Source organism: Melozone crissalis, unplaced genomic scaffold (genome assembly GCF_028551555.1).
Source record: "Melozone crissalis strain CALT ecotype California unplaced genomic scaffold, PUWL_Pcris_2 ptg000045l_1, whole genome shotgun sequence".
Classification (NCBI taxonomy): Eukaryota; Metazoa; Chordata; class Aves; order Passeriformes; family Passerellidae; genus Melozone; species Melozone crissalis.
This window is the reverse complement of record NW_026535823.1, coordinates 3,843,578-3,914,139: the sequence shown is the minus strand read 5'-3', so window position 1 is coordinate 3,914,139 and position 70,562 is coordinate 3,843,578. Positions and strand designations below refer to the sequence as shown.

Sequence of the window (70,562 nt, the reverse complement as noted above, 5' to 3'; positions counted from 1 at the left end):
TATGTCAGGAAGGAAAGATGCCAAACTTCCTGTCAGGGACACGTCCTTAAAAGACAATACTGACAGTACTTCCCCTCTGCTGAATTTGTGCCTCCTTGTTTTCCTAAAGTGGGGTGGTTTTGGTGACCAGGTAGAGCCCAGATGGAAACCTGCTGCACTGTCTCCTCCAGTGTGTCTGCTCAGGTGTCACCTCCACTCTGTGCTCAGGTGTCTCTTCAGACAGAAAGGAAGTTCTCCTCCTCCTCTCCCCCTCTTCTCTAATATCTTCCTTCCTCTTCACCCCTTCAATTTTACAAACTTTCAATGTATAGATTTTCTCAGGGTCATTTTAAACCCCTCACAGCCAGGTCTTCCCTCTTCCTTCTGTGATTTTCTCCCCATACTCTTTCTGCTCCCATCACAGCTCCCCAGTTTGAGGGTTTGGGTTAGGTTTAGGTTTAGGGTTAGATTTAGGGTTAGGTATAGGGTTTAGGTTAGGGTTAGGGTTAGGTTTAGGGTTAGGGTTAGATGTAGGTTTAGGGTTAGGGTTAGATGTAGGGTTAGGGCTAGGGTTAGGATCTGGCTCTGCACTCTGTGGATCACCCAATGGCCTCATCCCTGTGGAGCAAAGCTTGAAAACTCAGCACCATCTGACATAAAGCCTCAAAAAAGCCCAGAAGGCAGATAAAAACAAGCAAGCCTGAGAATTTTAAATACTTGCAGATGCTGGCACGATCCTTTCTGTGGTAGAAGTGACCAGCTACCTCTAAAATGAGTGGCCACTCATTTTTTGTGCCAGTGACTGTGCATTTGGGACGGATTTCTGTGTAAGGAAGGGTTAGGATTCCTTCTGTGGAAATTTAGTCAAGCTTAATCAAGCCTTCAGCTGATAATTAGAGTGCCTTGAGGAGATGGGGCTGTGGCAGCACTGGACCTTCCCTTTATCTCAAGGCCAAGAGGCATGAGGAGAGTCTCTGGTGTTAAGCCCAAAGCTTAACAAAGCAAACATCAATAGTCCTTCTCTGCTGAGCTCTCTGCAGGCTGCACTGACAGATTTGGCTCATGGTGAATAACCTGCCAGAACACAATTGCTGTCCCTGAATGCTGCACATGAGCTTGAACTGACAGGAGGGTTCTCCAGGCAGGGAACACAAGGACAATAGATGGGGCTAGGATTCCACCTCAGTCACACTCAGGCTGTTCATTGCAAAATCACCTGGCAGGACAAATCTGCTCCATGTCAGGTGTGTGCACGCTGCTCTTTGTCTTGAATTAGCTAGAACATGGTATATAATGTCTTTATTGGCTTTGCATTGGACACTGACTGCAGGAATTATACCCCATCTGGCATAAATCCTTGTGACAATTCAGAGGATTGATTGGACCAGGCAGAGTGGTATACACTCCATCAGTGTTTTGCTGCATGGGATCACAACAGTTTCAATCCCATCCTGGGTACCCTCAAACAAAATTTTCTGTCTCAGTACTGCCTAGCTGTGCTGGTATGTGTTATGGTTATGATGTTTCCTTGAAAAACCTGACTCTGCTCCTGCTGAAAGGTTGCATTACTGTTATTTCTCACTCTGCTACTTCAGCAGCTGCTGTGCATGGACTTTTCCTGTAGCCTGTCTTGTCAGGGTGCACCTTCCAAGCAAGATTAGGGTGTAGCTGGGGTGATCTCCTGTTCTGGAATGGCAGAACTTGTAAAGGATCTCAACATATCCTCCAACTCATGGCCACAACCAAGTCCACCCCGGGTGTCCTGAGAGGTAAGTGTCGATAGTTCCTGCTGTGGTAATCACACATCCTCTGAACAGAGAGACATAGCTCTCCCAGGATTTTCCTGGGAAGCTGTGAGAAAGCTGAGAGAAAGCTCAGAGAAAGAATTAAAGCAATTATTATCTCAATCTCTGCACTTGGCACGCAATCTCTGTCAAAGATGTTTACAAGAAGGAGTTGTCTCTTCTTGACCAATAGGTGAGAGAAGATTCCTAAAGTTCAATCAGGTCTTAGGTCCACCATTGTTTCTATAAGAACTGTGTATTTCTAATAATAAAGTGCCTTTTCATGCACTTTTTTTCATGCATCCTTCTGAGGATGGAGTCTCAGTCTCACCTTTGGCTGTCCCCAATACCCTTTTGGAGATAGTTCCTGCCTCCTGCAGTGATGGAGAATCTGTCTCTCAGCAGTGGAAGCTGAATGTCAGAACCCAGGACATTCCTCTGGGTGATTCCAGACCCTGGCAAGGGGCTCAGAGACCTTAGCATGGAGTCAAACACACCTGTGCCTTTGACTTTAGCCCATGGAAACAATTACCAACTTTGTGTAAAGGTTTACAAGCCACAAGGGTTTGAATAGAATGACAGTTAATTTGTCACAGGGTGAAAAAGTGGAATTTGGGGATTTAGAATGGGGGTTCAAGAGGCAAGATGGAGGAATCTGGGTGTGACCTGTCCTTCTCCTTCTCCTTGTCCTCCATCTTCTGCTGTGATGGTGACACTTCTGGATTGGTTTAGAGTAGAGACAGAGTGTCTAACATAGATGATAGGGATTGGAAAATTATTGTAAATAAAGTTTTTAGTATAAAAAGTTAACACCACCCCAAGGGCAGTGACTGTGCCACAACCCGACCTGCTGGGCAGATCTCAGCAGGTCAGAGAAAGAGTGGAACAGTTCAGAGAAAATAAACAACCTTGAAAAGCAGAACTGAGGAATCCCAACTTCTTCTTCAGTTGTGGGGCTGGGAAAAAAAAAACTTTCTAACATCTCAGAGATCATCTCAACCACAGAAACCCAAGAGCTGAGTGGAACCCAAGGTCCAACTGGAAACTCCACTGCCACACTTGAACCAGGCTCTCCTTGCCCCATGAGCTGGTGTTTGAGCAGAATGGTTTTCCTCTTGCCAAGGCCCAGGCCTTTCTCTGTGTTCCCCCCTTACAGCACGTGCACAGCAGGCTCTGCAGTGAGGCAGGGAGTGAAGAACTCGTGGTGGGAAGCATCCCAAACTCCCTCAGATCTGCTGAGATTCCAGCAGCACCCGAGCCATCTGTGACTCATCCTTGTGCTTGTGCATCAGCTCATGGAGAGATCCTCAGAGCAAGCAAGGATCTGATTCCAGCCTCTGATTCCAGCCTCTGATCTCAAGCTCTGATTCCCTGCCTGCTGCCCCAAAACCAGCCCTGGGTTCCTGGTGCTTTGTCCTCACCAGGGGACATGATGCAAGATAAGTTCATAAGGAAAGCATGGTGGTTGTTTACTGCTCTGAAACACACTCCATTTTCAGCTACAGGAAAATTATAAGAGTCATAATCCTTGCTGAGAGCTGAGCTACTTCTCCAAACAAACTGACTCCATTTCCATCTGATTTAAATTTGAGAGAGCTGCTCGTGTCCCAAAGCTGAATGATTTTATCACCCCTTCACCAGCCCCAGCATATGATGACAGGTTTTTTGATTGAACCAGAGAATAACTTTGCTGCGAGATCTCCCAGTTTTCACCCTTCTGAGGAGCCCTGATGTTTCCTTAGAATCCCTTTGCCCTTTTGCTGCAAAGATGGGCTGCTCTGAGGGCAGAACTGCTCTCTAGGGATTGAGAGCAAAGGGAAGCTTCAGCAAAGTCTCCAGATCAAGCTTGAAGTAGGATCTTCTTTCCTTAAGCTCAAAGAATATCTCTAATTTTTCATGTTTTTGAAAGTGTGTTAACTACACTCAGTTAGAAGAACTGCTCATGGGGCAAAATGTGCAAACCTGAGTTAGGATGCTAAAAGTTAATTGCATTGCTCAAAAATGTACAGAGTAAAATCTAAGGGGCCTTTCCTTTGGCATGCTCTTTTTTCTTTAAAGAACTTTCTGAAAACCCCTTCCTTGGATTGGTGACTGTGCCAAAAAGTGTTTGGCAGGAAGGTAAATTCAATGTATCAGCCAGCAGCAAAGCACTCAAATGCTGCTGCAGGTCTCCAAACTAATTTCCAGGACAGATGCAATAGCTGATCCATCCTGGACAAAGATTTTCCTTTGCACAGACACGTGCAGCAATGAAAGCAACAATCTGCACTGATATTTCTGCCCAAGAACAGATCTGTTGCAGACTTCACCTCCCCTCGATTAAAATATCTCTGAGTCCAAACTGGACAGCTCGGTTCCCTGGAATGTGGCTGGTCCTGAGCATCCTGGGCTGGAATTCCTCCCTGTCAGCCATAGAGGGAGCAGTGATGAGAGGCTGGGATGTGGAAGGAACCTCAGCACAATGGGAATTGCCTCTTTGGAAGGGAATTGTGCAGTTCTTGCTGAGAGGAGAGCCAGGCTGATCTGATCTGATCTGATCTGATCTGATCTGCTCCTTAGGGCTTCTGGCCAGCGTGTTCTGGGGTGAACAACAGCGACCTGGATGGATAAAGGATGCTTTGTGCCAGATTCAGATACCTGGGGGAGGGGAGCAGGGAACGAAGCAATTCTGTTTGTTTTGAACCAAAACAGTCTCAAAAAAAAAGAAATTGAGGGAAAAAATTATATTTTTATATATATATATATATGTATATATATGTGTGTATATATATTTTATGTAAATATAAAATAAACGAGAAATCCTGAGTCAACTTAGGACATGGTGTTTGATCCGAAACACAATGTTCCATTTTAGAGTTGAATTTCATTTTTTTCCCCTAAAGTCGGGTTTTTCAATAAAACCTCCAAAAGGCTCATTTCAGAAACACCTACATGAAGTCAACCCCTTTGCTTTGAAAACACTTTGGAATGAAATGTTTTGAAGTTTAAAAAAGAGCCTCCTGTATTAGGCTTGTTGGTTTTGTTTGGTTTTTTGGGAAAGACTGCTCGTCAAATTCAGCCCAATTTCGTGAGTGGTTTATGTCCCTCCAAAATTAAACTCTGGTCAAAATTCCAGTTTTCTGCACAAATTCACCCACTGTACCTATGGATCTGCCCAGGGCAAAAGGGAGCCTGTGATTCAACCTGGAGCTGCTGGAACCAGGGAGGAGAACCCAGGGCTTTGCACAAAGGGAACGATTCAGCTCTCTGCAATCAAACCCCAGCTCCTGCTTCCTTTCCAAGGGCATCTGGAGTCCCCTGGCTCCACGTGGCCAAAATTCCCATTGTCTCCACGAGCAGTCAAAACACGACATGAAGAAAACACCAAGCGGAGAAAGGAGAGGAGCACGGGAAGAAATGGCTTTGACCCATCTTATTTATCTGCTTCCAAGAAAAAAAAAATAGGAGTGTGAGACATGGAAGTTTATTTCCAGGCACTTTCTAATGATTTGGATGATCCAGTGAAACAAATGAGAGCAGCCAGGAGAGTGCTCTGCTCCGAAAGGGCAGGGAAATATTTGCCAATGCAGCAGCTCTGCAAATGTGTGAGGCTGTTAAGCTCCTAATCCCATGTCTTATTTTTATGAATTTTCACACTAGTGGGATATAACGAACGTTGAACCCAAAGACATTAATTACTCGGGTCCTTTTTTCGAGAGGAATTTCGATGGAGTGTAACGTTCTAAATTACAAGGTGTGAAATAAACTCTACAAAACTTACAGCTTTAGTGGAGGAACTCCAAAATCAAATAAAAATGCAAAACCGCTGATGAAGTCCAATTTACTGTAAAATGCCCTGGATCATGGTGTTCCAGTAATTTTTTTTTTCATCCCTACATACTTTGGTTAAAATAATTTATATCCGCTGCAGTGTTTATGTACCTTAAGCTTTATTTATTAAAGGATATGTATATTTCAAGCCCAGTTTTAATGAGACATGCTGAAATCTGTAAGGTACAGTGCAACTTTTGTTCTAATCAGCACTAAATCTCTTCTCTTTACTTTTGCTGTGTTGAAAATATTCACGTTGGATGGAAAGGGCCGTGCGTGTATATAAATTTCAGAAATGTATAAATATATATGCAAAGTAATAAGCAAAATTTATTTCTTTTTTTTTTTTCCTATCATCAGGGCAAATACTTCATCATTGTTCAGTCTGAGCACTTAAAATCATGGGTGGATTTTATCCTTTTTCATAGAACGGGACAATTACTTCTTTTTTGAGGCAAATTATGTATTTGCCAGAGGCTGTGCTTTAGGTTGGCTGAAAATGTTTGGGAATTCACATCAGCTTGAAGAACTGTTTTGGCAAAGGAATAAAAAGAAATCCAAGGGTTTTGGCTTTGTTTTCTAATGAAAAGTTTTCAGACTTCATTCTGAAACAACACCCTTAAACTAAGGTCAGCATGAACCAAAAAAAACTTGGGAAACTGAGAAACTTCTTAAAATTCTGAATTAAATGGGGCCTTAGAGATGTTCCTTGGGGGAGTTGATTTGAAAGTTTCTTCCTGTGTTTTTGTTCTTGCAGGGAAACAGAAAATATTTTTGCTTAAATAGATGAATTTGAAAACTGTAATGTTTATGGGTGTTTCAGTTTAGCATTAGCAGTAAGTTTGAAAATTATATTAGGTTTAAGGAACTTAAACTTGAGCCATATTTTCAAGACATTGTAGAAAGCTTGTCTTTTTTGACACCTCAGGATGAGATAAAAGGTATTTAAGTGCTTAACTTTTACCGATAGCTCTCAAATATGGATATGAAGCAGGTCATGCAAGTGTCCCATGCAGTCCCTAAACCACTACTGAAAATGGTACAATGGTTCCTAAATCCCTTTAAATGTAGTAAATGGTACCATGGGCAGGAAAGTGACTCTCTTTCTATAAAAAATAGCCTTTGATGAAAAGGAAAAAGTCCATTTTGCCAATTTTTGTTGTGATTTAATGTAAGAAGAAAATAGAAAAATCTTTACATTTAGAGTCAGCTGCAAAGAGGGCAAAACCTTTTCTGTTTTAAGAGATGTAGCAAACAGAAAATTTCTGGTAAAAACCGGCTTTGCTCAACTTTTGCCCAAATATCTATATTTCAGAGGAAACCTGTAAAATACAGAAGGTTTCAGGTCTGATGAGCCTGATTTCCTCACCATGCTTCCCTCTTCACAGAGACCCACATCATTTTCTGATGAACCTGAAGTTCCCAGCAAAGCCAAGTGAAATCTGGGAGCAGAGGGGGCAGGCTTCAGTCTGTCTGTCCCATGGAAAATGTTTGCTTTAGGAATGAACGCATTTCTCAGAAGTGAACCCCCAAGCCCAGAAATGGCTGAGCAAGGAATTTAAAGGGAGAAACGCTGGGAATCAGGGAGCAGAGTAATAAAGTACAGGTTTGTTCTGTAACAAATTCCAGCACTTGCAAGACTCTTTTAGACATATGGAAGTCCATTTAGGAGGAAAATTGGTTGCAGCCGCTGACTCAGAACCTGTTGGAATCAATGGAAACATTTCCATTGTCTTCTGTCCTGAAGGAATGGTGTTTCTGTCCTTCCTTCCATCCCTGGCCTGTGCTCACTCTCTGGGCCATATGGATTTCATCTCCCTCAGAGACATGTAAGAGAAGAGGGTTTGGCTGTTTAACAGCACCGTGGAGCTGTGTGGACAGGAATGGCTGATTTCTGCTTGATTTGCTACAAATCAGGTAAGCAGCACCTTCAGAGGAGTCACCTGGTGCATCTGGCTCTCGTATCCCAGAGCTGAGTGTGGCTTTAATCACACCAGCACGTTAATTGTGCCCCTCAAGACGAGCTCAGAGGAGTCAGGGTCTGTCTTTCTGCAACCATCTGATCCCTGGATTCTGACCATAATTGCCAGGCTGTCCCTGGGAAAGAGCACTGGGTGATTGCTTATCTGGATAGTGCCTCCCTTCAGCGATTTCAGACTTTTCCAGGGTTAAACCCAAAGCTGCCTGCAGGGAATGAGTGAACCAAGCCCATCAAGGATTGATCTTAAAGGATCAACTCCTGTTTCTCTTTCTGCAAGGCAGGCTCCCAGAAATGGGGGCACACAAGGGGATGGATGCTCCCAAGCACTCCCTGTTCTCACAGGGGTCACCTCCAGACATTCTGGGGATCCCTCTCTGCCTCCTACCACCGAGGCCAGGACAAGTCCCCATGGAAGAGCAAGAAATGTTCAAGTATTTCAGCCTCTTGAAGAAAACCTGAATATTTTCAGACCAGAGCTGGGCTTGAGGGAGTGCATGAGAACAGATGGATCAGTTCTCCCCCACTGCCACCTCAGACCCTCTGTGTGGCCCAGACAGGTCCCTTCTCTTCCCTGCCCTCATTCCCTTTGGTTCCCTCTGCCTTTCCCTTCTGGTGCTCCATGTAGGGTAAGAAGTGCCTTGCCAGAGGTGCCTGTCTCCTGTTTGTAGTGACAAGCCCAGTGTCACTACAAACCCCAGCTCCAGCCAAAGTGGATGTGCCACCACAGAAACCTTCCCTGAAACCAGTTCTGGTATCAGCTGGCTCTGCTCTCCTCCTCTCACCACAGAGCTGTGACTTTTGTGGCAATCTTCTCTGGGTATTTTGGACAATGAATGTGTTTCTTGCCATGTAATTAAATTATCCACTTGAGAAAGAAAAAGATGTGGTTTTGTTCCCATTACAAAAACAAACAAACAAGGACTGATATTTATTACGGGCCGAGGCTACTCAACAAGTGTTTTCTGGAACTCTAATAAATTGCTGAAGAAAGTTTACAGCTGAGCCCTAAAGATGGTTTAGTTTTCCAAGGGGCTGGGATGTATTTATTTCCCATTTTCTTAACCCACAGTATGGTGAACAGCTTAACGTGCTCCTTCCAGGGTTCAGATGGTGTCAACCCAAACCCCTGCTCTTCACCCCGAAACAGTTAACCACTTTTTAATTAGAACCACACCAATTATTCATTTGCAAGTTTCATATTTATTTTTCCCCGTTTGCTCAGCCTGCTATTTGGTTTTGCTCCCACTTGGTTAAAACAGCTTCCAAAAATTTTTTTAAAAAAATAAAAAAAAATATTAAAAAATAAACTAAAACCTCCAGCCACACACCAAACCCAAACAACAGAAGTGGCCAGCAAGGAGCCTTTCAGCCAAAGTGAGCATCTTGTCCTGTTGTGTTGCCTGTGCAAGCAGCAGCCCAACAGTTCAGCAGCCAGGGACTCTCACCCTGCCACAGTTTAAACCCTCTCCTCCCTTCAGGCACATCATTTGTGCCCAGAGATGAGTGTGGACAGATGTGGGAGCAAAGCACTTAAACACAAGTTGGTTGTTAAGCACGTGCTTAAGTATTTGGCTGGATTAGCAAACTGGTTTTGAAGGGTTTGCGTTTAGAGAGAGCCCCCAAAACATTAGAAAGTTGATTTTTATTTTTTTTTTTTTCAGTTCATTACTGGGCCTGCCAATGACATCATTCGTTTGCAAGACGAGAAAAAGTGTTTAAACGAGATTAAAAAAAAAAATTAAACAAGACGCAATTTTAATGGCCACTTACAAAGGAGATTTATGGACGTGCATAAAGCTGCTTTCCATGGGAGAGGGACTAAGCTTTTAACAGTTACCTTCCCTTGGATTTTTTTTTTCCCCTCTTGCAATATAATACCCACAAATATTTGTGAGTTGTGACTGTGCTCTGAAGGGTTAGTCCTCTTCCAGAAAGGGGGGTGGAGGGAGAAAAGAGTGGTGCCAATTTGTCTGCCCAGACTCTGATTATGGGAGGTGGTGGAAGTTTTTTTTTTCCTTTCCTGCAGGGGAGAGAAGCTGGTGGGACATTTTCTCTCTCCAGGGTTAGGGATATCTGATACCCAGCCCAAGAGCAGGCCAGCAGACTGAACTTTCATCTCCAGCAGCAAGGGATTTAAAATAAAAAAAAAACCCAACCAAACCTTGTGGATAAACGTCTTAGTTCAATTTGCAGGAGATCTTGGACTTTCTGCTGGGGAAATTAGGGCCATTTGAAGGTCTGATTGTAAGGAGCAGAGTGTGTACATGGAGAAAGGGAGAGAGGGATCACTTGGAGGAAGGAGGTGGTTTCAATACATCTATTTATTTATTTGTGTGCCCTGGGCCCTGCCCTCCTCCCTCCCATCCTGCTATCCAATGACCCTCGGTGCTGATTAAAGTTCCCGGGTGACCTCTGAGTGCTTTTGTTCCCCTGCCTGGTAATAAAACCCCGGTTAAACGGCTGGCTTATCCAAACCCAGGCTCCTTACCCAGCCAGCTCTGGAGCCAGCTCCAGTCTGAGCCCTTGGGAACAGCAGCTCAGCCCTCCTTCAGCCTGGCCAGCCCTGCTGAGCTGCCCTGGGCCAGGGGGCAGTGGCTGCAGCTCCTGGTGGCCGTCCCAGTGTCACCAGGTCGCTGTCACAGGGGAATAGGAACTCTGGAAGGGGCACAGCCTGGTTTCTTACCAGGCAGGTCAATCCACTGAAGCCTCCAAGGTGCTGGAGCAATAAACATCGCCCACTGCAGGACTGTGCCCTGTGCTCACACAGCTCACAGCCACTGCAACAAAACAGTGCCGAGCAGGTGTTTGTGCTGGTACCTGGTGGAATCCACCATGATGGGTTGTCTTGAGAGGCCACAGTGTGTGACATCTGTCCCCTGTGGTGCCAGCCCCATGGCATCCCTGGCAAGAGCAAAGCCCAAGAGGGAAGAGCTGAGCTCTGATTCAGAGCCACAACCAGCCAGGCTGGGATCAGGACACTCCTCACAGCCCCTCTCCCACTTGGTGGAGAGATGATGGAAAAAGGAACCAAAGAAGCAGTTCTTGCTTTTCTGGTGCTGGAGCAATAAACACAGGCATCGCCCACTGCAGGACTGTGCCCTGTGCTCACACAGCTCACAGCCACTGCAACAAAACAGTGCTGAGGAGCTGTTTGTGCTGGTACCTGGTGGAATCCATGGTGATGGATTGTCTTGAGAGGTCACAGTGTGTGACATTTGTCCCCTGCAGCCCTGTAGTGCCAGCCCCATGGCATCCCTGGCAAGAGCAAAGCCAAGGCAGGGAAGAGCTGAGCTCTAATTCAGAGCCACAACCAGCCAGGCTGGGATCAGGACACTCCTCACAGCCCCTCTCCCACTTGGTGGAGAGATGATGGAAAAAGGAACCAGAGAAGCAGTTCTTGCTTTTCTGGTGCTGGAGCAATAAACACAGGCATTGCCCACTGCAGGACTGTGCCCTGTGCTCACACAGCTCACAGCCACTGCAACAAAACAGTGCTGAGGAGCTGTTTGTGCTGGTACCTGGTGGAATCCATGGTGATGGATTGTCTTGAGAGGTCACAGTGTGTGACATTTGTCCCCTGCAGCCCTGTAGTGCCAGCCCCATGGCATCCCTGGCAAGAGCAAAGCCAAGGCAGGGAAGAGCTGAGCTCTAATTCAGAGCCACAACCAGCCAGGCTGGGATCAGGACACTCCTCACAGCCCCTCTCCCACTTGGTGGAGAGATGATGGAAAAAGGAACTAGAAAAACAGTTTTTGCCACTGGCAGCTGGTGGATGTGCCTGTCATCCCTGCTGAAATCTGGGTGACAGCTGTGGCAGCTCTGCCTTGCAATCTAAAAACTGGGACTAGTACAGACAAACTGATAAACAAATTTCCACTCTCTCAGCCCCCTCCTCCACTTGTTTTATAAATGACAAGGCAAGGGAAAGGCTCCAGCCCAGGCTGTCCTGGGACACCTCCCTTATTACACCTGGTGCACAGCAAAAAAAAGAAAAAAATATAAGTGCATGGCCTTGCCCCAGCATCCACATGGGCTGGAGCATGTGTGCAAGTGTTCTCCTGCCTCAGGTTTTAAATCTTGTACAGTGTCAGTGCTGTGATATTCCTAAATAAGTTCCCAGAGCCAAGTCTTTATCACCCCCATGAACCAGTAACAAGGCACCTTGCTCTGACTGGAGATGTGATAGCACTTCCAGGAATGATTGTGTGTGCTGTGAACTCAGCCTCTGGTTCAAAATATTGTACAGAGGAATAATAAATCTCAGTACTAAATTGCTGCCCCATTTAAGCTTTGATTAGACTCTGATGGTCTGTTCACCCTGGAGCTGCTGGTATTAATCTGCATGCTAAACCCTAATTATAAACTGCTCATGGCATTTCCAGATGACATCAAGATGTTTGGGATTAAAAGAAACCCTGATGTTGAGTTTACAGCTTGGAAGGACTGTAGACTACCTGATCCCCACAGATGTAATAACACACCTCTGTGTGGGGAGGGAAGAAAAGAGGGAGGTGTGTAGCAGGAGTTTGTGGGGCACAGGTCTGGCTGCAGAGCCCAGTATGAGCACAGACCCCAAAAATCTCTAAAAAGATGTGAGATGCTCACAGATGTCCCTGCAGGTGCTCCCTGTGCCCAGCTCCAGGCAGATCTCACCCAGCCCTGGCTGCATACCCCAATATGAGCCAGACCCCCAAAATCTGTAAAGGGCAAAGCTGGAGGGCATTCAGCATGTCTGCAAATACCTGAGGGCCCTGCAAGGAGCAGGAATAGATGGTGTGTGCATTCTGCTCAGGCTTCCTGCACTCTGGCTGTCAGCTCCTGCTCCTCACTGCCCCCCTGCATTATTTTTTTCTTTAATTTCTAGAATGAAACACATTTGCCAGATAAAAAAAAGGCTCAAAGAATTTAAACACTGAAAATGAAGTAGGGGACACCCAAAGGACTTTCCCTCACTGAGCAAGATGCTCCTTCTCCTGAATGCCATGACACCACCAGCCAGCTGAGGACACAGCTGGGTACCACAGGTTCTTCTGCATGGTTTCTTTTATTCAAAGTCCTTCTTTTATTTCTTTTATTCAAACCCAGGTGGAAGAAAAGATATTTAGGGTGCCTGAAAGAATGGGATGCCATTCTTTTTGGTGCCATTCTGACACTAATGCCAACCCCAAGGGGTGTGAGCTGCCCTGGGGATTTTACAGCTGCTCATCTGCTCTGGCTGTTTCTTGTTGAGCCTCAGGGAGGCTCATCAGGTCCTGTTTGTTGTACCTGAGAAGTGGCACCAAAACTGTGAAGCTGCAAAGCTGCTGTTCAGACAGATGTGAAGGGAATGTTTCTGAGGGTTTAGCACATCCTTGGAGCTGGGAACTACAGGAGATGCCAGTGCAGGACCTCGTGGGAAACATCAAGAATCAAAAATACACTCCAGTTAGGGGCTTTCTGTGGAGGGTGTTTGTGATTTTCTATGAGAAGAGAAAGCAGAAGCAAAACGTGCTGCTCATCTGCAGAGATGCAGATATTTGGGGTTCCCCTTCTTGAAATGCAACCAGGGAAGGGAAAATGGGGGAGTTTGTGGTTTTTGCTGCACTTTCTCCCAGTGTTGGACATGGTCACAGCAGAGGGGAGGGAGGTTTTGAGGCAAGGCTCCAGCTGGTGAGTCTCACTGATGTCCTTCAACATGATAACCACTTTTGGGAGCAGGAGGGGCAAAACTGGGGTCTGGCTGTGGTGTGAGGCTGAGTCTTTCACTGTGGGTGCTTCACCAGGCAGACTTCCGGCTGTTTCAGGGCTTTTAATTCTTCTCCCTTGACAGAAGGGGCTCAGAGGCTCCTGCCCTGAGTTTGAGGAGAAGGCAACCATTTGCTGGACAGCTGGGAGAGGGGGAATGGGGCTGTGAGCAGGCTCTGGGCAGGTGCACATTGGAGAGGAAAAGTGGGATGGGAGGATGGGGGAAGGGGAGCTACCTGCTCAGCTTGACACCAGAGCAGTGGTGAGGGAGGAAATAAATGTCTGATCACTTCTTGGTGGCCTGCAGGATGTTAAAAGGGCCATCTGTGGCATGGCAGCCCTCCCCAGCCTCGGGATTGTGAGAGCTGGGGCATCCTGTCACCTGTGCATCACAAACTGAGCTGGCAGCACAGGCACTATCCCTGTCAGAGCCCAGGAGGTCCCTGCTGCACTCATTTCCACATCCTAGGTGTGCCTTGGGCATGACAGGGATAATTGAGAGATGAACTGCAGCCCTGCCTTGCTCGCAGTCCCCTTCCTTCTGGGACAGACAGAGTTGTCAGAGTTCCCCTTGGATTCAGCTTGTCCCTCCCACCCAGGGACAGAAATCCAGAAATTTGAGTTGTAGGAGGGGTTCAGGCCACGTTCAGCATGTGAATCAGGCACCCTGTACTGGAATTCAGCCTCTGGGTGAGGGGAGCAGCCAGGACTCACTTCAGGGTGAAGCCTCAGCTTTGGAGCTGTCTCCTTCTCCTTTCCAGGGGAAATTCAGGCTGCATTCCCAACCCCAGGGCTGGCAGGGAGCATGATCTGAAGGATGCACTTAGACATGGGGAGATCTCAGCAGGGATGTCAGTGAGGGCATTGCTGTCACAGAGACCTCTTGTGCTGGTTTCTGTGGCTCCTGCTGACCCCTCAGGCTAAGAACAGACCCCACTGCCCATGGAAAGGGATTTTTATGGCTGGGCTTCTCCAGCACCCACTCAGGACAGCCAGCTGCAAACATCCATTTGAAGCAGATCAGGGAGAGAGAGGGGAAACCCCAGCTCACCAAGAAAGGAGGCAGCAGCCAGATATCTGGGAAAGGCAGAGAAAAGGGCATCGCATGATCAGGGGATGTACAGGTGATCACCCACCCTGCCTTGCCTGAACATTCCCATCCAACATGTGGACATGTACCAGAGGACATCACACAAATCGTCCTTTGGATGCAGAAATCACTCTGTGCTGCATGCACAGATGCACCCACAGCATTTTGGGTGGATGTACACTCACATGCTTCTGTGTACATGCACAACTTGCCCCAAAGTTGTTTTTTTTTGATCTTTCCACCTTTGTCTACCCTGCAAACCGGGGACAGCAGAGTTCTGCAAGCCCTGCCCTGCTCATTTGGGTCTTTGAGACTGCAAAGGGTAAACTGGGACCGGGGGGGGGGGGGCTGAAAGCAAACTAATGATGGAAACGTCTCCTCCATGCCTGTGCCTTAATTAAATGCATGGAGAGGCTCGGGGAAGCACATCTGTTTTCAATCTGGAGCCCTTTGATGGCATCAAATGTTCCTTCCCCAGATCAGGGGGGATGGAAATTCTGGGCTGGCTGTGGCAGCTCGGAGCGCCGGCCGCCGGGAGCAGCGGCCTGAGGCGGCCCCGGCCCCGCACGGGCCCCGCTGTCCTGGGCACGGGCCGAGGGCTGTCACCTGTCCCCGGCCACCGGGGCCACCACACCCTGTGTGCCCGCTGTGCTTGCCGGCCGCAGCAGCCCCGACCGTGTCCTCGGGGTTTTTTGTTTGTTTTTTCCCTTTCCTTCTGTTCTTTCCACTTTACTCCCCTATCGCTCTCTGTTTCTCTCAGTTCTCCGCTGCACTTTTCCTTCCTCTTTCGCTGGTTTTTCCTCTTCCTTCCCTCTCTCCTCTTCGCACTTTCTCTCCCATTACCCTCGCTCACCTTTTCATCTGCATTTCTCATTTTCGCCGTTCCTCTCCTCGCTCACTCCCTCCCTCTCAGGGCCGCGTACCACCCTCCCCTCCAGGTGCAGCGCCGGCCCACGGAGGGGGCCCCGCCCGGCTCCCCCCTCAGCCGCGGGGCCTGCGCTGCCACCCCCGGCCCGGTGCCACGTCCCGGCGGGGCCCCGCAGGCCGCCGTCCCCCGGGTGCCCGGAGCCGCCCCCGCCGTTTGAAGTGCGGGGCGGAGGAGAGGGAGGGGAGGGCAGCGCAGGGGCGGAGGGAGCGGAGCCGGCGGCAGCGGGGGCGGAGGGACGGGGCGCACCCGCCCCAGCGGCCCCACAGCCGCCCTGCGCCTCTCGGCCGGCGGCAGCTCCCCGCGCCGCCGCCCCGGCGCCCCGAGCCGGCCGCCGCCTCTCCCCTCCGGCATGTTTTAAGCCCGGCCCTGCCCGCTCCCCTTCGGGCTTCCCTACCCGCCGCTGCCGTCGGGTCCCGTCCCGCTCGCCCCGCTCCGCTCCTCGCTACTCCCCCCCCCTGGAAGCGCCGGCGGCTGGGGGGGCGCGGGGGCGGTGGGCGCCCGCGGGGGGCGAGGGCAGAGCAGCCCCGCTCGGCACCATGGCGTCCAGCTATGCCCACACCATGGACAGGCAGGCCCTGCTGCCCGCCCGCCTCGACGGCCCCGCCGGCCTGGACAATTTACAAGCCAAGAAGAACTTCTCCGTGAGTCACCTGCTGGACCTGGAGGAGGCGGGCGACATGGTGGCCGCCCAGGCGGAGGAGGGCAGCGGCGAGCCCGGCCGGAGCTTGTTGGAGTCCCCCGGGCTGACCAGCGGCAGCGACACCCCGCAGCAGGACAGTAAGTGCGGGGGCATCCTCCCCTTCCATCTCTCGCCGGGCCGGCCGCGGGCGGTGCCGGCTCCGAGGGGGCTCCGCTGGTGCTCAGCCCGGCTTCCCCCGCTCCCCGAGCCGCCCTTCCCCGCCGCGCAGGGAGCCCCGGCGGGCTCGGCACCCGCCGGAGTGTGAAACCCTTGTTTTCCCGGCAAAGGGGCGACCTGCCCTTCGCCGCCGTGCCCGTCGGGTCCGGTGCCGTGGCTCCTGCACTCTGCGGGGAACCGGGGAGCAGGAGCGGGCCCGCGGGCTCGGCTCCCTCGTCCGTTCCGTGCCGGGGTGCGCTGAGAACGGCGCTTGGCTGGACGGGGCAAGGCGCGGTAGGCGCTGAGCCTCCATCCATCCATCCATCCATCCCACCCATCCCACCATCCATCCATCCATCCATCAATCCCGTCTATCCATCCGTCCGTCCGGCCCGTCGGAGCGGGCACGGCGCCGTGCTTAGCGCGACACCGGGAGGCTGCTCAGGGGTCTGGATGGGGTCCGGAGCATTGTCCGCTGCCCTGCCGGGAGCGCCGGGGCTCGCCAGCAGCCCGAGGGTGCGTGCGCGGCTCCAGAGTGCGGCTCCCGAGTGCAGCCGCTCCCCCGAGCCCCGCTTCTCCCCGATCCGGACAGGACAGGGAGCAGAGCGGTCTCTGAGTGCCCGTCCGGATCACTCCGAGCTCGCAGCTCGGGTAGCCGTGACCCAGCAGCCCCGGGGCCGTGGGCAGCGGGATGGGCGCCGGCTTGCGCGGCGTTTTCCAAGCGCCGCGTGTTGTTTTCCAAGGGCAGCGCTGTCAGAAAGGCTGAGGGGGCTGTGCAGGGTCAGTAACCCCCCTTTAGCCGCTCTCTGTTAAAATAATTACATCCCCGGCCGTGGGGGTCCGGGCTGGCCGCGGCTGCGGACACGGGCTCGCTTCCGAGGGACCTTCCCGGGGAAAAAAGCAACCAGACAAAACGAGAAGCGAACGAAAATGCCAACTGCAATTTTCGTTCGCTTTTCGATTTTTTTGTTGGTTTGGTTTTCTGTGAGTTTTTTTTCCCCCGCCGGAGCCGCCTCCGACACACTTTTTCCCCGTGGATCCGACGTGGTTTTCTCGGTATTCCGGAGGAAACCGAGCTGGGGAGGAGGGAAACCTTCCCCAAAGCCGCCGCTCCTTGCAGAAGCGCCCGCGGGATGCCCGGGCTCGGCGCGGCCGGATGCGGTCCCGGCGGGGAGCATCCTCCAGGAGCGCTCGGAACGGAGCGAGGCTGCCCGAGCGGCTCCTCTGCCCCCCGAGAGCCGCATCCACCGCCGCTGCGACAGGGCTTAAAAATATTTCCTTCCCAGGACCCGAGAAACGGCGACTTCTGCCTCTGAAGGTGTGTATTTTAGCGGGGAAAACAGTGATTGCGGCTGCCCCCGATTCAGCAACTTGTGCCGCTGGAGAATCCGCAAGATATCGAATGCAGACGCCTTTTTTTTTTTTTTACTTTTGCTCTGTACCCAATTTAGTTTATCATATTTTCTTTAGATTTATTCCTGATTTACTCCTGATCTTGCCCCTTGCCAACTACAAGCTCGGTCAGCGTGGAAAAGGAGAACCGCGTTTCACCAATACTCACCTTGCTCTAAAAGCAAGGAAAAAAAACCCCAAAAAAAGCTGTCCAAGGGCTTGTTTTCTAGCCAGCACTGCTGAGCAGGGACCAAACTACAGCTTCCAATAATTTAGAAATTCTCTGAACGCTGTAAAAGTTTTAATACCGTTGCGGTGAATTAGAAAGTTTTAGAAGTATTCTAAAGTAAGCAGCGACCGAGAAAAAAGAAAGGGAGAGGAATAAATTCCACCAGGTTTATTGGGCAGAGCTGTCATCTGGGCTTTGTGGCTCTCTCTTGGATGCATTTAGCGCATTTCAGGAGTCTCTGTGCCTCAGTTTCCCTACCTGCTGTGTGTGCTCTGTGAAATGTGCAATCCATGCAGGAAAGGGACTGTGCTGGAGCTAGAAGTGCAGCAGAGGTAGGAGCTTTTCTCGGTGAAAAATGAGAATTGGTTCAGTGGGAAAGCTAACACAGGGCTCAGTTATTCCCCTGTTTTTAAGTGAGAAAAGGTAAAAGCCGTTTGAAGAAATTGTGGATTTCTCAAGAATACAAAAAATGTTCTTCCAAACTGAAGGAAAATCAGCTGGTCTGCCACTGATTTTTATCCCAAACTGAAGTGAAAAACCAAATTATTGGTGCTGGTTTTGTAAACAAAAATTAAGATAAGTAGTTTGACACAGAAATTACAGAAGGTTTTATTTGGATGTTTGAGATTGAAGGAAATATTTCACCACTCTTTTATTTGAGAGAGGTTCAGGATAAAACATTTCTCTTATTAAAAAGAAAAAAAATTCCTGGGAGCAGCTGTGATTGTAATATTTGCAGGGAGAGCTGTCTGTGGGTTAAGGAGCTGAGTTTGCTGCAGAGCTGTCATTCTTACCAAGTTCACTTCAGCTCGTAGCTCTGAACACCTTACCCTAAAAGCTGATAAACATCAGGGCAAACCTCCCTGCCTCTGCTGCTTGGCTGGGAGGGCTTTGCAATCCCACTTCCAATTTGTCACAAAATAACCTGTTAAGATAAAACCAACTCTCGCTGTGGTAGCACAGCTTTTGCTAAGTCCGGCTAAAGCTGGGATGAAAATGCTGAGCTGAGGGGATCCCCCAAACTTCCCAGAAAGGGCAATGATCTCCTGTTGCTTTTGTGCCCTATGAGGGTGACAGAAAACTGTCACTTGCCTGTGGGTTCCCAGAGCTTGTGGCTCTGGGGTAATTCTCAATTATTGGGTTTTTTTTTTTTTTTCAGATGGGCATTTTTGACTTCTGCTTTTTTTTTTTTTTTGGTTGGTTTGTTTGAGGCTCGCTGTTGATGGCTCATAAAATGGTGTGGAGAAAGCATGAACAGCAAAAGAAGAATTGTTACGCTGGGATTTCTTTCGTAAGGAGCAAATAAAACATTCTTCAGTCCATTACACGCTCAAGTTCTGTGTTTTGGGGTTTTTGCTGTCCTTTAATCTCTCTTCAGTATAACAGTGCTGGCACTCGGGTGGCTGGCAGGTTATATCAGGCTGATTCCCAGTTAAAGCTGGGCACAGGCTGCCTGAGTCCCCCCATGATATTTTTCCTGTCCCAGTGAGCATTGTGACCCCTCAGTGCTGCTGCTCCTTCTCGAGGAAATCCCAGAAAACTTTGCTGGGACGAGGTGAGTGAGTTCCTCTGCTCAGGCAGAGCATCGCTGTGCCTGCAGCCCCTCTGCTCTGGCAGCAGATTGAGGAAAGGCTTTTTCAGCCTGCTCACTCTTGGGTGAAGGGGCTTGTCACCCCAGGATTTTGCACAGCTCAGAAATAGGTGTTATTTCAATAAAGAACTGGCAGATTGAGGGAGGGCTGAGCATGGCTGCTCACTGCAGCAGTGTTTGGAGCACTGTCCGGCTCAGGGAGCCGCCAGTCACAGGCTGCAAGGATGAGCTGGGGCAGAGATCCCTCCTTTGCTGCCTGGGCTTAAACCCTCTGACTGCTGCTCCTGGCTGTCTGAAACGGCATCCTGAGCTGGAGGACCTTGAGTCTGCTCCCACATGGCTATTCCTTTTGCTTTAATTGCCTCTTTTTAATCAGAACAAGGGAGGTTGCTGCAGGAGTAAAAGAGAGTGTCTAAGTCCTGAATTGTCTGTGCTCCTGTGCCTCCCCATCCTTCACCAGAAAAAAAAAAAATGTAAAAAGAGGTGGAAAAGCTCTGCCACTGCGTGGAAATGTGGAAAGCAATTCTTTGGGCTGCTGAGTTGCTGAGGATGAAGGTGAGAAGAAGCACCTGGGAACATCTGCAGGGTTTTCTTTGCAAACCTCTGCTTTATCTCGGACGATTGAGCATCTCTTTTGTTGGCAAATCACAGCGCTTACTCCCCGAAAATGCTGAGTCCGTAGACAGGGGATGTACAGCTGATAGATAGAGGAGGGGAAAATTGATTAAACCTTGGAGTTTTCTTCCTGTCTTGTCCTGCTGATGGACAGAGAGTCTTGGGGCAGCCGCTGGTGCTGGTGTCCCCAGGTTACAGCGCTGTGAGCCGGGGAAGCCGCCAGTGCCTCAGTCCCTACCAACAGCGGCAAATCTTCCTCAAGAAACACTCTCCAGAGCTCTCTTCTTCCAGAAGCCGATGTAGGAAAAGCCAGGATCAGATCATTATTGTTTTTAAGGCGCTTGTTGTAAATGATCTGTGTGAAAAGCGCAGTTCTTGGTCGGCAGCATCTTTGCGCGTGCCGGTTTTACTGCGCGTATCCTCGAGGCTTTGAGGAGAGCTCGCTTGACTAAAGGTTGAGTAACAGATAACTAACACCAAGCAGTTGTTAGAAGTTTGATTATCTCCTTTCCATTTATGTTCCTTGGGCATATCTATCTAATTTTGGCCTCAGGCTGGCAGATGCGTGGTTATTGCAGCGAGTATCCCGGTGTCAGACACTTTTCTTGCATCCCTGAATCCTGCAGTTTGAAGTGGGAAAGTGTTTTGTGTTTGTTATGTAAATTTCTCCAGCCTCTGGACAAAGACAGAAGATGGAAATGTGGCTCTGCCACATATCTGGAGTCTTATAAAAAAAAGGCACAAAGAAATAAACGAAAGTGGTCAAGGTACTGATATAAGCAAAGTAAAAAGAGCCATGTGAATGTAGAGGGGGGAGCTGGCTCTGTTTGAGAGTGCTTTTCCTTTTGAGGGGTGAAAAGAAACTTCTATTTATTTGTGAATTTCACTTTTTTTTGATCATAATCAGTTTTGCTTCCTGGTTCTCATGGTCTCATAATTTGCTGATGGTATTTGTGTTTTCAATCCATCCACTCAGAGCTTCCAACTCTTTAATTTGAAAAAGATTTTGCCGAAGGTTTTTACTTTCCCTCCTTCCCCCCCTTAATGTAATGAAAACATTTCCATGAAAATTAGATTTTGAAATCTCTCATAAAACTGAAAGGTTTGGTCTAAACTGCTCGAACGCTTTTAATGAACATCAGCTTTCTGTCATCTGCACTGAGTTTCCACTGCTAGCCAGTCTATTTTCCATCTTTTTGATGATGTATAAAGCAGTGATTGCATGGGAAAATATTATCTCAGCGTTAATTTGTGCAGGCCTTACTCACACGAGTCACTGCATGTGATTCAATGGACCACTTATGTGTGTGCCAGTTGATGAGTATTAGTGTTTGAAGACCTGACCAGCGGCCTTGAGTCATGTAAAAAAGGTCTTTTTTTTCGGCCAGTGGAGTATTTTGTGCGGGCATGGAGCGGTTTTGCTGTCTGCAGTTGGGAGCTCGATCTTTTTTCCTTAGCAGAAGTGGAGAATGCATCAAAATCTGTGATCTGAGAGGAAAAGAGCAAGAGCACAGACAGAGCAAAAGCAGGAGGGGCTGGGAGAGTTGGGTCTTTCACAAGGCAGACACAGAATTACAGGGCTGTAACTCCTTCAAGGATGTATTTTTATTTTTCCCCCGGTAACCGAGTTGACTCCCATGGTTTTTGACATCACCAGAATGACTTGATGGGATTATAGGTGTTTATTCCTGGTGGGGAGTTGTTTATGATATATTTAATCGTTTTTGAAACCCATATTAAGTAGCCCTGAGGGAGCTGTGTTCCTGCTGGGCCTCTGTTGCATAATGAAGTACATCACGAATATTTACCAAGTGTCACAGTATTCCAGCCTTGGGCCTCTGTTTCTGGGGAGGATGAATCACTGCACTGCTGCTTCCCCACCCTGCTTGCATTTCCTAAAGGAGCCTTGGATTTTGGGGCGGATTATGGAGATTTGAAGCGAGACTCAGCACAGTCTGGCTGGAGGAGCTGTTGTCCACGGCTCTGATGTTTGAACTGTCCTCTTGCCTTTACATGCAGGGTACAGAAAGGCTTCAGCTTCTGCTTGGGTGGTGGAGCAGGTTTTTAGTCTGGTTCCCCCAAGAAAAACCTGTTGTTTGGTCGCTGCATGGGGGAAATGTCCTCAGAACCTGCTGGCTGCTCTGGTGGGAGAGCAGACAGCTCCAAGGAGGGGTGAGATGGCAGTCTGGAGGGCATGGAGAAGGATGGCAGCAGTGCCTCCTCCTGAGGGGGAGATGCAGCACGAATCCAACCTCTTACCACCCACTGGAGATCTCTACAGAGGCTCTGTGTTACAGACTCAGTGGAAACTCACAGGTGTAGATGTAGCAGCCCTACAATGCAGGGATTTGTCCTTTGTCACCCTGTGTTGGGACAGTTTTCCCATTGTCCAGGGCCAGCACAGCTCCCAAAGCTCCTCAGCACCTCAGCTTTGATTGGTTTTATGGAATTTCAGAATGGTTTGGGTTGGAGGGGCCTTAAAGATCATCCAGTTCCAACCCTGACACATTCCACCATCTCAGGGTGCTGCCAGGCCTGTCCAGCCTGTCCTTGGACACTCCCAGGATCCAGAGACAGCCACAGCTTCTCTGGGCAACCTGTGCAGGGCCTCACAGGGAAGAATTCCATCCATTTCATTCCTTAGCTGGAGATAATTTGAAGTTTGTCACGGCCTTGCTCACCTTTGCATTGTTAATATAGATTTGCCCTGGAAATCTGTGCTGTGTTCCTAATCCATGTTTCTTTTCCTGCCCTGTTCCTGATCCCTGGAAGATGCTGTGAGGTGGGGATGGGAGCTCAGCAGAGCTGCCCTGCCTCTCTGCTGGCACTTTGGGGGCATCATTAAAGAGAAGTTTCTTTCCAGTGAGAGAGTCTGGAGGATTCTGGCTGAGAAAGGAAGGGAGCAGTGGTGCCGAAGCTGAGGGCACCTCCTGCAGTGGAAAGCATCTGCAAGGTTGAGTCTGTGAAGGCCAAGAGAGGCCTGATGAGCAAGCCAGGGAGCATCCAATTCAGCTTACAGAGCATTCTGGGCTCCTCTCTCACCTCCAGGGGCCGAGAAGAGGTTACAGCACAGTTTAAAGCACTGTCCCAGACAGTCTGGATTTCATACGTGCCCATGTGAAGTGAACGTTTGCCTTGGGGTGGCAGCCCAGGACATCCTGGTGCCTCGTGTTCCTGGAAGGGAAGGTTAGATGAGAGGCAAAGGGAGCCAGCTGCACTCTTAACAAATCACTACATCCTATTGCAGCATCCAGTTCATATTCCACCCAAATTTTTCCCCCATTCTGGCTAGAGAAATTTTCCTACAGGAGAAACTCCAGCCAGTCAGCAAGACTGCTGGGCAGGGCAAACTTCCAAAGAGACGCTCAGGATCTGGCTGGGACCCTCTCCACGGCTTGATGAGCTGCTCAGGCAGCAAAACTGCTCTTGCACCAAGGGCTGGAACTCATCAGCAGCTTGGGGACACTGCTTCCTGCTCTGAGCCCACCAGCAGATGAACTTCTCTGGCTTCCTTGACCAAAGCAAATCAAAGTTCTCTTGGTCCTGCCAGTCTGGGGCATGAAAGAATTGCCAGCAGCAGCTGCTGAGTGGGCAGGCTTGGGAAAGGAGAATGGAATCAGGCTCTGGAGGGAGCTGCAGGGCACGGGGATCAGAGCAGGGTGCTGATGGAGGAAGGGTGGGTGACTGCAGAAGGCAGCAGCTTCCAGCCCTTCAGAGTAGGTGCTGGAGCAGCGAAGGTTGAGGATTTGAGCTCGTGGGGAGCCTGGAGTGCTCTGTCTGCTCTGGGCTTTGTTGTGCTGAGTGAGTGGTGGCAGAGCTGGGCTGAGCTGCAGCTGGTGTGCCAGCGAGGCCCTCAGACCTGCTCAGTGCCTCTGGAAATCATCTTCTTTTTTGGAAGTGTCACTAATACGATCCACATTTGTTTAAAGAAAAAAAAAAAACCAAACCAGGGATGCTTGCAGCTTTCAAAGAGCTGTCACTTCTCCCCGTGTCAGCTCAGCCGCGGCGGGGCTCGGTGGGGATGGATTGGACTTAAAAGGGAAAAGTGCCTGAGCCGTAACAGTGAAAACAGAGTGTTAATGCTCTGGGGCTGCTGCTGCAAAGGTCTGGCCCTGCTGGTGGCTCTGTAGGCAGCTCCTGTCCCCACCAGGCCTGGGCTGGTTTCCCATTAAGCTTTAGAGCCCTCTCCCTGCCTTGTGGCCCGAAGTGCCGGCAGCACTCCGTGTGCATCGTCCTGCCTGCAGCATCACCTGTACCCTGGGTGGAGGGCACAGAGCAGGGGTCTGTGAATCCAGCACACAGCAGGGCTTTGTGAATCCAGCACAGAGCTCCTGCTCAGGGTGGATGGTTCCTGTGGACCAGCAAGGCTGCAGACCAGGCTGTGTCCCAGGGAAGGCTGGCTGTAGGCACGGGCTGCTAGCGCTGCCCGTCCAGCGCAGAGTACTTGAGCTTGTCAGAGGAAATGTGTTGGTGATTTCACACTCAGGGAGAGGAAAAAGCTCTCAAGCCAAGCTCTGCATCCTGCTGCCTTTGCTGTGACTGCTGATGGGACTCTGTCCCCATGTCTGTCCATGGGAGCTGAGGTGAGGGTGGAAGCACAGTGTGGGTTTGATGCACACACAGCAGGCAGCCCCTGGAGGAGGGTGTTTGCTCCGTGTTCCCCAGGCAAGGAGAGCTGCTCCACTTGGGAGAACTGCAGGGCAGGTTTTTAGGGTCGAGTGTGTGCTGGTGCTGGAGCAGCCTGCCCAGAAAAGGCTTGCACTCAAAATCTCAGTTGTAACAGAAGGGATTTTCTCCCTCCAAATATCAGACCAGATGACCCAGCCTGTCTTTTGTGGCTCAGATACACCTTTGTGTGTTGGCCACAGAATCTTGAGGTCGGTTTTACTTTATACTCACTGCCATAACTTGACCAGGATTACCTTGCTATGCCTCAGTTTTCCTACCAATATACCTGGGTACAGCCCTGAGGCCTAATGAGGGGCTTTGGAATTTTCTGGCTATATATGTTATGTAATAGCAGTTTGGGAAGATTCTCCTCCTTCTGCACCATCCCCAGCAAACTGCTATTCCATCTGCTTGTCTTTGTGGAGTTAGCATTGAGAATATCCCCTTCCAAGACCTGGAGCAACCTCAGCAAGGTTTGTTCCTGCAGGGATCCCACCTGGTGCTGCTGGGTGCACCCCATGCCCTAGGGGCCAGAGCTGTTTGCTGTGTCCACCCACCCATGGGCTGGGGTGGCTTTCAGGTTTCGATCTTTTACACATGGATGTGAATCTCCTGAACATCTTGGGGTGGCTGGGCTCTCCACAAGCCCAAGGGGTGCAAGGAGCGGCACGTGCTGATCAGCTGGAAGGTCCCTGGAGTGTTTGGTGGCAGGCAGTGAAAATCCCAGCGGCTGCTTGGGATGGTCACACTCTTTTTCTTGGCTACAGCCTGCTCTTGAGTGTTTGGCCAAAAAGGATCGTTACTGAGAGTTTGTTTCATTTGGAAAACTTCTGATACATGTCATGGAAACTAGGAGGACTGCTCAGGAATAAGTGCTTGCAGCACTATGCTTGTTTGTGATTTGTTTTTCATTGTTTCCCCTCAAAATTATTTTTTAAAAAAAATCAACTAATCAGTAAAAAGAAACAATCACCTGTGATTTAGGAGAAGGATCTCTCATTGTAAATAATAAATTAGTGTCAGGAGACCAGGCAGACAGAATGGTTGATGAATATCCTGCAGGCTGAAAGTTGTTTATCAAGCCTGTTTGAAGACTTATGACTAACAAGCTCATTTACAGAGCTTGGAGTCTGTTCATGAGCCATTCTCCAGCTGGGAGGATGTGGGAATCATCAGAAAATGTATTCACAAGTTACTCGATCATTTAAAAAAACCATCAAACAAACAAAGACTGGTTTTTGGAAGGGAACTGTAAATTCCTCCTTCCCCCCCCCACTGAGGCATTCCCGTTAGGAAAATGCAGGGCCTGGAGAAGAATGCAGAGCTCCAGTTGCTCACTAATGGCCTATTTTGGTGCAGAGCCTCCTGCCCAGTGCCCTGGCACCAGCCAAGGCCTCCAGTTGGGGGGAGCCCTGGCAGGGTGGATCCCTCTCCTCTCCACCACTGATTCCCAGTGGAGAAGTTGGGGAAGAGGCTGCCCATGCTCCTCTGGTGAGATCACAGAGATTTGCCCGTGTCACAGTGCAGTGTTTCTCCCTGGACAGGAGGGCAGGATGGGATCTGGGATGAACTGGGAGCACAGAGGCTCCCTTGGAGCGCTGTGGATCCATGCCTTTTGCAAATCTGCTTGTCTGGCCTAGGACCAGCTCTGCTGCTCCGTGCAGAACATCACATCTTTATGAGAGGCAGATGTTTTTCACCCCCAGCATGTCCTACAGCTTTGCCTTGTTTGTGGGGCATCCTCTCCCTGCGCTGGGGAGGGCTCCAGGTGGGCTCTGTGTGCCAAGAAGGTGCAAACTGAGTAAAAGAAAAATCCAGAGAAAAGCTAAACAGAGCTCTGGCTCCAGTTTAGAAGGAAAGAAGAGGTGCTCAGGCTCAAGTAAAAACTGAATTCCAAGCCCTCCTACTGCCATTGCAGATGTGAGGCAGTAGGGAAATCCTCCCAAGTCTAGAGAGGGTAAGGAAATCTTGGAAGAGATTTCCTTGGAAGGAAACCTTGTTGAGACTTCAATCACAGATCTGATGGAGACAAGCAAGGAATAAACAGCATGCAGCTCATCCTATCTTGGGGAGGGAATCCTCCCAAGTGTCAGGGGCTGTGTGACTTTAGCAGGAGCTTGTTTAAGGATGCTCTGTTAGAGTGCTGTGGATCCTGTGGCTGTGACTGCCAAATCCACATTTCTGTGACTTTCTAGGTAGAAACCTTTCTCCCCCCTGCCTTTAATCCATCAGAGAAAGGTGGAATGAGAGCCAATGGCTGGGAGCAAAAGCCAGACATGCATTCAGAGGAGGTAGGAAATGCATTTTTTAGCTGTGAGATGCTGTGTAATCACTGGAAATAACTCCAAAGGAGAGCGCTGGCTGCTGCATCCATGAATGTCTGGAAGCCCTTTTGGAAGAGCAGCTTTTGTCAGCCATGAGTTATTGGTCTCACCAGTGGGGTAACTGGGTGAAATGCTGTGGCTGAGTCTCACACAGACCCTGAAGAGCTCAGCTCGGGCTGAGGGGTGGGAGATGTGCTGCAGGCATGTTCCTGCCAGGAAACCAGAGCACAGGACCACGTGGAGAGCACAGATCCCCACTTGGTGCGAATCTGTTTACAGGTTTGAACCAAAACATAGCAAGAAACACAACAGGAAAGCAATGTCCTCATCTCTGATCATAACTCAGGCCCTTATGTGAAACAGCTGCTTCACATTTATGGGACAGTCCCAAATCTCCAAAATCCCAAATCTCCAAAACCCCTCTATTAGAAGTAACAGAGATAGGAAAACTTGTGAAGGGCAAACATCAGCCCTGCAGTTGGGAATAGCCCAACTTTCTCTTGTATTTCAGGAGCTCTTTGGAGTTTACTACAGCTCTGAAGGCAGCAGGCTGTTGTGTGTGATTTCTGCTATTTCTGGCCAGCTTGAGGCTCTGAGTGAGCAGTGTCTCCTGTAGCTGCAACCCTGCCAGCTTTGGGAAAAAATGAGGAAAACGGAGAGCTGCAAATCTAAACAGTGCTGGGAAGAGGGATAAACGCGCTCAGCATCCTCGTGGGACGGAGCATCTCTGAAGTGGTGGGGTGAACTCCCTGGGCTGGGTGTGCAGGGCTGCCACCAAGGGAAGGGAGCAGAAGGGTTTGCAGAGTTGGGATGATCAGAGCAGTCACCCACCCCTTGCATTCACACCCCACTGTGCATTCAGTTGTCACCAGCAGGGAGAGAGCTGCTGAACCAGGAATGCCCAAAGAGCTGCAGGAGGGCAGCTCTTCCAGGAAGGTTCATGAAACAAAGCCCTCATGGTTGGTTCTCTGCTCCATCACCGAGCCCGTGGCAATGGGAGCCTTTCTCCACCTGGCTGGCAGGGTCATTTTCCAGCCCCACAGCTCAGTGTTTGTGGACATGTGGTCATGGATGTGCTGCTGGCCAAGGAGTGTGGAGCTGTGGAGGTTTCCAAAAGTGCTCTGTTCCTAGAAGGGACATTGAGTAAAAAGTGTGCCGAGAAATGGTTTGGCAATGGTTTGGTTTGGAGGAATTGCACTTTTCTTCAGTGTGATTAATAACGGGGATGTGGGGGAAAGATCAAAATCATCCAACTGCTCTAAAGACTTTGCTGGGCTGGGCCATGTTCAAACCTCAGTCTGAGTGTGAAAAGCCAGGTGGTCTCTGAAATGTGTCCCAGACCCTCCAAGCAGGATCCAAGGTTCTGAGTCTGTCCTGGTGCCTCCCTAAGCACATGAGACCTGCCCCAGGCACAGCTGTGGCTGCAGCTCCAGGCTGTTTGGTGCCACCACGTAGTGCCCACAGGTGACACATCCTGTCACCTGTCACAGCTGAGACAGAGGCTAAAAAATGCATTTCCCTAGGAGAATCCTGTCTGTGCTGGAGAGACCACCATCATCTTTGCCCAGGTCCTTCTGAAAGCATTTCACCTTGATGATCAGGAGGTACCACAAGGCAGGAGTGGGAATAGGATCATCATTAACTCTCTGTGACATTGATGGATTTTGCTGCAGGATGTGCACTGGCTGTTAATTCTGTTTTGGGGCATCTTCTTTGTAAAGAGAGAAATCTTTGCACACCTGGTGTGCAAGAGAGAGGTGGATACCTCCTGCAAAAAATGTCAACCCTGGCCTGGGCCAGTCCTGTTGCTTGTTTTGAGAGGGTTGAGATGATGCTGAACCCACTGGAGTCAGGGATGTTGTAATTATCTGACAGCAGAAGCTGCTGGGGAGGCAGCTCTGGTCTGTCTTCTAACAGTGTTGACAGTCACAAGAGCCAAAGAGAAGGGGACTTTCCTACCTAAAAATGTAGCCTGGCACTTCTCAAGTGAATTGCTTCTGCATCAAGAAATGCAGATCCTATTCAAATGCAGCAGGCAGAGAACTTCTGTCAGTTCTGGCTGGATAGGGGAAGCCTTCTCCAAATTAAAGCGATTATGGAGAAAGCAGCTGCTTTGGGCAAATACTTTGTTTCTGTGTTTCATTTAAAAGCATCACCTAAGATGCAGGAATAAAAAAAAAGATTTTAGAAGCCTGCAAAAGGCAGGGTATCTCAGTTTGAAATCTCTTTTTTTTTCTCCCGGAGTTTGCATGGTAGAACTTTTGAAGGTCATCTCTGAACAGGCTTTTAAAACAGAGAGCCGAGAGCCATCGTTTGGTGCCAGTGCTGAGGAAGGGATGGGGCTGCCGGAGCTGTGGGGAGGTGCAGAGGGGTTTCTCTGTTATTCTGGTGCCATCTGCTGGCCCAAGCCCTCAGGAAGGTCTGTGGCAGCGGGGTCTGGAGCACGGATGGCCGGGGTGGGGTGGCCAGTGTCCCCCCAGGAGCAGGGGCTGCATTCCCTCCCTGGTGCACAGTTGGTGCTGCACTCCCCATCGTCTCCAGCTCTGCTTTCCCCACGATTAATAGTTAAAAACACCAAAATCTGGAGCTTGGTCTGCTCGGTCAGCTCCTCCACTCCTGTTCTTACCAGGAAGGTGAGAGGGGGTTATGTGGAGGTGGCAATGCTGCTCCTGCCACTGTGCACCTCCAGGGATGCCCATGCAGCAACCTGGGCTGAGCTCTGCTGGCATCTTCCTTTGTTTTGTTAGAGCAGCAGGGTGAGACTCTGCGTTCTTGTGTCTTGTAAAAGCTTGGGCTCACCCAGCTACTTGGTCTTGGCTGCTGACATTAATAATCCTCTTTCCTTTTACTGAGCCACCAGGTTTTCAAAAAACTAACGGGAGCTGAATTACCTACACGATTTCTGTTCAAATGGTCAAAACATGGTTGAAGTTGGCCAATTCCTCAAAAACTCCCATGAGATCAGAGGCAAAGAGCACGTTGCACTGTAAGCATTTCCTCTTGTGAGCCAGCTGGGAGAGCTGGGCTGCCCTTCTGGAAGGCACCTCGAGGGATTTGGGATTTGAGGGCACAATCCAAAACACCCATCTCCTGTGGGAGGCTGATCTGAGCTCTGCCCCATGGCTTCCTCCCCATCACTGCCTGTCTCCTGCTTGCCACACGCTGCAGGCTGGCTTTGCTGTGCTGGTGGCCGGGCCAGCCCCGTGTGGCAGGTCCCTGAGGAGAGGATGTCCCCTCTCTCTCTCTGTTGTGGCTGCTTCAAAGGACCAAGGCACGTCCTCGGTTCGCTTGGCTCCAGCGTGGCAAGCTGGGCTTTGAGCAAGGCACAGGGAGCACAGGAAGCCAGGAGACAGGAACAGATCTTTGATGGGGTTTTCCAGCAGCTTTTCCCCCTCTTTGGATTTTGCAGTTTAAGGGCAAGAAGCACAGCAGGAGATGGTGCAGGAGCAGCATCTCTGTTCTGGCCAACAGGAGGCATTTCTCCTCCTCTAACTCCTGTGGTTATTGTCATTTGCAACTTTTAAAGTGTTTGGGTTTCAAGCCTTTGACATTTATTTCCTTATTTCCTCTATTTCCTCTATTTCCTTATTTCCTCTGATGATTTGAGAGAAGTCAAAGCTCTTTTTATGTGAAAACTGGAAGCATGGGGAGTAGGTGAAGGTGAGGCAGGCTGGTCCCAGTAACCAGTGACACCCCAAAGCTGTCTGGGCAGTCACAGGGATTTCAAATGGTGTTGTTTTGGGGCAGCCTGGCCTGTTTCAGCCAGTGCTGGTGGAGCTCTGGGGCAGATCTGTGATTAGGGTGGCCATGGGCACCCTTCTCTCTGGGGGAGTGCAGCAGCAGGGCTCCCGAGGCAGGCAGTGAGTATGGAACCCCTGATTTTGGCAGGTGACCAGGATAGGGTATAACCCCTGCCCAGGACTGAGGGTTTTGGTATTTTATCTGTGCCCAGGTGGTGGATTCCATAAAACTGCCAGAGTGACTAAGAAACAAATGCCTGACCAACAGAAGAGGTTTGTGGGAGAAATCTGTAGGGTGTATCACAGCCTGGGCTCAGCAAGCAAGAGGACTTGAAGTCAGCTGTGCATAAATGATAATCTTTGGGAGTACTTCAGCTCTCCTGTTAGCCAGAACCAAATGTAATATTTGTTTTAGTAACTCATCCATCCTTCATTGGGGATGAGTTTTCCAGCTCAAAAGGAGATTTTCATCTCCAGCTCCTGTAATGCTCCTAATGCTGGGACCTGATTAGGTCGAAAGACAACTTGGGTTTACTTTGTGTGGAGACTTGGGGTTTTGTTCCTGTTGGTTTTGATTCAGGAAGGTGTCTCTGTTCATCAGGGGGCACTTGAGCTGTGTGCTGAGTGAAAGCAGGGTGTGAGCTGGGAGGGCAGGATCCGTGGCAGGCTCCTTCCCATCAGAAATGGGAAATAAAACAGGATTCCAGGACACCCACTTGATCATCTTGGCTTGGGAGAGTAAATTCAAAAAGCTTTTTTTTCCCCCTAAAGGACTCCAAGGTTTGCCTTCCAGGCTCTGCCCTTTAGAAATTGCCATCTGACTTGTGAACTGGGAAATGGCTGAGATTTTCCTGTGCATTTTCTAAAGTTGGGCATTTCAGCCTTTAGCTCTGTGCCTGACTGGGAGTGCCTAGAGCAACACCTGCCTCTGCAGGTGGGTTTAGCTGATACACTTCAGCTATTAAAACAAAACAGCTGACTAATGACAGGCTGTGGTGTTTGTGAGAGTCCCCGGGATGAGGTGAGAGACGAGAATTGACTCCAACTTCTCAGAAGGCTGATTTATTATTTTATGATATGCTATATTAAAAGAATGCTGTACTAAAACTATACTAAAGAAAGAGAGAAGATACATCAGAAGTCTAGCAAGAATGATAAAGAAAGCTCGTGACTGAGCTGATGGTGATTGGTCATTAATTTAAAACAATTCACATGGAACCAATCAAACATTCACCTGTTGGTAAGCAAGGTCCAAGCCACATTCCAAAGCAGCAAACACAGGAGCAGCAATCAGATAATTATTGTTTTCATTCCTCTCTGAGTCCTCTCAGCTTCCCAGGAGAAAATCCTGGGCAAAGAGGATTTTTCAGAAAATATCATGGTGACAACAGGCCATTGCTTCCAGGATGCCTGGTTCACTAAACAGAGAACCCAGAGCCTTTATGGGAAGACTGTCACTACCTGAATGTGTCATGCTGGCATAGCAAGAGCAAAGCTCAGTCCCAGCATTGCTTGAAGGATTGTGGCTTTTAATTATCTATAGGATTTTTATTTTAGGCGTCAGATTCTGGGGTCGTTGTAAAACCTGGGATGACAAAAGCACAACTCTGTCAGTGTGTGTACGGTGGGAGGATGAGACTCAGCTAGCTTTAAGATTAGAAAGGAGCAGAGAATGCAGTGAGAGGAGGCACAGCCAGTCTGGAGCCTGTAGCACGGTTCTGGGAGGATCCAGGATGCGTGAATATTCAGGTTGGTCCTGCTGTGCATGAACAACTCTGAGTGGCACAGCCTTGGAAAAGCTTTCCCCTGTCCCCAGTCCAGTAAGACACCCTGAATTTGAAGCCAGGTGACAACTGCTGGCCTTGCAGGGGTTAACTGGTGCAGGCTGGGTTTTACAGGTGCTGGAGCAGGCAGGCTCCGTGCCGCAGGCTGCAGCTGCCTGCAAAAAGGATTCGTTTTCCCCTTTCTTTTCTGTTGGTGCTGCACAAGCCCTGTGGATGGCTAAATCTCCTTCCAGGACAAGGTAGACAAAGCATATCTACTCAGTAAATCCCTGTCTGTGTAGGTCTGGGGAATGAAACAAAAAAGCTTTTGCCAACAGAGGGATGGGGACGTTTTACAGCTCACCGAGCAGGCTCCAGGTTTGTGGCAGGAAAACATAGCTCAGGCTGACCTCTCTGGAGCCCCCTTTGAGAGCCAGGGTGGAGACTGTTTCTGGACTGTTTCTGGACTGTCACTTTTTCCAGGTCAACTAAAGATAGCCCTGAAGCAGTGCAGACAGCCAGTGATGGCCTTTCCCGTCCCCAGGCATGCTCTCTCACTCTGCATGGACTCAGCATTCATCCCGAGAAACACCAGCAGGGATTCCCAGCTCTGAGCTCTCCTTTGCCAGAGCCTGGGTGGAGAAAAGCCTGAGGAGTTTGGTGGCAGAGCTCTTTCCTCCTGCTGGGGAGGTAGGAATAATCCAGGGACAGGGAAGGGAGGCTGCCTTTTGTCCTGGCTTGTGGCTGAGTTGTGCAGGATCAAGAGGTGATGGAGCTCCTAAACTTCCACACTGTTGACCTCAGTCTATCCTAGCTGACCATCCAGCCTGGAGGAATGGGATGCTTCCCTCATATTCCTCCTTAACTTAATGAGCTGTGGGGAGAAAGAGCTCAGGGTATCTTTGCAGCCTGCTTAGAGCTTAGCAGCCATAGCTTAGCAAACCCCTTGCAAAAACCAGCTTGCTGTGTCCCAGCCCTGTGGCTGAGCTTGCCAGCGAGCTGGAGAGCTGGGCAGAGGGATATGAGCAGTCCCAAAGCAGGCAGCAGCCTCCTGAGAAGGGGCAGGAAGTGCTGAATTCCCAATCCCCCCTGCTGAACCAGCAGCTTGTGCCGAGCATTGTCGCTGAGCGCCTTCGCAGCGTTTTATGGGGAATAATCTGTTGTCATCAAAGCCCATGGCAAATTCCATACTTTTCTGCAGCTGATGCTAAATAGGTCTTTTGAAGGTTGTAATTTCTCGTTTAACTGATGCCAGTTGTGAATACTTTGTGTTGAGGAATAACCCCTTAGCGCCAAGTAAAATACAGTGGAAGTCTGTGGCGTGTTTTTCAGCGTATTGTTAGTTACAGCCCTCCTGACAGAGCACATTCTATGCTGAAGATAAATGCTTGGGAGTCTCTTGCCAATTTATGTCCAAAAGGGCTTTTCTTGGATGTCCTCCCTTCTGTGGAAAATGCTTTTCTGTTTTTCCAGCAAACATTTAATGAGCTGTGCTTAAAAGAAAAAGAGAGTCTATTTCAGGACCAGCCCGTGGTGCTTTAGTTCTCTCCCAGCTGGTTTGGGCTTCTTTGGGTGCTCTGATCTCTGTTGCACCATGCTGCATGGCAATGGGCTTTGTGGAGCAACTTGCATCTTCCAGGACCTGCATGGGGGATGTTTCAGGGCACTCAGCACCACCCTGGAGTGTCCCTTGTGCCTGGGGTGGAAGGACATTTGCAGCTGACCTGTACCAGAAAACCCAGGCTCTGCGCAGGTTGCACGTACAGCTCTTGGCACATCAGGAATTCCCATGCAGGAATTGAATTCAATTTCTGTGACCACAGGGGAGCCTGGAGGGTTGGTGTGAGTGTGCTGGGCTGTGAGGCCGCTTCGAGGATGTGCCCACAGGCATCTGGGCTAGTGGTGGAGCCTCTGGTTGCTCACAGCTTGGTTCCAGCTCAGCTTGTCCAGCATCTGGCTGGGCCCTGGGGATGCCCAGAGAGGGCATTCAGCTGGCTAGCCTGGTCTGGGAGATGTGTGGAGAGATGCATGAAGAAGAGGGAGGGGGAAGAGGCCACCTCTGACAGGGAACCACCTGCACAATCGCCCGCAGGACCAGAGGCTGGCAGAATGAAGTTGAAGGCTCTTGAGGTTTCTGTGAGCAGCCAGGAGCAGCTGAGCTTTCTTTCCTAGGGATGAGGTGGTTTCAGAAGTCCCCTTGAGGGATGCTGCAGTGAAGCAGAGAGAGCCCATCCCATGGTATCAGTTTCTCTGGATTGGGATTGAAGGCACTTGAGATGTTAGTTCATGTTTGGACTCAAGTGTTTATTATTTCTTATCAGTGAAAGTCTCACAACCATGAGTTCTGCAGCTTTTCATTAGAAGGCACAAAATGGCTCACAATCTCTTGTTACAAGGTCTTTTAAGTCTAAACTATCCAATTAAGAACTGACACTTAGATTATTTTCCCTTCTAACCCAATAACTGATCACTCAAAGGCCACAATGCAGACTTTTCTGCCCAATTACAAAACACCACTCAAACCCATGGGGAAGAAGGAAGAAGGTAAAGAAGAACAACCTGCGTCCACCCTCAAACCTCCACCTTGCTTCATATTTATTTCGCTATTCTGAAACCATAAACTTTAAGTTTTCCATCCTGTGATATTACACACTTCTAACCAACTACACACTCACAATCCCAGTGCTGTCTATCAATTTTGGAAGCCTTCTCCATGGCCTCAGGATAATGCCATGTTCTCTTGTGGGTTTGTGCCTTTAAGCACAGAAAGTTTACAATTCTCAGCATCCAGGGCTCCAACACCATGGGTGCTTCTGTCCAAATCTGTCTAAATCCCAGGTATGGGGTCAGTAGTCAGCGAGGCAGTGCAGCAGTGGGGGGACCTGAGGCTCTGTGCCCTGCTGGCACTGGCAGTGGCTGGGAAATGGGGCTGCAGGACTCACCAACACCCCAGCTCTCACTTCTGTCTATATACAGCTGAAATGAAACAGCTGCTCTGTGTGCCTTTATACCACACACTGAAAGTGCTTTCATTACTTGCTGTTATTTTTTTTTCTGTGCTGTGAAGGTAATGCCAGTGCATCCCACCTGTGATTTATTTGGATTGATTTTATTGAAATCACACTTTTATTTATTTATTTTATTGAGTTGCTTTTTGTCTGCACCCCACTTAAGCATGGGGCTGCTGGATGTGTTATGAACAAGTAGAGTTGGCAGTGCACCTCTACTCCAGGGCCATATGGAATTTTCATGTTCTTTTTGCTTTGAGGACCTCTGAGGATGGAGAAATCTGTGTGACCCACACTAATCACCCCTACGGTCTTGAATCTGGTGGAAGGTAATTTGCTCATTTCAGGGCAGCTTTGATGTGGATGGGTTTAAATCTGCACTTCTATGTGGTGTTGGACATGGTCCTGAGGCTAGGCTCTCTCTAAATATTCTCATTGTTTTTCCAGTGAAAAACATCACCTAACTCCCAAAGGTTTTGCTGAGTAGTATTTTTTTATTATTTGGAGAACAATTTTTTTTTCTACATTTCCATTGCAAATCATATTCACATATCAGTGTTTCTTGGCTTAAAAATACTCGATTTACTTTATTTTTACTTTAGTTGTTAGCAAAAAATATTTAATGAAATGATTATTTTGCCAGAGGGTTGATAAAGAAAATCTAAGATGTCGTCCTGCGTGTGTGGAGAAATCTGTTTTAAAACTTCTCATTAAACATAATGGCATTTCTGGACGTGAGTAACACAAGGAAGTTTGAAAAAATGCCCATGCTAACAGGCTGGGGGACAGGAATTTGCTGTATTTGACAGGCTGGATGTGAGAAGGATGCAGCACTGCAAATTCGGCAGCGCAGCCTTGCCAATGTGTCTAGACAGCCCATCTCTATGGGGGAGAGAAAAGCTTATTTCTTGGAGCTGCTCCAGTGAGACCAGACCACTTCTGGGCTCCTTCATCCATGGAGACTTTCCATCCAGGCTTGGGGTTTGTGCTGAGCTGGCTCAGCCTGGTGCCTGGTGATGCACATGAGCTGATTTGGGTGAGCTGTGCTACCTTTTGCTGGTCTTGAGATAGTCCTGGGTAGGTGAGGATTTGGCTGGTCTGGCAGTGGGTGTGATTCCTTTATAAAAGGCTTAAATTGTGTTAAATTTTGCTAGAGCAGCAGCAGCTGTCTGCTAACCCTGCACCAGAGCAACAGCAGTGTTTTGTGGCTGAGATATCTCACATTTCTGCACAGGTCCCCTAAATTGTCCAATCCTCCAGGTTAGAGTGTCTAACGTTTCAGGCAGATAAAGGGCAGGAATAAACAGATATTCTATAATATATTCATCACCTGGAGGCAAAAATTACTACTCCATGTTAAGGGTTGTCACTTCCAGCATATCCCTTGTGTGCCTCAATTCACAGGATCTCTCATAATCATTATTTCGCCTCCTCTGCTGGGAGTTGTGCTTTTCAAACTGCGGTGAACTCTGGAAAGACAGGGCTTTCCATTCTTCAGCTTTCTGATTTCAGATTTCTGGATGATTGTTCCACTCTGGCAAGGAACCATTCAAAATACATTCCAAAATATTCATCATTCCAGCAGGCTAAGAAACATAAGATGTAGCAATTTATTAGCTAATGTGAAATGCATTCGCCGTCCAGAAGAGGCAGAGGATGGAGGGGGCTCTGAGCCTGGTTTCCCTTTGTGTCCTGCAGAGCTTGGGTGTGGAGCATCCTGGAGCCCATCCTCTGTCCCATCTGCCTTCCTGTTTTGTTGGATGTCCAACAAAAATCTCCCAGCCACCAGCAGCGGCCTCCTTGTCCATTCTCCTTAGAAGAGCAGGTTTTCACTGTGGACCTGGGAAGAAGAAATTTGTTCTGGCTCTACGTGCTCTGATGCCTCCTGCAGCTGCTGTTAAGGTCCTTTATCCCTCACCCAAGGAGTGTGCTCCTGGTCAGGTTGCTCAGCCCTTGCAAAAGGCAGGTGGGCTGGATGCTCAAGTTCTGTTATTTCTGGACCTCGGATGCCATCGTTTTTCCAGTTGCGATCAAGAGGGACCCATAAAATCCATTAGCAGTAAAATAATGGATTTCTAAGTGAAGCTTTGCAGCAACTCCAGTCCAGTTTGCTCAGGAAGGGGTGGTGGTGGTCCAATTTCCTTGAAACCCATTTGTTCTTGGATGCTAATGAAAGGGGAGCTCAGCCTTTGGAGACTCGTGGCCGTGTTCTCGCTGCCGTTCGCGCCTCCCCTGCTCCTGGCACAGCCATTCTGTGCCATGCAGTTTGCACTCCTGGATGTTCCAGGAATACACAGATGAAATATCCATTGGGAGCAGTGTTCCTGCCTACCAGAGCAGCCAGCTGGCGTGTGCATCCCCCTGGTCATCGTCAGTCTGTTTGTGTAGGTCCCAAAAAAACCCCATCCAAGTGAATTTCCAGATCCAGTCTGGAAATGGCACTTCTCAGCAGCACAGTGGGGACCTGGACGAGCAGAGACACTCATGGAGCCATTCAGCTTGAGTCAGTCTTTCCCCCTGAGAGGAGCTTGCTGGGGAGCATTTGCAGACTCTCGTGGCTTTTGGAAATGAGCCAGCTGAAATGCCAAGTGCCTCATCTGCAAGGGATATGTGGACAGGAAAAATATCCCCCCCCAAGCAGCTCTTTTCTGTCTTCACAAAAACCCTTTCTTTTTTCTTCCCCCACCCTCCTCTTTATTTTTGCACTAGTCAGCTTGTTGCAAAAATATCTGATTTTCCTTAGTTGAAAGCTTTTCTAGCTGAAGTTCACGAGGATTTTTTTGCCACTATCTCTAAATGCGAGAATAAATTTATTAAAAGCAGTGTTGTCCAGAGTTCAGGTGCCAGGTTTTCACTTCATGGCTTCCACCTGTTCATGATTCATGGCGAGCTGTAGGTCTGGGGGTTCACTTCTGTACACAAAGAGAAGGGGACACTAGGAAAATCCAATGGGGAGTGGGTGAAAAGAATATCGTGTGCCATTTGCATAATGTGTAACCCCATGGAGCTCACTCCAGGGGGATATGAGTGTGGAAAATGGATTATTAACCTGTCTGTCCTAATTGCAGTGGTGCTTGTTGCCCCTGTCTTTGAGGCAGCTTGTGGAGTATATCCAGGTGGATGTGGATATTGGCCTTCCTGACTCCTCGGTCTGCTCCTGCATGGAAAGGGTTAATTGCATGGTCCAGTTGAGAGCAGTGGTGGCTCTGGAGGACACTCTGATGTGCTGGTTTGGAGCAACCACATATGCATCAGTGTCCCACAGCTTGGCTTTTTGAGTCTTTGGAGGAGGGAAAGGAAAGGGTGTTGGACAGGAGAGGAGAAATTTTTATTGTTTTTTTTTTTCTGGAATGAACTGGGACAGGGAGGGGATCGAGAACGTGGAGAGGCGTCTTTGGGAGTGAGAAGATACGGATGGAGCAGGGCGGAGGTTGGGAAGTTTGATCTGTGCTGAATCTGTGCCATTCCTAAGATGGAACATCGGGACGCAGGAAGGGGAGCTGATGGGAAGAGGTGTTGGAAGCCAAACCCCTGACCTTGCAAGGCCGTGAGTTCACACACGTTCAAGCACTGATCCAGATCTGAAACTGATGCCTCAGGTTTGAGCTTTTATATTTTTCAGGTTCTGTGCTGCTTTAGTGTGTGGGTCTGGGCTCCATATGAGGGGATGGTGAGCTCTCTGCACAGAGCAGGGAGACAAAACAATTCCTGCTCCAGCTGGGCACCAAGGACAAATGATCCAAATCTCAGGCCCAAGAGCACAAACAATGTGGGTGAAGAGAGAAAATCAAAAAAGTTGGGACTTCATGGGCTGGAGCTGGAATTGGACAATGAATTCCAGTATGCAAATGGAGCAGAACTGATAAAAGTGAGAGGCCCTGTGACTGATTGTGCATTTTGTGACCATTTTGGTTCATTTTGGGTGTAGCCCTGGCTGGGCTCTTGTGCTGCCCAAGGTGGATCCATTGAGGGCTCCTAATAACTCCCTACTTTATTATTTAACTCTTTCTAGCCTCTATTGTAGGTCAGCCTTGACAAGACATCAAAACCAGGAGTGAGGGAGGGGCTGTGGAGGCTGAGTGGCTCTTGGGAAGCTCTGGAGGTGCCACTGGCACCGTGGCAGCTCAGGGACATTGGGGTGTGACACTTTGGGGTGTGATGGTAGGGTTTGGCTGGCACAGCCCTGTGAGGGCATTTCTGCTCCTGTGCCATGGCTCCAGTGTCTGCATTTCTGCTCCTGTGTCTGCATTTCTGCTCCTGTGTCTGCATTTCTGCTCCTGTGCCATGGCTCTGCACCGTGGGGCTGATCTGGGGGGACATGGGGGAGCTCAGCCCCCTTGGATCCCCTGGTGAATCCACACTGCTGGAGCTCTGCCACGGCCTGGTGGTTTGGTCTCTCTGTCAGTTACAAAGTGCAGCCTCACAGAACATGATTTGCCTCTGGCAGGCTTTAAAATGTATGTGTTTGCTTTTGATTATGTCTGTTGTTTTTTGGGGGTTTGGGTTTTTTTTTTTTTCCTAAATTAATTTTCCAAGGATCAATGCGGTAATGCATATAAAAATTACAATATGTAAAACAAAGTATAAAAGCATACAAGGAATTCCAAACACATAACATACTGTGCCTTGGAGCTTATGAGATCCATACAGTGCTTATTGTATTATGGGAACACTCTGACCCCAAGACCCATCAGAAAGGCTTGTTAGAAGAGCAGGACTAAGCCATGTGCCTTATGAGCTGTAGGATGCCCAGGAGGAAAACTCCAGTGAATATAAAAGCAGAACTGTTGCAGCAGAGCTCAGACTGGTCTGTGGGATGCAGGGGGACTTTCCATGGCTTTGTACCAATTTCTGGAGGAGGATGTAAACTTCTGCCCCCACAAATGTTGTTCTCCCAATAATTAACACTGAATGTTAAGTCTTTCCAGCGAGACTCTCCGGATTTCCACGGGATCATGATTACTCTTTTTTTTTTTTTTTTATCCCCAAATATAATTTCTTCTGTCAGCTCCAGCAAGTGGGAACATTGAAATGGTTAGAGAGGGCTCACATCTTAGCTGCTGTAACTGCCCATGTGCTCTACAGGTTGCCAGCAGATGAGAGACAGAGCACCAGAGCTGAAACCACCCTGAAAAGGAGTTCTGGCTTACATAAGATAGGATAGAGCTCTTGGCTTCTCGTGCTACCCTGTCTGTGGGTCAGGAGCAGGCAGCTTGGGGTTTTGATGGGACTCTATCCCTGCAGACCAGAGCACAGGGAAAGCCTCTGCACTCAAGCCCCCAGTACCTGGTAAGTTTGGGTGAAGATTGTTTGCATGCTGGAAACTCTTCTCAGAAGCTTGGAGGCATCTCTAGACTCTCCACCTGGAAAGTGACAACCCCAAGACCTCATTCCAGGGCCCAAGAGTCACTGACTGTGCTGTGCCTCAAATCCCACCTGGGAATGTCTCCTTTGGCCACGGTGCAGGTGGGAGCTCCCTCTGCTCCTGAGGGAGGACAGCCAGGGTTTCATCCTCCCGTTGGTGAGGCTGTGGCTGTGCAGGACCTCAGCAGCTCCTGGCAGGCTGAGCCAAATTCAATAAGGTCATTTGAGAGGCTACCTAGAACAGAGGCTAAATAGTGTTAAAGGAAAAAAGCAGAGATTTATTAAATTATTTATTCCTTTATTAAAGGAATAAAGTAGGTATTTATTAAAGTAGGTATTTATTATCCTATTCCAAAGGATACAGGGCTCTCCCTGCTATCCCAGCCGTTCACAGCTCTGTAATGATCTGTAATTGTTTGTGTGCAGGCAGCTAAAAATCACCCTGATAGGTCCCACATTGCAGACCCTTTGGAGAGGAACTGCTGTAGCCCCACGGGTAACACTGAAAATATGCATGTTTTTCTGTTTAACATTGAAACTCAGGTTTAGTATGAAAAATTCGGTGTCACCTTTCTGAAGCTTCGTGCTCATGCACAGAACAACTTCTTATTTATGTGCAAAACTTGAACCTGACCGCAAGATAATCACAAGAGATGGCTCTTAAAGGAAATCGAGCATCTGTTTCTTTGTTACTTTTTTTTTCTGTATTCCTGATGCTCTTAATAAGACTGGAACTTTGGATACTTGAATTTTCTGTGTAATTGAAATAATTTAAACATTGAGATAGTGCAGAAATAAAAACCAGTAGAGGTGAGGAGAAAAGCTTAGCTGGTGTTGTGTAATGAGAAGAAAATGATAACTCAAAAATCTCTATATTCTGACCTGTACTCAGAATAAAAACTTGCTGTTTTCAGTGTTGTACAGCTGGGCTTGCTATCGCTGCTGTAGTGAAGTACATGACTTAACAGGCATCTCCTACCTTAACATATTTACTTTTATTTGTTACCTTCACTTCATATTGCTTACATTTGTGATGGCTGCTGTGGAATCCCTACACCTTCTTTTTGTAGCATTTGTGTGCCCTGAAGTTAAACCTTGTTTAACTTATTCGGAAATAATTCTCTTGCGTGCAGAAATCCGCACGAGCTGGAGTTCATTCTCTCCTGGGAGATTTTAGAAAGGAAGATACTTCAGGCAGCTCTGGGCATGAAATCTTATCCATTTATGGCCCCCTGCCCCTCTTCTGTCCCTGCTCACATCTGGCAAAGACAATGGATGCTGCTGCTGGACAAGGAGCCCCTGGGATGAGCGGGGTGGAAAACCAGTGAACTTTGTCTCAAATCAGCGAGGCAGGGCTCTGTCACCATGTGCGTTCTGTGTGTCCCCATTGCTCTGCTTGGAGCCTTGGTTTTGCTTTGATTAAACATTTCTGGGTTTTGGTTTTGTGTTTTTTATGATGCCAGTTGACAAAGCTGCCCTGCACGCAAAGCGTTGCGGTGTTTTTAGAGGGATGTCACGAATCGAAAGCAAAGCGGAGCGTGAGTTAAAGTGGACTGGGAGTGTGTGATGGGCTGAAAACTGGATGGCTGATGTTGAGCAAAGGAGCCTGCCCAGAGCTGGGGGAACACCCAGAAATATTTATATTCAAGCTTCATGAAATTGAAGTTTAAACCAAATAAAGAGTCCTGCTCCTTTCCCTTCTATTCCTTTCCTTTCTTTCTCCACCAGTCTGAATAAAACTTTCACTTGCTTGCAGTATTTTTTTATATTTTAAGAGTTTTGAGTTGTTGCCTTTTTAATTTATAGTTTATTTTTTTTTCACTGTGAAATCATTTGTCTTGCTTCTTCTTAAATCTGTGTTTAAACGTTAACTTCTTATTTTGAAGGGTGTGATCAGAGTGTGATTCTTTATTTTCTTCCTGGAATCCTTTCTCAGTTTACAGTTTCTATAACTGATGTGACAAATCTTTGCTGCCTTACCATACATTATACTGTGGTTAAGTGTCTCTGTCCCGCCCTTAATTAAATCCAATGGTTTACTTTCGATTCTAATCCAATTAATGAACTATAATAGCTGGTTCTGGACTTAATAGAACTGGTCAAAAGTTTTCCAAACTGCCCACACAATGTAAATCCCATCTGGAAATTAGCTTTTCTTCTGACCTGGAATGAATGCAAGTATGCACAAGCATTCCTGCAAACTGGAAATCTAAAGTATGTTGTGGTTGTACGTATTGATGAAAAAATACCAATCTTGAAACTACTACAAAGGCATTTAGTTTTCAACTCTGATTTTTTTAATTTTAATTTAATTTCATTTTTGTGGGTGTTTTTTTTGTTTTGGGGGGTTTTTTGGGGTTGTTTTTTTGGGTGAGTTTTTTTTCAATGTGGCATCCCAAGAGGAGCTGCCTGGTGGTGCCCCAGCAATAGTTACAGGCACTAGGGCAGACACTGTGCAGTGAGGAGAAGAGATTGGAGTGTCTGCAAGTGTCGATCTGCCTCGCTGCAAGAGGAAAAAAGAACAGGATGTTTCCTGCTGAATCATTTAGGAGCACTTGAAAATGCTTTGGTGCGCTTGTGTATGACACCAGGACCTGCATGTTACGGGGAAATGTAGAAATAGCACAGGAAAACGCAAATGTGGAAACAGGAAACGTAGTCCCAGCGTGGAAGGTTGGGATTTGGCAATGGAATTCTCAGATTTTCCAGCACTGGGTTCCTGAGAGGAGAACACACGTTTCAGTCTTTCTGTGAGGCACATTTGCAAGCTGCTCAGCTTTTGAGAACTCTGCATGTCATAAAATTTTTCTGATTAAAAGAACACTGACAAAAGACTTCTGGCCTACCTAAAAAATCTTTAGAGCTGTTTCCCTCTCCTCTCCATTTCTGCTGACCCCAGTCACTCATGCTGTCAGGATTGTTTAGGAATACCCTTTTCCAGGAATACCATTTTCCAGGAATACCATTTTCCAGTGTTCAGGGTTGTTTCCTGATGAAGAAATAAATGGCAGAGAAGAAGAAATACCCTGCTGATGTGCTGGAGGCAGCCAGGGAGTGCTGAGAGCAAGGTGACATTCGCAGGCAGGCTGGGTTTAGGTGTGTGCAGTCCCTCCTTAGCAGCACATGGCAAGACACAAGGACTGACCAACCCTGTGCTGCTCTGGATTAATATCATGTTGGTTTTTTTTTTTCCTCTGCTACCCACATCACTCCTGTAGAGGTTTGGATTTTGTGCTGTTCCAGAGGTGCGGTGATGGGAGATCCCAAAATTCCAGAGCTGCCTGTCACAGGTTGTGCTTTGCTGTCACCTCTGTCCTGAAAAAAGGGGGTGACTGACATCCCTGCTCCGTGGCAGCCTAGACTGGGGGTGCTTTAGCCAGCAGTGACCCAGCCATGAGTCACCCAGCACGGACACTTTCTGTCCTGGCTATTTTTGGGCTCGGTAATTACGAGGTGAGCCGTGAATCACCGGTGGCGTCTCGCTTTACGCCGGGAGGAAACCAGGCAAATTGTGCTAACGTGCTTGGCAGGGGGAATTAATTCTTGTTCTCTGGTGTTTTACAGACTTTGGCCCTTCTTCTTGTTCCCCAGAGGGATGTGCTCACCCCTCCTCATGCGTAGCTGTCACGCAGGGCCAAGCAAGGGCTGAACTCGTGTTCCGTGCAGCTGGGTGTTGTCTTCTGGGCAGAAATGATGCTTCAGAGGCCTGGATGGGATTCTGAAGGGGTCCCAAAGGCTTTTATTGATTTGTTCATATGCTCTGCATAGGCAGGGTTTAGGTTAGAGAATAGCATGAAGTGGGTAACTCCAAGGGAGGCCGTGTTGTCTTTGGCCTCTCCAGCAGCTGGCCTTGCGGTGTTTGTGGCATCTGGAGGGATGTTTGTGCCCTGAGGCTCTGTTTGCTGTGTTGTGTGGTGCACAGCAGAGCCAGGGGGAAATAGCTGACCCCTTTTGAGAAGGGTTTGGTGATGAGTCAAGAGAGGGACATGCAGGGTTTTTCTCCTTCTTTATAAGGGATGGAGCTTGTGATGGCGTTAAACCCCCTAGCAGGGAGAAACGTGTGCAGGGCGTTCTGCACAAGCAGCACTTCAATCCCATCCCTCTGAGCTGATAGATTCACCTGTAGCCCTGCTTTAATTCCTTCATACCTTTGTTTTCCTTCCCAGCTCAGCTTTACAATTCAGCATTCCTGTTAAAAGCCTGTCTCCAAACACTTCCTCTCGGATACGGGAAAACCAAGGGTGTGTTTTTGCACCCAGGAATCCCCAGGCTGGAAAGGAGCCTTCTGGGGATCAACAGGCTGTTGGAGGAGGATTAGGGATGGAGGCACTGTAAACCTGAAGGAATTTGAAAGCCATGCTTTAATTTAAGAGGAATGTCCTTTTGTTCTCAAATGGATGGGCCTTGCTCCAAAGGTGTTCAGGTGCGGTAACTGGTACCAGATGGGCTGTGGAAAGCAACACAAACAGGTGGTGAGGACAGCAACTGCAGACTTTAATTTCCCTGTCAGCCTCTCTCTGTGCCTTACACACCCCCTGAAGAAGAGAGGGATAGGGGGAGCTGTCATATTTATCCATGGCAAAAGGAGTGACTTTTGGGGGGGTGTTCTTATGTACATAGCAGGTCAAGCCCTGGCACTCAGTGGTGGCACTCACCTGGACCAAGGTGTGCAGGGATGAACTTAGAATATGATTCCCTAGCTTGTGCATTTTTATGGAGTCAGGGATCAATCCACTTTAATGCTGACATGAATATTGGCTCAGGTCCCCCCAGGGTAATGTGGATTTTTTGGTGGCACCCCACACATACTGGTGTGATCCAGTATGTTGATTAATTTCTGAGTAAATGCAAACCTGGTACAAAACAATACATGCTCTTATGGGTGGTTGTTCAACACCTTGCTAGGCTCAGCAAGGCAAGGAGAATGCTGCAGAGGGCACAGCTGCTCCTCACTAGCAGCATCCAAGAGTGTGCTCTTACCCCAGAGAGCTGTGTTACGTCCCAGTCAGAGCACTCCTTGGAAATCTGAAGCAAAGAGAACAGGGCTTTGTGATTCTTTGCTGTCAGAAAAGTTTTCTGGGATTGTGAGGAATGGGGAGATGAATTTTGGGCTTTTTTGCTGCTTTTTAGAGATAAGGAAGCTGAGAGCTGGGGTAGCTTAAGAGATCTGGCACAAGTCTTACACAGTGGAATTGAAAAATAAATGCTTGAGATTGGTGCACTTTCCATCTCCTCTTCATGTGGGGAGTAACCCAGCATGGTTAATGTATTAAAATTGTGCAAGCCCCTTCCTAAGCCCTTTCCCTCTTGAAACCATTGAGGTCGTTCACCCTGTGGCTGTGGGCTTGTGGCTTTCTCACTTTTCCCATCCCCAATTGTCTCTCCTAGATGATCAGCTGAACTCAGAAGAGAAGAAGAAAAGAAAGCAGAGGAGGAACAGGACTACCTTCAACAGCAGCCAGCTGCAGGCACTAGAGAGGGTCTTTGAGAGGACTCACTACCCCGATGCCTTCGTACGGGAGGACCTTGCACGCAGAGTCAACCTCACTGAGGCCAGAGTTCAGGTAATCCCATGATTCAGGTGATTCCCACCTCACCTAGGGGATCATTGGGTCACTCCAGCAGGGCAGCAGAAATTCTTGGGGTCTGTCTGTGTGCCACACCAGGGTCACCAAACTCCTGGCTCCACCATAACTTGAGGGAGACTGCCAGGCCTGACTTGCCCTCCATCCACCACCTGCCCCACCAGATGTGTCCATAGGGCCAAGCTGTTGGATGCTCAGGCTGCTGATGTTACCTTGAGCTCTCAGCTTGCAGGCCTGCACCTTCTGCAGGTGACAGCAGACTGTAGAAGATGGTATGTTGGACAGCACTGCCAGGCCTTGCTGCCATCTCTTGTATTTGTGGGGTTCCCAGAGGAAGGGACGAATGATGAACCTGACTCCATGTTCTTAGAAGGCTAATTTTATTATTTTAAGATATAATATATACATATACTTGTATATATAATATATATCATATATATAATATATTTTTATATATCATATCATATCCATCATATCATATTTATATGTTATTTATTATATTAAAGAATTCTATACCAAAACTATACTAAAGAATACTAAACTATACTAAAGAATACAGAAAGGATACTTACAGAAGGCTAAAAGATACTAAAATAGACTTGTGACTCTTTCCAGAGCCCCAACACAGCTTGATCATAATTGGCCAATAAGTCAAAACAATTCACTTGAAACCAATCAAATATGCACCTGTTGGACAAACAATCTCCAACCGCATTCCAAAGCAGCAAAACACAGGAGAAGCAAATCAGATAATTATTGTTTTCCTTTTTCTCTGAGGCTTCTCAGCTTCCCAGGAGAAAAATCCTGGGCAAAGAGGATTTTTCCAGAAAAGATGACTGCCACAGCCATCTGCACAGGACACAGCCATGTCCCTCAGCCAGCCCCTCACCTGAGGGCTTGATCAGAGCAGGCACCAGGATTATCCCGTCCTTAGGGTTCCCAGTGCCAGCCTGGGATGCAGCCAGCTTTGGGGATGGGGATGGGGATGGGGATGGGATCCCATGGGGACGTGGCCAGTGGCAGAGCAGATGTGACGGTCGGTGTCCCTGCGTGTCCCCCTGCAGGTGTGGTTCCAGAACAGGAGAGCCAAGTTCCGCCGGAACGAGCGCGCCATGCTGGCCAGCAAGAACGCCTCGCTGCTCAAATCCTACTCCGGGGACGTGGCGGCCGTGGAGCAGCCCATCGTACCCCGGCCCGCCCCCAGGGCCACCGACTACCTGTCCTGGGGCACCGCCTCGCCCTACAGGTAAGGGAGGGACACAGGGACCCAGGGAGGAATGGACAGACTGACTGACAGACTGACTGACCCCACTGTGCCACCCCAAAAGCACCCTCAGACAGCTCTGATTCATCCACACCTGGAGGATACAGCAGCCTGACCATCCCACTGGTTCTCCTCACCTGTTCCCACCCATCTTATTGTATTTGGGTTGCCCCAGATGTAGGAAGGGATGATGAATCTGATGTAGGAAGGAATGATGAATCTGACTCCATGTTCTCAGAAGGCTAATTTATTATTTTATGGTACTATAATATATTAAAGAATACTAAACTATACTAAAGAATACAGAAAGGATACTTACAGGAGGCTAAAAGATAACAATAAAACTCGTGACTCTCTCCAGAGCCCTGATACAGCTTGGCACTGATTATCCAATAAGTCAAAATAATTCAATGCAGAAACCAATGAAACAACCACCTGTTGGATAAACAATCTCCAAACACATTCCAAAGCAGCAAAACACAGGAGAAGCAAATCAGATAAATTATTGTTTTCCTTTTTCTCTGAGGCTTCTCAGCTTCCCAGGAGAAAAATCCTGGGCAAAGGGATTTTTCAGAAAATATGAATGCGACACCATCCCATTGCCAGTGTGGTCCCAGCTTGGTGTTGTTGTGTCTTTCTGGCAGCTTCTGGGGGTCTCTCTCTGCAATTCAGTTTCTAGAGAGGCTCAGGTAGAAATGCATGGAAACAGAAGGTTTTCCCCAGTGCATCGGGTTTATAGCAAGGAGGAAACCTTTCCATGGGACGCAGATCCAGGAGAGGGGCTCAGAGCACTTGGGGAAGCTCAGCCAGCGCACAGTGGCCAGAAGAGGGAGTTCTGTGGCTGTCCCTCTGCTGGGGATGGCAGCAAGGCCGGGAGCTCACTCCATCCCCGTGGAGCTCTCAGCACAGGGCTGCTGAGCAGATCTTTTATTCCCTGAGCCCAGGGGTATGTGTGTATGAGCACTGCACTGTGGTCACCCTGCAGGAAGGGCCAGGTGACAGACTGGAGCTCAGTGTCCACCCCCTGTGCTCAGTGCTGCTCAAGGGATGGCAGGAAGGGAGCAGGGCTGTGGCAAGGCCAGCCTCAGAGGGTCTGGGATGTCTGTGCCATCACAGTGCTCCCTGTCCTCTCCGTGCCATCGCTGGCTCTGCAGGAGCTGGGTGTGGACACGAGCTCCACAGGATGTGTTGGTTTGTGGGGAGCCAGCTGGCTCACAGGCAGTTAAAAAGGAGCTTGGAGGGTGTTTTTTAGCACAGTGGCTTCATTGTTGGTCAGGACCATGAAGCCTTTGGCTGGATTTCTTCCTGTTCATCTGGCCTGGTCACTGCCAGCTTCCCCCTGCCCTCCAGGAGCCACACCGTGCTCAGGACCTCTCTTGCTGGGTCACCTTGACCCTCTTTTTGCTCCAAGCATTGTTTGCACAGCAAGAGCTGCAAACACATGGTCTGGTCTTCCTGCTTGCTGCTTCAGGTCTGGGGGGTCCTCCTCATCCACCCTTTATGTCCAGAAGAACAAGTTGTAGGCCCACCCACGGCAGATATGGGAAAGGATGCTTTTGGTGGCCACCAGCTGCATCTTAGAAATGGCCCCTATGGATTTTTTCTGAGGACTGCTGGCTGTCAAAATCCCTCTTTTATGGATTAAGGCTTTCTCCCTGTGCAGTGCTCCTTGCTGTAGCATTCTGAGGAGGTGCGGTCAGGGAAGGGAAGGGAAGGGAAGGGAAGGGAAGGGAAGGGAAGGGAAGGGAAGGGAAGGGAAGGGAAGGGAAGGGAAGGGAAGGGAGTGAGTTCCTTCCCCAGCCCAGTGGGACTGCACTGGTCACAGCACCAGATCCCTCCTCAATGCTCGTGGCTTATTTCCACCTCTCACACTTCTAAAAAGAGATCCTCCCTCCTGAGATGATGTTTACACGGGGGGCTTCATAATCACTGCTAGGAGAACATCAACTAGGAGATCCATAATCACTGCTGGGAGAACATGAACTAGGAGATCCATGATCACTGCTAGGAGAACATGAACTAGGAGATCATAATCCCTGCTAGGAAAACATAAACTAGGAGATCATAATCCCTGCTAGGAAAACATAAACTAGGACATTCATAATCCCTGCTAGGAGAACATGAACTAGGAGATGCATAATCACTGCTGGGAGAACATCAACTAGGAGATCCATAATCACTGCTAGGAGAAGCCCCTGCAAAGGTAACTCCTAAGGGTACCTGGGAAGGGCTGTCTGAGGTCACCTGCAGCACCTGGGATGTGCTAATGAGAACAGGGGAGAAGGGACAGCCTTGGGGATGGTTTTCCAGCCTCTCAGCTCCAGGCTGTGCCCGTCCAGGATGCAGACACACCTTGCCCTAGTCTTGTCTGCAGCCAGGATATTTCAGCAAAGGCATTTATTTGCAGCTGAGCAGCTGCTTTCCACACTCTGGGGTGCACAGCACCCTCAGACACTCCGTGCTCCCCTGGGTTTCTGATCCTTCTGCCCCTCTCCTGGCAATCACACTCATCTGGAAGGGTCTCAGCCTCATCAAAGCTTTGCAGTAAGGTCATTCAGATATTCAAACAGTGAAACCCTGCAGCCATGTGGAGTGTTTGCATGGCCCCTGCCCCCTGCCCATCTTCCCAGCAGGGCTGGAGCAGCCCCTGATTAGCAGCCACTCCTGGGGAGGGCCCAGAGCAGCGTGGCCAGGGCTGGTTTCCCTCTCAGATCTGGGAAAAGTTTTCAGTCCCTGTGTTTATTCTCCAAATACACTCAGCCACAGGTCAACCAAAGCTATTTGCAGATCTCTGTCACACAGACAGCCAAGTAGATACTATGCTTTTTTTTTTTTTTTTTTTTTTTAAGTTGAGAAATGTTTTACTTAGGCATTTTTCAGCCTAGGTTCCTAAGAAAACAGGACTGGCAGCCCACACCTCCCACTCCAGCAACCTTTGGCTCCATGGGCCACTGAAAACTTGTTTGAAAGAAGGATTTTAGGCCTCAGAAACATGATGCTCCTCTGTGTTTCATGAAACCAGGCAGCTGAGTGGAGGAAGGAGAATTTTCTCTGCCTGAATGGGGTGGAGGGAGGGGGCAGCAGGGTGACTTCAACCCTTGTTAGGCCCTGGGGAGTCTCTGGAGCAACCCTCAGGCTGTTGTGGTGTTTGGACACAGCCTTCTTGTGCACTGCTCCTGCTGGAATAACCTGATGGAAGGAAGCACTTGTAGAGATTTTTGGTTTAGCAGGGATTTCACTTGACATCTGTAAGTGAAACCATCCTCACACCTCTGGGGAGCTCCCAGAGCCTCCCTGGAGTTTCAGCTTCAGGCCAGCAACGTGGTTTAGAATGGGGACAGTTTCCCTGACTGAAAACTCCTATTTTGTCTAGTTTGGAGTACCCTTGAAGGTCTCCAAATTTCTTCCAACTCAAAAACATGGGTGAGATGTGTGATGGTGTTCACAGGGGTTCTTGGATTGGGGAAGAGATGAGGATCTGACTCCATGTTTCAGAACGCTTGATTTATTATTTTATGGTATATATTACATTAAAACTATATTAAAAGAATAGAAGAAAGGATTTCATCAGAAGGCCAGCTAAGGATAGAATAGGAAGGAATGATGACAAAGCTGACTGTGATTGGCCATTAATTAGAAACAACCACATGAGAACAATCACAGATGCACCTGTTGCATTCCACAGCAGCAGATAACCATTGTTTACATTTTGTTCCTGAGGCCTGTCAGCTTCTCAGGAGGAAAAATCCTAAGGAAAGGATTTTTCATGAAAAGATGTCTGTGACAGAGATGCACCCTGTGGAAGCAGATGGGCATGGGGGATTAACTGGAGACCTTGTGGAGCTTTGTACCCTCCAAACTTGGGGGGTGAGGAGACCAAGCAGCCCAGCCATGGAGAGGGAATGACGGGGTGCAGTTGGTTCAGAAGAGCTCCAGAAACAACACATCCACATGTTCTGGATGCTGGTGAAATGCAGATATCCCCTGCTGTGGGTCTCCTGCAGACTGAGGGTTCACACAGCACTGGGTGGCAGATAAACTCCTGGCAGATAACCTCCCAGAAGGTCAGAAATACTCCTGAAATACTCCAGAAATGCTTTCTGACCTTCTGGGAGGTCCGAAATACCAGCAGCACCTCGGGGTGAGCGGGCACAGCTCCAGGCTGGGTCTGTGCAGCAGTGCCTGCAGGGAGATTTGCTGTTTGCATTTCCAGTTGTGGAGATCGGTGCTGGAACGATTTAAAAAATAAAATAACATTAAAATAAAATAAAATAAAATAAAATAAAATAAAATAAAATAAAATAAAATAAAATAAAATAAAATAAAAACAGATAAAGGAAAAGACAAAAAGGCAAACAATGCCAGCCCATCCTGGTGTTTTGGTGTGTGGATGGAGCAGAGCATTTCCCTGACCAGCAGGGCAGGCAGATGGGAAAGGTCAGCACCAGAGCTGAGCTGGCCTCCAGCAGAGCATTTGGGCATTCCTCCTGAACACTGTGTTAAATGGGCACCTCCACTTCATGTGGTGCTTCTCAGCTGGTTGTGATCTGTGGGCCATGCAAAGGAAATGCAGCAGGTCAAACACTGTGCTGGGTTTTGGGGAGTTGGCAGGGGGAGCTGCTTTTCACAGAAACCCAAGGGACGCATGGATTGAACAAGTTTTCTAGTGGTCTGGAAAGCAGCTTTGCAGATTTTTTGGTAGGATAAGAAAGGAGTTGGAGATCTTTGTTCAGGCTCTGCTGTCAGAAGTGATGTTTTTCATGAATAAAGTCACAGTTTGAAGGGGAGACAGAGTGGTTTATGCTTTGGGTTTCTTCCTTCAGCCTTCAGGACATGCTCTTTATAATCAGCTGAAGTTTTGAGGAGGGAAAAAATGTGGAAATTTTCATTCCAAAAGGCTGAAACAAGAAAACATCCCAATTGTTGAAAGGGGTTTTTCCCAGAGTGTTGCTTTAATGTAACATGTGTTTCAGAAGTGACGTGATTTTACAGGCTGTAAAACCAGCAATTGGTCTCATCAAACAGACACTGCTTCCACTGGGAATACTTTTAAGGACAATGGTCTAACTGGCAGGCTGACCTCATTGCAAACCTTTTTTTTGGGTTAGAAAATAGGAAGTGGAAATTTTTCCCGTTGAGCTCTGGTGCTGGGTGAGTGAAGAGCAGCGGAAAGATTTGCTAAATAAAGGGGAGTGGTAATTCCCTGCTGACACCGCAGCAGGATTACATCCCTCAGGTATGGAAAAAACCCAGAATTTGGGCTCTGCTGTGGTTTGGAGTCTGACGTGATGTTTCTCTTTCCATCCCTCAGTGCCATGGCCACCTACTCTGCCACGTGTACCAACGCCAGCCCAGCACAGGGCATGAACATGGCCAACAGTATTGCCAACCTGAGACTGAAGGCAAAGGAATATAGTTTACAGAGGAATCAGGTGCCCACAGTCAATTAACAGCTGGGGGCAGCTGCCTTGCAGAAGGAGAAGACACAGCAGCGCCCGTCCTGCTTTGCAACTTGTCTGTGCTGAAAGAAAAAATAAAAGAAAAAGAGAACAGCAACAAGAAGAAGAAAACACCATCAAGATAAAAGAGAAAAAAAAAAAGAAAAAAATAAAAAGAAGGAAAAAAAAGCCAACCCTCACCCAGAACTGAACACGGGGAGCAAACAGAACCTGTGAGTGATCAGGTTCCTCCTTCCTTTTGGGATAATGCCACCGTTTTTTATTTTCTTGTTATCGTCGGGTTTATTGCTTCTGCTCAATATACTGCGAGCTTCTTCAGTAAAGGACAGTCTCACCCTTGCTGGTTTCCATTTTTGTGAGGGACTGCACAAAGAAACCTCTGCCAGTCTCAGCCCACGGAGCAGTCCCAGCCCCAGCACGCTGAGATCCAAAGCTTGCTCATCTCCCCGCTGCCCCAGCTCACCCTAGAAGAAGAAGAATTTGTTTGGTCACCGATTCCCACCCCACCCTGATCCCTCCAGTCCCTTGTGCCACAGAGGCAGCACGTTCCTCTCAGCCTGCCAGAAGCCCATTTAGTGCAGCGAGATGGATTCCTGCTGGCTGAGTTGCCTGGAAAACCTCCCTGGGCTCTGCAGGGCTCCACTGTTTGGTTGAGTATTCCCTGCACTGCTGCCTCAAAAAGCCAAAGAAGAGAGCAAAGCCAACATGGGGGGTGTGTGAGCAGGGGGATCTCTCTGTAGTGCCAAGATCAGGACTGTCAGGACACTCCTTCCTATGCCTTACAGTTTGTGCCACAGGGAAAGGCGTTGTCCAGATGCATTTGTTTTATATATACTGTATATATTTATATATATAAGATAATACATGCAAGCTTGGTTGGTGTTTTTTATTAAACGAAATAAAACCCGTTGAAAACCTTCAGGATGTTTGTGCTGCGTCCAGGTGGAGCTGTGCATTGAAATTCCAGCCACAGCCTCTCTCAGCCTTGGCAGAGCTCTTCCCTGGGCAGCTCTGGGAAAGGCAGCTCGTGAGAGTTTCCATGAGGAGCCCCAAAGGAGTGGTGCTGGAGGGAGCCACACTCCCTTTCTGCAGGTTTTCCCCATGGGCAGCTGCACAGAACACAGCAAGGGTCTCCCCTGCTGGTTCCTGTGGCTTTTGGGATATCCCAGGGAAATCCCTCTGGGCACAAGGGATGTCTCAGTAGGGAGCATCCCACCAAAGATCCCTAAACATGCTCAGTAAGGCTTGTCCCATCACCTTAACCATTCCCCCTACCTGCTGTCCTCCCTCTGGGCTCTGGAGACTTAATTAGCACCTAATTAATTTATCTCCACGAAGAGCAGAGGAGATGCAGCCCAAAAGGAATTTCTTCCATGTGACCATGTTCACAGGGATTCTTGGATTGGGGAAGAGACGAGGATCTGACTCCATGTTTCAGAAGGCTTGATTTATTATTTTATGGTATATATTACATTAAAACTATACTAAAAGAATAGAACAAAAGGTTTCATCAGAAGGCTAGCTAAGAATAGAAAAGAAAGAATGATAACAAAGGCTTGTGGCTCAGACAGAGAGTCTGAGCCAGCTGACTGTGATTGGCCATTAATTACAGACAAACCAACATGAGCCAATCACAGATGCACCTGTTGCATTCCACAGCAGCAGATAATCAATGTTTACATTTTGTTCCTGAGGCCCCTCAGCTTCTCTGGAGGAAAAATCCTAAGGAAAGGATTTTTCTTGAAAAGATGTCTGTGACACTTCCACACAAACATCCTGAGGAAATCAGGATCTTCCTCATTGCTGGCAATGCCTGTCTCTCATGTCTGGGGGAGGAAGAGGGGTTGATTTGTGACAAACAGCACTTGTGTCCAAGCTGAGATGGGCAAGGCCATGGCACAGCCCCACTGAAGGCAGCAGAGCTGCTCCATGGCCCAGGCTGGACCATCAGGGAAGGAGGATGGAGCTCAGCCATGAGAAATACCAGAGTGGCTTGGCTCTCCAGCCTGGTGGTTGCTGCAGACACCCTGGGCATGTGGAGATGTCTGCCAGTGGGCTCTGATAGTCTACAACAGCATGTTGCAGGAAATGAGGAATAAATCTCTTTAAGGTGTAGGTGAAAATTAAACTGGCAGAGGATGAATGGAAATCCAGCCAAAATATTTGAGCTAGCACGAGGGAAAAAGCCCCACATCCAAACTGGAGTGAGTTGTGGCTGTGATCGTATGCATTGCTGCTGAATTTTTTTTTTTCCTCTCAATGTGGGTATTTTTGAGGGAAAAACCCCTAATTTTGATCAGGACAAAAAGCTGAAAGTCACAAGCAGAACCAGGAAAAGGGAGGCAGGGTGAGTACTGTGCTTTAAGAAATCCATCACGTTCTGTTTGATCCCTTTTCTTGGAGAGCCTCACATGTGTGTAAACCAGAATATTTCTGTCCTGCACAGTGCAGGTCCAGCTCCTAGAGCCAGGTGATGATGTTGGAAATCTCAGCCTGCACTGAGAAACTCACTCCTGCTCCCTGTGCCCACACAAGCACACAGCAGAATCGGTCAGAAAGGACCCGGTGCCTTTGAGTATCACCACCCAGAGGCTGAGCTGGGTGTTGAGTACCTTGGGCTGGTGCTCTCCCCTCCCTTGCCCTGCTGCCTCCTCCAGAGCCCACCCCAGCAGTGCCAGCAGCCTGGCTGGATCCCCCTGGGCTGCCCTGAGAGCTCACCCTGCAGTTTCTGCTCTTTCCTTTTCACCTTTCAGCATCCCTCTGGCTTCCCCCCAGGCTTTGCTCAGCTTTGCTGCAGTAGAAAAACCCCCCTGAGCAGCTTTTGTTGTTGTCTGTGTAGGGACAGCACTTTCTGAGGGTGTCAGGGGAGCCTGGAGCTACCCCATGACCCAGCCATGGGCTGAGATCTCCATCCCCACATCAAGGGGCTCCCAAATCCCTGTGCCCACCCTTTTTCAGCCTCCTTGCTTTATCTGGATTGTCCTGCATGGGGCTGCTCCTGCAGGGAGGCTGTGGGGGCTGCTGCACCTCCAGTCTGAGCTTCATCTTGCCTTGGGTTGGGCTGCTTGGCCAGGGGTGCCACCACAGCTGGCTGGGCTGTTGTCAGTTCAGATAAGACCTTTACATCCCCAGTCTTGCTCTGTTTACATGGATTTACTGCCCAGGGTCCAGCTGGATGGACAGACAGCTTCTGGTGTTGGTTTGTTGATTGCTGGTGGCCTCAGCCAAAAGACAGCGACTCCTCGTCCATCAAGCCAAAGTGAAATTTGAGAATTGCCTGTGTCTAATCTGTATTTTATTAAACCATGTAAATATATGTGCAAATCAAGGGCCTCATCCTCAAAGAGCGGAGTTCTCCAGGGTTTCAGCTGGATTCAGGATTTCCAGTTGCAGCTCTGGGAAGTTGCCATGGTTACCATGGTTCTCATTAGGTTTGGGTACCATTCAGGGCAGAAAATGTGTCTGAAGGCATTTTCCTCTTGCCTGTTTTCTCAGGCTCCCCCTCTCCCAGCAGACAAATAGGTGACTGGTTCCCTCCAAGTGGGAATTTTGTGCAGGGATGGATGATTGGTGAATCCATGGGATTTCCAGATGGGAGCATATCCTGTAAATTATCTCTTGCTTTGTGATGTAAAATATACAGTGTTTGCACTAGAATAGAAATTATCATTTTCAATAAAAAGGGGGAAGAGACTCCTCAATCCTTTCTGTGAGCTGCCACATCTGTGCCATGTGTTGGGTGTCCTGGGGTTTCCTGCAGCCTTGGCTGGGGCTGGGAACTCTCTGCAGCCTTTTAGGGGGGATCAGGAGCCCGTGGAGCTTGTGGTTCAGCAGCAGTGCAAGGCAGGAGACATCCACAAAGCCTTCTCCTGGAAGAGATGGAGTTCAGGAGGGATGGAGACACAGCCATGGCTTTGTGCCAGCTCCCTGCACCCCACAGGGCTGGTGGGGCTGAATGTGGGGCAGAAAGGGAGCAGGGAAGGGAGGGAGGGAGGGATGGATGGAGATCCCCCTGTGGGTGCTGGGCATGGCTGACCAGCAGGGACGGAGGGAGAGCAGGAAATGAAGATTAGAAAAGGTTTGAGTCCCATCCCTGTGCAGGAGTGAGCACAGCTGGGCTCAGCAGGGAGATCCCTCCTCTCAGCAAGGCAGGGGGGCAGAGGGAGCTCAGAGGGTCATCAGGGCTCATTAGTGTTAAAGCAGGGTGGGAGTGGGGCTGGGTTTGTCTCCTGAAGATGAGGAGCTGGGCTGGGGTCTCTGTTGGGAGCTGCAGCTGGCTGGGGGGAGATGCTGGGGGGCTTCTGCAGCTTCCCCTCTTGGTCACTGAATGATGGATTCAGGTTTGAGCCAGCTGTTGGGAAGCTGTGTCTGGCTTGGCATCCTATTTCCCTGCTGATCTGCCCTCTGAGCCTCCTGGGCAGGTAAATTTCAGCAGGGCAGAGCCCAGAGTTAAGGGGAGATGGGTATCTCTGCAAGGCCCTCAGCACTCAGCCCAGCTTGCATTCCTTGGAAAGCTGATTATTCCCTCCTCTGAAGCTGAAATAATAATAATATCACCCTCTTGCTTATTATTTCTTTTTGCCAAAAGAAGTTGGCTTGTAAATAGCTTCACTTCCAAGTTGATTTAGAGACTGGAGTGGTTTGGGGAGAGTTGAAACAAGGCTGGGTGCCTATGCCTATTAAGAACTTATTTTTGTTGGACACAGGAGCACAATTTCAACCAACTTTGCCCTGCACACTGTGGTGCTCCCACCATGGACCTGGGTCCTGCTTCAGAGCAAAGCCACATCTCCTGCTCAGGAGGAGCATCTCATCTCCCTCGGGGGCAGCAAAGTGTCCCCATGACTGAGGGTTTGTGTCACAGACATCTTTTAAGAAAATCCTTTCCTTAGGATTTTTGCTCCTGAGAAGCTGGGAGGCCTCAGGAACAAAATGTAAACATTGATTATCTGCTGCTGTGGAATGCAACAGGTGCATCTGTGATTGGTCTCATGTGGTTGTTTCTAATTAATGGCCAATCACAGTCAGCTGGCTCAGACAGAGAGCTGAGCCACAAACCTTTGTTATCATTCTTTCCTATTCTATTCCTAGCTAGCCTGCTGATGAAATCCTTTCTTCTATTCTTTTAGTATAGTTTTAATGTAATATATATCATAAAATAATAAATCAAGCCTTCTGAAACATGGAGTCAGATCCTCGTCTCTTCCCCAATCCAAGAACCCCTGTGAACGCCATCACAGGAAGGGTTCCTCCCCTGGGACAGGGAGCAGATCCCATTCCCACATCCTCCCCTGTCCCCGTGGGATGGCAAAGCCCTGTTCAGTGTCCTGGCTTCCATTCCTTACAGCAGCACAGATCCACCAAAATCCCACACCTGGCAAGGCTGGGACGCTCCAGGTTGATCTAAGAGCTCCCAACACAGAACACTGCAAACCCAACAGCACCAAGACAGGCAGGAATGACATTTAAGTGCAAAGCTGGTTGAAATTGTGCTCCTGTGTCCAACAAAAACAAGTTCTTAACAGGCATGGAGCTAAGTGGAGTCACCCAGAGTCACAATTTCCTTTCAGCAGATATTTCATCTCCAGGCTGTCATTTCCACTCAGGCCATGATTGAAACAGCAAACCCTGGAGAAGCCACCCTGGCTCCCCCAGCAGCAGCTGCTTCTCCTCCACACAGCCATTCATCACCAAAAAATGGAGGTGAAACCAGAGACAGATTGTTGCTATTTATTGTTCCTAATGCCGTGTTTGGGCAGCTAGCTGTGCCTGGTGAAGTGAGGCTGGCCACAGCTGCAGAGTGAGGAGGGAGAATTAACCCTGTGGTGCAGGAGATGCACCAGTGCTGCACCAGTGCTGCCTTCGCCTCTGGCCTCTTGTGACATTGCATTGGAAGGATTCTCCCATTTACCTCTGGAAATCTCCTTGGGCGTCTGCATTCCATCAGTGAAACCCCACCTTGACAAATGGTTTGCAAAGGGAATGGGAAGAAAGGGAGGAAAAAAAGGGGGTAAAAATGGAAAAAAAAGGGGAAAAAAAGGAAAAAAAAGAAGGAAAAAAGGAAAAAAAAAAGAAAAAAGGGAAAAAAGGGGAAAAAACGGAAAAAGGGGAAAAAGGGGAAAAAAGGGAAAAAGGGAAAAAAAGGGGGAAAAAGGAAAAAGGGGAACAAAGGAATAAAAGGAAAAAAGGAAAAAAAGAAAGAAAAGGGGAAAAAAGGGGGGAAAGGAAAAAAAGGGGGGGGAAAAGGAAAAAAAGGAAAAAAAGAAAGAAAAATGGAAAAAAGGGCAAAAAAAGGGGAAAAGGGAAAAAAGGGGGAAAAAAGGAAAAAGGGGGAAAGAGGAAAAAAGGAAAAAAAGGAAAAAAAGAAAGAAAAAGGGAAAAAGGGGAAAAAAAGGGGAAAAGAGAAAAAAAGGGGGGAAAAGGAAAAAGGGGAACAAAGGAATAAAAGGAAAAAAGGAAAAAAAGAAAGAAAAGGGGGAAAAGGGAAAAGGGGTAAAAAGGGGGGAAAAGGAAAAAAAAGGGAAAAAAGAAAGAAAAATGGTAAAAAGGGCAAAAAAGGAGAAAAGGGAAAAAAGGGGGGAAAAAGGAAAAAGGGGGAAAGAGGAAAAAAGGAAAAAAAGGAAAAAAAGAAAGAAAAAGGGAAAAAGGGAAAAAAGGGGAAATGAGAAAAAAAGAGGGAAAAAGGAAAAAGGGGAAAAAAGGGGAAAAGAAAGAAAAAGGAAAAAAAGAAATAAAAAGGAAAAAAAGGAAAAAAGAAAAAAAAAAGGAAAAAAAGGGAAAAAAAAGGGGGTAAGGGGGGGAAAAAAAGAAAAAAAAAAGGGAAAGGGGGGGAAAAAAGGGGAAAAAAAAAAAAGGAAATATCATGCATCGCCAAAAGAAGCAGTTAGCATATTCACCATGGTTCCTGTGCTTTTGGGCAGCCCATCCTCCCGGGGTTCTGCCCTTCCCACCCTTAGTTTCAGCCTGGACAGCACTGGGAGGTCATCATGGCCTCAAAGAGCCATGGGCACGGAGCAGGGACACGGCTGTGCTTGGGTTTGCCAAGCTGTGTTGTCCATGCACTCCATTCCCGAGAAGATCCATCCCCTGGGCACTCACAGGAGACACCAGCACTGCCCCGCAACAGAGAAACCAGCCCAGGTCCTGCCCAGCTCAGGAGCCCTCCCTGGGGGCACAGACATCACTGAAATACAACAATTTTCTTGGGGTGTTTTCTGTTCCAAAAGCTCAACGTGCTCCACTTCAGCAAGGCTTCCAAATCTCCAGTGTCAGCTCTTCTGCCATGCCTGTGCATATTTGCATTTTCCTTGCAGTATTTTTAGAGATTTCCCGTCCCCAGCCAAATATGTAAATCTTGGAAGCTGCCACAGGAAAGGAAACTCCATTTTTCAACCAGCCTCAGATACAGCCTTCAGCCACAGCCACAAATCATCTGCCAGCCTGGGGAGCTGTGCTAACCCCTCAGATAAGGGCTCCAAACGTGGTCCAGGAGGTCTTTGTGCTGCAGCCAGCTTGGGGAGGTGCTGCTGTCCCAGCCTGCAAGGATGGGCTGGATATTCCCAGAGGATGCTGGTGGGATGCAGCAGAGGAGGGGGCAATGGCAGAGCTCCAGATGTCCCATCCAGATGAGCAAAGAGCTCAGCTCTCCTCCAAGACATCCCCTGAGGGTGCTGGAGCTCCAGGACTCACATCCCTTTGCTGAGGCAAGGGAGGAGCTGATGGGGAAAGGGTTCAGCTCCCGGGTCTGGAGCAGGATGAGCCCCAGCTCTGCCACACCAACACAGGGGGCAGCTGAGGAGCGCCCAGACACAGACACAGACACCACTGCCACTGCACTGCCCCCAAACTGGGGGTTCAGTCCCACAAATTTTGGGGTGCAGCCCCACAAACTCTGGGAGTCCCCTCCTTCCAATGTGGGATGGATCTCATGCCTTGTGCAGGCTGACCCAGAACAGGGGCTGGACAGAGCTAAAGAATAAAACAGGGATTTGTTAAAGGCCTCAATGGATCCACCTTAGGCAGCACAAGAGCCCAGCCAGGGCTACACCCAAAATGAACCAAAATGGCCACAAAATGCAGGATCAGTGACAGGGCCTCTCACTTTTATCAGTTCTGCTCCATTTTTATATTGGAGTTCATTGTTCAATTCCAGCTCCAGCCCATGCAGTCCCATCCTGCTTGTTTTTCTCTCTCCAGCCCACGTTGTTTGTGCTCTTGGGCCTGAGATTTGGATCATTTGTCCTTGGTGCCCAGCTGGAGCAGGAATTGTTTTGTCTCCCTGCTCTGTGCACAGAGCTCACCATCTCCTGATATGGAGCCCAGACCCACACACTAAAGCAGCACAGAACCTGAAAAATATAAAAGTTAAAATGAGGCATCATTTCCCTCTCCTGGTTGAACACCCTGGTCTGTGCTGAGCTTCCCAACAGGAAAGCTCCCACCTGAGCTCCTCCTCTGGGGACTGAGAGCCCCCCACATCCTTGAGGAAAGCTCCCCAACCTCTTCTGCTCTTGGGGGTGGCTATGGAGAGCATCATCTCTTCCCACAGCAGCTTTCTGGGCAGTGGCACGGAGCCCATCTGAGGCCACTGAAATGTGGTTCTTGGTGATGTCACAGGGTGGGTTTATGGAGCTGGTGATGTCCCAGGAGGGGTTTATGGTGCTGGTGATGCCCCAGGATGGGTTTATGGAGCTTGGTGTATCCCAGGATGGGTTTATGGTGTTTGGTGAATGTCCCAGGATGGGTTTATGGTGCTTGGTGAATGTCCCAGGATGGGTTTATGGTGCTTGGTGAATGTCCCAGGAGGGGTTTATGGTGCTGGTGATGCCCCAGGAGGGGTTTATGGAGTTTGGTGATGCCCCAGGAGGGGTTTATGGTGCTTGGTGAATGTCCCAGGATGGGTTTGTGGTGTTTGGTGATGCCCCAGGAGGGGTTTATGGCCTGGCTGGTTTTAGCACATCCCATTTGAAAGGAGGCTCCACCTGGCCCTGCTCTGGGCTGTGGGACAACATCTGGCACAGCTGGGGCAGGCAGAGGCAGGAGGCAAAGGAGAAGAGTGGCAGTGCAGCCTGCAGGGACTGCAGCCAGACTGAGCAGCATTTGGCCAGGACGCTGGAAAGAGCAACTCTGATCCTAAAAAAGTTATTAAAATAAAAAAGAATGGGACATCCTAAGGTGCTGGCTGCTATTTATCACCTTTCAGGCGGCTGTGAGCTCCCTGCCATGGCACAGAGATGTCCATCCCTGCCCCACCAGAGTCACTTCAGCTTTGATTTCACAGCTGGAGACCCTGGGGCCCATCCCAGCAGAGCCCCAAGGTGTGGACAAGGCACAACCATCTCCCAGCCCCACCTGGGAGGGACCACTCCTTTCCATGACCTTTCCATGGCATTTCCATGGCGTTTCCATGGCATTTCCATGGCATTTCCACGTCACTTCAGAGCCAGCACCTGGCTCTGGAAGATCCTCAGATGTCAGGAGCCAGGACATCCCTCTGGCTGTCCTGAGCAGCCCAGACCCCTGCCAGGTCTCCCAAGACACCTGTGGTTTGGATTATGACCTGTGGAGCAAGTTACCAACCTTGTATGAAGATCAGCAAGCCACAACAGTTTAGGTAGAATATTAGTGAAGTTATCACGGGGTGGAAAAGCAGATTTTAGGGTTTTTGGTATGGGGGTTCAGGAGGAAAGATGGAGGGAACTGGGCATGTCCAGCCTTTCTCCTTCTTCTTCTTCTTGGCCTCCATCTTCTGCTGTGATGTTGGCACTTTTGCATTGGTTTAGAGTAGAAGCTCACTGTCTAACATAGGGGATAGGTATTGGGAAGTTATGGTAAATAATGTACATGTATTTTTTAGTATAAAGACATAAAACCTGGGGGGCAGGCAGAGTGCCTGGAACTGTCCTGCTGGATGGACCTCGGCGGGGCAGGAGAAAATTTTTTATAGATAAGATAAAATAAACAACCTTGAGACCGAGAAATGAAGAGCTCTGACTCCTTCTTCGAGCACCAGGCTGGGAAAAGAGAATTTCAAACTCTTCTCAGGATCACTCTGCCCAGCTAGAGATCCCGACACCCCCTGCTTATCTCACTTTGCTTTTCCTTGCAGCGCAGGAGGTTTTCCCCCTGCTGGAGCACAGCAGGCACTGAGATCCCACACCAATCTGACCCACAGGCTGTGCTGGGAGCTGCTCCTGCTGGGATCAGGAGAGGGGAGGATTTAAACCCCCTCCCCTCCAGGACTGGAAGCACCACGTTGTTAAAAAGGAAATTATTAATTTTCTTAGTAACTATAATTAGTTACATATATATAACTATATATACTATATATAACTATATAACTATATATACTATATATAACTATATCTATAACTATATCTATATAGTATATATATAGTATAATTACTTGATATATAAAATATATAAAGTAATATAAATATAATTACTTTTATATATAAAAAATAATATAATTACTTTATATCTCTCCTACCTACTTGGATTTTTTTGCAAAAAAACCCTGCAAAAATCCTTATCACCTATATTTGTAGCTGAAATACAAAAAGGGGGAAATGTGGATGAGCTCAGCAGCTGGTCTGCAAGCCAAACAACAAAGAAATTGATAAAATATGAGTTTATAATAAATAATTGATAAAATATGAGTTTATAATAAATAATTGATAAAATACGAGTTTATCCACAGCAAGGAAGAAAGCAAGGCTGTTAGCATGGAAACCAACAAAACAGACACAAAAGGGATATTTACAGTTGGAGGATCCATGCCTTAGTGAGCAGCTTATGTGCCTTAATAATTTGTAAATAATGTCATAAATAATGTAAATTATTTGTAAATAATGCAAATAAATAATGTTGTAAACTCTTACCAATTAATTGTTGACGTTAATTGCTTTGTAGCAATAAAATACAACATACAAATATTGTACAAAAATACAAAATACAGCACAAATATTGCTCTGTCCAATGAATAGAAAGAGCTGGTTTGGTGTAACTAATGACTAAAGATCACACTTTGTATAAAATTTGTATAAAATTTAAGAACAATTTGCAATAAAGAAGCCATTGTTGGCTTCCCCCATTGTTGGCAGACTCCAGGGGGATGCTGGTTTTGGGGATTCTCCAGGGATGGATCATTACTGGTACAATTACCCACTCAGGATGTCTCACCAGCCTATCCCATCCCATAATTTCCAAGTGGACACTCACACATGTAAGCCATCAAAACCAATAGATGCTTCTCTTTCGTCCGTGCTCCTCTCAAAAAAAAAAACATTTGCAGCATTATTGGAAGATCTCAGGAGGTCAACCCATCAGTTAACCTGCTTGGTAGCATGTCCAAAATACACAGCACCAGGTAATCTCAACTTTTTGTGAGCTCACTGGGGGCATGCAGCCACTCTCAGTTCCTGAAAGCAAAAAAAAAAAAAAATTACTTTTTTTACAGTTAAAAATAAACACAAGGATTGCTGATAACTTAATTGGGAAAAGGGCACATGGAAATGTCAGCCCTTTAAAGATTATGCTTTAAAAGTGGAACATCTTGCAAATGTCCCAAGAGCCCCAGGAGGCTGATTTCAAAATCCTTCTCTTGGCAGACAAAGTCCCTTTGAGACAACGTGGTCAAAAACCAGCTGGTTTTGAAAGTGGAGGTTGGGTGTGTGCAACAGGCTGTCAAACAGCAGCCAGAAAAAACATTTTCAGTACCCCAATACTGAAAATATTGGGAAAATACTGAAAATGTGTTCAAAGGAGCGTCCCATGATCCTGCCCCTTGCTCAGAGCAGCCCCACAGTGCCAATCCATGGGGCTCCTTCGTGCCCAAAATCTTGGCATCCTCTGGGCAAGCAGCACCTGGCTCTGGCTGGTAAAACCCCTGACACTGCTGGGTGGTCTGGAGCCAAAATCTGAGCACAGCATCCAGGCTGAGCCCTTTTGGGGGCTTGGAAGGGGAGGCACAGCAGCACTCACTGATATACTAAAACTATACTAAAGAAAGAGAAAGGAGACATCAGAAGGCTGGAAAAGAATGAATAATAAAAACCTGTGACAGACCAGAGTCCTGACACAACCGGACTGGGATTGGTCATTAAGTTAAAACCATTCACACGCTGAGCAAACAATTCTCCAAAACACATTCCAGAAGAGCAAAACGTGGAGAAGGTGAAGCTTCCCAGCTTCTCAAGAGAAGAAGTCCTAGCAAAGAGATTTTTCATGAAATACCACAGTAACGGGAGTGGTGTGGCCTTTCCTCCCTCCCCCAGTCCCCGCATTGTGCCTGGAGGCTCTGTGGGTCAGATGGAGCCCTCTGAGCCCCTGGTGCTGTGGGAAGCTGCTGCTCTGGAGATGTGGAGCAGTTTGGGTGCCCCTTTGGGTTCCCGTGGGCATGGCAGGTGCCCAGCCCTTGCAGCCTTTCCCTGCCTGCAGGAGCAGAGCAGCTCTGGTGTGCTCGTGTTGGAAACCCCTCTGGAGAGCTCGAGCCATCCTCTGGGGCCTCTGTGCTGGACATCCCTGCAGGCTGCTGCTGCTCCTCTCACATCCCCGAGGCTGAGCTGGTGCCAGCAGCCCTGCCCTCTGACATGGACGTGGCCAAGCTCTGTTTTTGGTGTCCCCGCTGCCTTTGATGTGCTGCCTGCTGCCCCCAGCCCCAGCTATTCCCCGAGGTGCCCCCTCTGTCCCAGCAGCCATGAGAAACATCCTCCTCGTGGTGCTTCCAAAAGGACAAAAATGTCCTTGGGTGCTGTAAATAGCACGGAGGGATGGTTTCTCATGATCCTGCCAGGGCCAGGGTTTCTGCTGCTCGAGCCTGGGCAGAGTCAGCAGAGCCCTGCTCAGCACTGGGGCCCATTGCAACACTGGGGTGGATCCAGCAAGGGGAGAGAGTGATGAATCTGAATCCATGGGTATCAGAAGGCAAATAGAATAGAATAGAATAGAATAGAATAGAATAGAATAGAATAGAATAGAATAGAAATTTCATATACTATATTATATATATTAATATACAAAATGTATATTGATATGTAATTATATAAAATTAAGTATAATATAATATAATACTATATAATATACTATTATAATATCATGTAGTATTATATTATATTATTTCATATATACTATAACATAATATTATATAATAATATAATATATATTAAAATATAATTATATATAATTAATTATAACATAATATTATATAATATATATTACATCATATATAATATAATATGATATGATATTATATGATATAATATAATATACATAATACATATATACATAATATGGTATACAATGTTATATTTATATTATATAATATGATATTGTATAATATTATATTATATAATATGATATTATATAATATCATATAATATCATATAATATCATATAATAATATTGTTATATTATGTTATGTTATATTATATTATATTATATTATATTATATTATATTATATATCTAAACTGAATCTGCCAAGCACTCCTGTGGGAATTTGCAGGCAGACCTGACATGGGAAGAGATGAGAATCTTGACTCCATGTTTCAGAAGGCTGATTTATTATTTTATGATATATATATATTATAATAAAACTATACTAAAAGAATAGAAGAAAGGGTTTCATCAGAAGGCTTGAAAGGAAAGCATGATAATAAAATCTTGTGACTGACCAGAGAGTCTGAGCCAGCTGATTGTGATTGGCCATTAATTAAAAACAACCACATGACACCAATCAAAATGCTCCTGTTGCATTCCACAGCAGCAGATAATTGTTGTTTTTCTTTTCCTCTGAGGCCTCTCAGCTTCTCAGGAGAAAAAACCCTGGCAAAGGATTTTTTCAGAAAATACCATGGCTACACACTCACTCTGCACACAACTGCACACTGCACACTGAATCTCGTGACTATCACCCTCAGTCCCAACACACACACACACACACACACATATAATAATATATTATATTATATATTCCCTGACAGGCCAAGGAAGCAAAACACCATCACTCTGGGTAAACAATCTCCATATTGCATTCTACTTTTGCACAAACACAGTCACAGCAAGTGATAAGAATTGTGTTTTCCCTTTTTTCTGAGGTTCAGACAATGCGAAACCCAGAAATATTCTTGGGAAGAACTGTGCCTTGCTTTTCTCTGTGAGGAGAAATGTGGGGCCACAGTGGCCCTTCCTGCCCGTGCTGCTGATGCACCCAGCCCTGGGAGCCCCTGGGATCCAGGAGAGGCCCAGGTGCTGTAGGAAACAGCCCTTTCCTCTGGGAAGGCAGAGGGAGGGTCCCTGTGCCTGTTCTGCACGTGCCAGATGAATCCTGGACCCCTCACTGACCTCAAGCTGCTGGATAATTAGGTGGAGAATCTGCAGGAACGACTCTGGGATCCTTTTCCATGGATAGGAACTGACCCCCTGATTGTCTGTCCTACCACAGGTGTCTCAGAAGGTGCTCAACAAGTGCTGCTGTTGGAGTCTGCTCTTTTCTGACCCAGAGATGGAGCAACTAAAAAGTTTTAAAAACTTTTATTCCATTTTCAGTCTCACGTGAAGCATGAGACAATACAGATGTTATAATTCATGCTATCACAATCAGCAGCAAATTATTTCTTAATTACAAGGCATTATAAGCATTTCTTGGCCTATCAACTTTTACCACACCATGCTGTAAATGCCTTAGAGCCAATCATCTAAAATTACCCCTCTACAATGCACCTCTCATAGTTCTATTTCTCTAAAGTACCCAGTCTTATTTGCAAAGCCATCTTTTAAAGCTTATTTCTGGTTCCACTTCTCTCTCAGCAATGTCTGTCCCATTCCAAGGCATTTCTAAGCCAGCATTTCTTACCTCAAGGTTTGCATACAGACGTGAGCCTTCAAGTCAAACTTTAAGAATTCTCTGCAAATCCATTTCCCACAGGCTGGCAGTGATCTCTGTGGTGGGATGAGGTGATCCCTGTCCCACTGGGGACAGTGAAGCACATGGAGTGTGCCTGCCCCTCTTCGTCTCCACAGGTTCCACACGCCTCAGGCTGGAAAAGGAAAGTAGAGCAAACCCCTCTCACCCTTTCTGCTCATTTCTGCAGAGCTGCAGCCCAAGGAGGGCTCCCAGCAAGGCTCCCAGGGGCTGCCTCACTGCTGTGAGGAGCTCCAGTGCCATCCCTTCTCTGGGACACAGCCAGAGATGCACGGAGCTGGGCTGCACTGCTGCTGTGACAGCGATGTGACCGTGTTCACAGGGGTTTCAGATGAGGGAAGAGATGGAAATCTGACTCTGCGTTGCAGAAGGCTTGATTTATTATTTTATGAGATATATTACATTAAAACTATACTAAAAGAATAGAAGAAAAGGTTTCATCAGAAGGCTAGCTAAGAATAGAATAACAAAGAAGGAATGATAACAAAGATTTGTGGCTTGGGCTCTCTGCCCGAGCCAGCTGACTGTGATTGGCCATTACTTAGAAACAACAACATGAGACCAATTACAGATGCACCTGTTGCATTCCACAGCAGCAGATAACCATTGTTTACATTTTGTTCCTGAGGCTTCTCAGCTTCCCAGGGGGGAAAAATCTTAAGGAAAAGATTTTTCATGAAAACATGTCTGCAACACAGTGACAGCATCTTCCAGGCCACCTGTGCGGCCACAGGCAGGACAGAGCATCCCAAATTCACACCCACGAGCTGTGCAGAGATCCAGCAGCACACAGACCCACCAAAGCTGGCCTGGCCAAGGAAAGCACAGGGAGCAGTGGAGCCACCACTCCCTCTGCAGGAGGATGCTCATTCCCTTCCCAAGGCAGTGGCAAAGTGTTCCCAGAGCAGCCCAAGAACAGGCTGGCACCAAACAAGTCCCTTGCAGGGTGTTCCTCACTTCTGAGGCTGGCACAAAGACAAAATTGGCAGGGGGAAAAGGAGGGCACTTCCCATATGGAAATAGGGCCATGCCCAGGGAGCTCTGCCCCTATGGATCACCCTCCTCCCAGCCCCTGGGGGGAACGTGGCACCAGGGGCAGAGCTGGCACACGGGAATTTCAGCCCTGAAGTCAAATATTATTTGGAAGCTAATGACAAACAAAATCCATTTTTGCAGTGGCCTTGTTTAAAATATTTCCCCTTAATCCCCTTTGCAAGAGCAGTAATTGAAAACGGGTCCCTGCTATGCCAGGGCACACTTCTTTAATTACATCCTGCACTGCCTGTTTCCAATGAAAGGGCCCTATCTGTTTGCACTTACTGGCCTTATGAAAACCAGGCTTGGCAGGAACCCAAAATAAAAAACATTTCCCTTCAGAGGCATCATTTGAGCTAATTAACTTCAATAAGCCCAGAAACATCTCTGAGATTTCTTCCCTCACCTTGGAGCTGGGGGTCTCCCAAGCAGCCCCAAGGGGGATGGTGATGAGCCTTGACTTCCCAAAAATGCCCCAAAAGTGCTGGGACTGGGGTGGTGCTGTCACCCGGGGGCACGTGGGACTGTCCCACAGGTAATGGGGTGATGGGGACAGGGTTTCATGCCACTCCTCCCACCTTGGCACCAACCCAGGGACAGCAGCTCCGTGCTGGACCACAGTCAGCTCATCAAAAACCTCAGCCCCAGAGAGGGTTTGGAGTGGTGGGCAGGGGCTGAAGAGCAAACCAAAGTGAATTAGGAGCCACCACATCTCCCCATGTGGCTTGTGGGGGCTGCTGGAGGTGCTGGTACCCAGACAGGGCCTGGTGCTTGGAGCATCAGGTGAGGGAAGGAGGGGGATGCTGGCTGTCTGCTCCATGTGCCCTCCCCTTGCCCATGTCTGGTGCCTGGGCTGTGCATGGGGTGGGATTTGGGGCAGAACCAACAGGTTTTCCCCATGCCCAAAGCCCAGAGTGTGATCGTGTTCACAGGGGTCTGAGGGTGAGGGAAGAGACGAGGATCTGACTCCATGTTCCAGAAGGCTTCATTTATTATTTTATGATATATATTACATTAAAACTATACTAAAAGAACAGAAGAAAGGGATTTCATCAGAAGGCTAGCTAAGAATAGAATAGGAAGGAATGATAACAAAGGTTTGTGGCTTTGTTATCTGAGCCAGCTGACTGTGTTTGGCCATTAATTACAAACAACCACATGAGACCAATCACAGATGCACCTGTTGCATTCCACAGCAGCAGGTAACCATTGTTTACATTTTCATTTTGTTCCTGAGGCCTCTCACTTTCTCAGGAGGAAAAATCCTAAGGAAAGGATTTTCCATAAGAGATGTCTGCGACAGTTGGATATTAGGAATAAGTAAAAAAGTTTCCCCTAATATCCAGCCTGTATTTCCCTTGGTGCAGCTTGGGGCTGTGTGCTCTGGTTCTGTCAGTTCCTGCAGACAGAGCCCAGCCCCAGGTGAGTACAGGCGCCTTTCAGGAGCTGTGCAGAGTGATGGGGGCACCCCTG

At 48.3% G+C, this 70,562-nt stretch overlaps 1 protein-coding gene across 2 annotated transcripts; it reads left to right on the top strand.

Annotated features, from left to right (window-relative positions):
• The first annotated feature begins 15,832 nt into the window (after positions 1-15,832).
• PRRX1 (paired related homeobox 1) lies at positions 15,833-53,124 on the top strand. 2 transcript variants are annotated; one of them, XM_054286211.1, is made up of 4 exons: positions 15,833-16,073; positions 46,214-46,389; positions 47,475-47,656; positions 52,986-53,124. In XM_054286211.1, the coding sequence occupies exons 1-4, from the start codon at positions 15,833-15,835 to the stop codon at positions 53,122-53,124; spliced, it is 738 nt and encodes a 245-aa protein (XP_054142186.1). The 2 variants fall into 2 exon arrangements, with proteins under 2 accessions (XP_054142186.1, XP_054142187.1); XM_054286212.1 differs by lacking the exon at positions 52,986-53,124 and adding an exon at positions 49,559-49,577.
• The last annotated feature ends 17,438 nt before the right edge of the window (positions 53,125-70,562 follow it).

What these genes read in the sequence shown, in the direction of transcription:
- PRRX1 (XM_054286211.1), top strand. Translation starts at nt 15,833, where the DNA reads ATGGCGTCCAGCTATGCCCACACCATGGACAGGCAGGCCCTGCTGCCC. An exon ending in CGACACCCCGCAGCAGGACA is followed by an intron (nt 16,074 to 46,213) that starts GTAAGTGCGGGG and finishes TGTCTCTCCTAG; the next exon opens with ATGATCAGCTGAACTCAGAA. An exon ending in TCACTGAGGCCAGAGTTCAG is followed by an intron (nt 46,390 to 47,474) that starts GTAATCCCATGA and finishes GTCCCCCTGCAG; the next exon opens with GTGTGGTTCCAGAACAGGAG.